Source organism: Eleutherodactylus coqui, chromosome 5 (assembly GCF_035609145.1).
Source record: "Eleutherodactylus coqui strain aEleCoq1 chromosome 5, aEleCoq1.hap1, whole genome shotgun sequence".
Taxonomy (NCBI): domain Eukaryota; kingdom Metazoa; phylum Chordata; class Amphibia; order Anura; family Eleutherodactylidae; genus Eleutherodactylus; species Eleutherodactylus coqui.
Window position 1 is genome coordinate 95,560,092 of NC_089841.1, and position 63,821 is coordinate 95,623,912.

At 43.9% G+C, this 63,821-nt stretch overlaps 2 protein-coding genes across 4 annotated transcripts; one reads left to right on the top strand and one right to left on the bottom strand.

Moving 5' to 3' along the window:
- Positions 1-2,824: 2,824 nt before the first annotated feature.
- UTP15 (UTP15 small subunit processome component) lies at positions 2,825-21,603 on the bottom strand. The gene is made up of 13 exons (XM_066602909.1): positions 21,536-21,603; positions 19,357-19,495; positions 17,141-17,233; positions 16,178-16,362; positions 15,425-15,603; positions 12,623-12,748; positions 9,871-10,006; positions 7,472-7,556; positions 6,622-6,771; positions 6,411-6,512; positions 6,178-6,311; positions 5,271-5,329; positions 2,825-4,418 (listed from the first exon to the last, which is right to left on the bottom strand). The coding sequence occupies exons 2-13, from the start codon at positions 19,444-19,446 to the stop codon at positions 4,237-4,239; spliced, it is 1,521 nt and encodes a 506-aa protein (XP_066459006.1). The 5' UTR covers positions 19,447-19,495; positions 21,536-21,603; the 3' UTR covers positions 2,825-4,236.
- Positions 21,604-21,823: 220 nt separating this feature from the next.
- On the top strand, positions 21,824-44,107 carry ANKRA2 (ankyrin repeat family A member 2). Of its 3 annotated transcripts, none has more exons than XM_066602913.1 (9): positions 21,824-21,903; positions 27,132-27,485; positions 34,164-34,322; positions 35,116-35,181; positions 35,443-35,540; positions 35,639-35,764; positions 35,868-35,934; positions 38,803-38,883; positions 41,700-44,107. In XM_066602913.1, exons 2-9 carry the CDS (start codon positions 27,200-27,202, stop codon positions 41,753-41,755), a joined length of 939 nt encoding a protein of 312 aa, XP_066459010.1. In that variant the 5' UTR covers positions 21,824-21,903; positions 27,132-27,199; the 3' UTR covers positions 41,756-44,107. The 3 variants fall into 3 exon arrangements, with proteins under 3 accessions (XP_066459010.1, XP_066459008.1, XP_066459009.1); XM_066602911.1 differs by having other exon boundaries at positions 41,705-44,107; XM_066602912.1 differs by lacking the exon at positions 21,824-21,903 and adding an exon at positions 24,220-24,326 and having other exon boundaries at positions 41,705-44,107.
- Positions 44,108-63,821: the final 19,714 nt, after the last annotated feature.

A 63,821-nucleotide genomic window follows, 5' to 3' on the forward strand; every position in this document is an offset into this window, starting at 1 on the left:
GTAGACTGACGAGAGAGATCGTTATTTTTCTAATTTTATAGCTGTCAGCCCTGATGGTGGACTGACAGAGTGAGTGTAGTATCTAGTTATTCCAAATGTCCATCTAAATAGTTAAACTGAACTTCAGTACCTTTTTTTGCCAACCTACGCCACCGCTGCTTTTCAGCCAGCTTCAGATTTCCATGTTATTTAAAATGGCCACAGGGGAGTGCAAAAACTACATCTCCCACAATGCCCCACTGTCAGTTACTGACGAATACACATTCACAACTGTACATTTACATGTTATCGCAGTACGTAACATAACTTTTACTTCGAATCACCGGAATAGCCCTTTAAGGCTTGTGTTTCAGACACTAATCTGATGTTTATGGGAGTAAAATGGGCCAAGTTTATTAAAATGCTGACATCTCCGTGAGCTGTTGAGGAAAAGCAGTGAATATTCACAGTGGAGCCTATTCATTACAAACAATGTTTGAAATTCAGGACTCAATCTGCGATGAGTTAATCTGTAGATTTCGGAAAAATTTCTTAATCTATTTACTCACCTGAAATATACCATTCGCTTGCAGCACCATCAAGGGGAAAATTGCGCATTACACAGTTCCAATTGACACATTGTTGTTCGTGTACTGCGTGGCTGAACCAAGTCCTGTAGAGGGAGTTGCTCTTTGTAGCCACACTCGGCTGCAGCCAACATTATGGCCTCATTCAGATGAATGTAATTTTCGTGCAGCTAGCAGCTGCGCTTCTATAAGGAACCAATAGGTTCCTATAGAAGCGTTCACATGAAAGGATGTTAGGTGTGTGCAATTTCGCGTGCCTAACAAAGATAGAACATGCAAGTGCAAACTCGCATGTCGGCTCCAATGTGCGCAAAAGATAGAACATGTCCTATGTTTGGTACGAGCTGCGCAGGAGTTTCCATTGACTCCTGTGGGAGCCTAAAAGCACACACCTCCGATCCTGTGAACAAGCTACTTCAGTAGTTTGAAACAGCCCCTTCAGGCGATTTTTCTATACATGAGACAAACTTTTTGCGCAGCTATTGGTGCGTGAAAATTAGGTTCATCTAAATGAGGCCTATAGTTGGGAGACTTGAACACAGGCCACTATTTAAAGGAGTTGTCCAGGGAAATAAGTAATCAATAACCAGCTGGAGTTAGCGGTTACTCAGAATCCTTAGTCAATCAGCTGATTGAGAGCCTGCTGTCAGCAGTGCTACGCACTGATACGGAGCAGATGCTGCTGCTCCAACTCCTGTTTAGTGGCCAGTGCTTGTAACTGCAGCTGCCGCTGATTCTGCTGTGCCTGCAGTGACAAGCATCTCCCACTACACAGGGTCAGAGCAGCAGCTTCCACTCGTACCAGTGTGTAGCAGTGCTGACAGCAGACACCCAAGCAACAGGACCCTAGCTGCTCAACTATTGAAGACCTATCCTGACACTAGGTCATCAATAGTATTTAGTATGCCTCTAATAAAGATTTCACTAATAAGTCAGACACCTCCATTAAAGGGGCTGTGCCGAGATGGCATCTCCCGTTCAGATGCCTTATTAAGTAATATCATCGTCATATAGAGCAGCTTCCACTAACACACCTGTTCTCCGAGTTGGGAATACCAAAAGTGGGATCAGCTGATCATAATGAGCGCTGCATTCTCAAAGCGATTGTACATCCTGGCAGACCCCTTTAAAATTGGTGGCATGGGGAAATTCAATGCCAAATTCAGATGTTTTCAGCAAACTTCATTTCATTGATAAGTAGGGCTAATCTAACAATTGTTGCTAGATTCAAGGGTCCCAGGAGACCATTAGCCTTTCAACCGTCTGCTTGTACCAAAACCACAACCCTCCCAAGGGAAGAAAACACAAAGCTCCGTAACTCATCAACAGCGTAGAAAGGCATGACATCCGTATATTACTTCTGTTGGGCTGTGTATATATTGTTTCCTCAGATATACCGTATATACTCAAGTATTAGCCGACCCGAGTATAAGCCGAGACAATAAGTTTCACCACAAAAAAAATTGAAAAACTTATTGACTCGAGTATAAGCCGAGCTATACTCGAGTATATACTGGGTAAAAAAACCTCCATACTCGCCTCCCAGCCGGCGTCTGTGTGTGTGTGCGACGAGCTGCTTGAATTCTCCCCGCTGTCATCCCCCGCTGTTCTCTCTGCTCGGGTCTGTCAGTGCTGTGATTGGATTGAGCGCCAGCCAATCACAGCCGGCACTCAATCCAATCCCAGCGCTTACTCTTACACAGTGCTGACGGCAGGGGATTTGAAAGCCGAACAGGGAGATGACAGCAGGGAGAATTCTAAAGCAGCTTGATTGGCTGTGAATGATCGAGCACTGGCTGTGATTGGCTGGCGCTCGCTCCAATCACAGCTCTTACTTACACAGCGCTGACGGTGGGGGATGACAGAGCCGAACAGAGAGGACGGCGGGGGATGACAGCAGAGAGAATTCAAGCAGCCTGCCGCACCACCGCCGAAGACAGACACCGGCTGGGAGGAGAGTATGGAGGTTTTTTGTTTTTTTTAAAGCCTTCCCTGACTCGAGTATAAGCCAAGGGGGGCTTTTTCAGCACAAAAAAAATGTGCTGAAAAACTAGGCTTATACTTGAGTATATACAGTAATTTGACTACAGTCTGATAATGAGGCCTAAAAGCCTCAAAAGTTTGCATACATAATTTTTCTGGTTAGCCCATCAAGGTATCACCTCAATCATACTTTTGCATTTGTATATAAAAGTATTCAACAGCCCAAAGTAATGAAAAGTTGATGTGAGATGCAGATTTTAACATCTTGCAAAACATTCCTTTTCAGCAGTTACACTTTAATAACTTTTAATTACCGTCTTGTCAGTCTGAATGGACGTTTGCTGCTGGAATTTTCCAAAATTCCTTAAATTATTGATTTGTGAACATTTACACTTCATTGTGAACATTATCTTGCAACACCTCAATATTTATGTGAAAAAGATCTCCTAACAAAAACTTCAAAAAAAAAGAAAAGAAAGGGAGTTCAGTGCCAAATCATCTCCTGTTGTGCTCGTGACCATCCAATAGAGAGCTTCACCAAAAAAGATCACATCATCACCGGGACTCAAAATATATTATAATTTATTGAGAAACCCCATCATAAAGTAGGATTTAGCAGCACAGAACGCCTTGCTCTGCTGAAATAGGTCAGTAGTTGATCACTTGTGATCAGCTGATCCTCTGGCCCAGTCAGTGCAGACGTTGTCATTGAGGTCAGAGGTAAAAGCGACGTAGAGGACTTCACTCCTATTGAAATCAATAGAGAAGTGTAATAAGGAGGCAGCATCTCCCATTGATTTCAATAGGAGTGAAGCCCTCTATGACGCTTCTGCCTCCGATCCCACTACACTGACACCAGACCGGGTGATCAGCTGATCACCGGGGCGCCAGAGCAGCAGATCCCCAAGGTTCATACTATTTTGATGACTGGTCTTGAGGATAGGTTAAACGTGAATATATATCACTGGTCCCAGTAATGATGTGATCTTCTTTTATAGAATCTCGTACAATATGAAGTGACTGATAGCTCTTATATGAAGCATTATATAGAATTGGCTATTGTGCGAATCTGTAACTTGGAAACAATCGATAAATGTAGGATTTGGCATTTCTTCTCCATGTTCATAGGACCAAATGCTGTGCATCCAAGACGACTTCGAGCTTGGGTGTATTCTCTACCCACAATGAGTAGGAACATATTCACTAATATCACCTCTACCTCCATAAGGGCGGCCATTATATCCCACCATGCTACACTGCGAACTTGGTCCAAACAAGGGAAAGCAACTCATTCATGTGGCAGTGCCAGGCCACCCCCTAATATATAGATCAGGTGACAGGTTACCTGCCAAAAGTTGCAAGAACAAATCAGAGAAGGCAGCAGAGTACCACCTCAAACAAAAAAAAAGACTGGGAACTGTACAGAAGTAGGGAGGGACCTCTACTAGTCAGCCATCCAACAAAGTTCATGTAAAAATTAAGTCGCCTCAAATACCTTCTTTAAAACTCTGACTGTGCAACCCCAAAATGATGAAACCGGCAATATGGGATTTAAAACAACGCCAAAATTCAATTTTGGAGGAGTCCATTCCATATAAAATGTATTAAAAAAATATATGTCCACTTTTAATAGCTGATCACAATGAGGATTGTGCAGCCATCGCACGCCTGTCCTCTGGAACACTTGTCAGGTTGGTCTCTCTGGACATACAGATTTCTGGCTGGGCATAGAGGCAAAGAGGGTGCCTACCATCCCTAAAACTTCTAGCAGTTCTTCCTGGTAATTGATTTCGCTCTCCACGGTTGATTGAAGCCTCAGAAATAATTTATCCACTACAGGTGACTGGGTGACGATAGGAGAATAGATGTCTATAAAGAAGAGAAAGAGAATAAACACTTAATGTACATCCAACAAAAACTGCAGTGTGACTCAAGATTCATTATTTCTTTCTAGAAAACAATGCAAAAATAGGAAAAAAGTCTAAAAAAAACAAAAACTCTTACTTAGTTTTGATACTTCTTGTCACAATAGCCTATTCAGAGACCTTATATGGTGCAAGAAATGTGCACATAGAAAATTAGAAACCCTCCACAATTCTAAGGAAGAGGACGGGGGTAGGGGGGCTTGGCTCTGCCTAACCCCATGACATTTTCTAGCTCTTCCAACGAGCTGGAGTTTCTCCATAATTTAACCTGTTAAGGACGACACCCCTACCTCCTATCGAAAAAAATCACAACTCTTATTTATCCATCGACGTAGCTGTATGTGGGCTTGTTTTTTGCAGGACAAGTTGTATTTTTCAATGGTTCTATTTAACATACTATATAAATCAATTGAAGGGATGAAGTCCGCTGCGGATCAGGGTCACAATTCACACCAAATGCTGCAGTAAGTCGGTCATGTGTGAATGCACCCTTAAATACCCTCTTCTCCTTTGATCTTAGTTGGTCTTGTGTTGCAATTAAAATTGAGAAATATTTTAAGAATACTCTGTGTATCCAAGGAGATCATCTGTTTCCCTCCTCACAATCCATAAGACATATTGTTCCAGAAGGTCTAAACCGCTGTTGTGTGTACAAAATTAGGCTAGCTTTGCCAAGCCCCAACCGCTGTCCCAGCAACTAGATATTCAGAGGTTGGAGAAGACTAATTACAGAATATACAGTTTTGGGAAATAGAAGAAGTTGTAAGAGGGATTTTGTCATATATTCCACACTCACCAATTACTTTTTCAGCCACATTTATCAATATTTGGGTAAATCGAGGATCTATCACATGCCTGTTATGAGAAAAAAGAAGGGGTCAGATAGACATGTAATAAGGCACTTTACTACACAGAAAATAGTACTTAAAGGGGTTGTCCCGCGCCGAAACGTTTTTTTTTTTTCTTTCAACAGCCCCCCGGTCGGCGCGAGACAACCCCGATGCAGGGGTTAAACAAGAACACCGCACAGCGCTTACCTGAATCCCCGCGCTCCGGTGACTTCTTACTTACCTGCTGAAGATGGCCGCCGGAATCTTTTCCCTCGGTGGACCGCAGGGCTTCTGTGCGGTCCATTGCCGATTCCAGCCTCCTGATTGGCTGGAATTGGCACGTGACGGGGCGGAGCTACACAAAGCCCCATTGAGAAAAGAAGAAGACCCGGACTGCGCAAGCGCGTCTAATTTGGCGATTAGACGCTGAAAATTAGACGGCCTCCATGGAAACGAGGACGCTAGCAACGGAACAGGTAAGTGAAAAATTTCTGATAACTTCTGTATGGCTCATAATTAATGCACAATGTACATTACAAAGTGCATTAATATGGCCATACAGAAGTGTATAACCCCACTTGCTTTCGCGGGACAACCCCTTTAATGGTCTATTACACTAGAGGCATTAATGCCTGCTGCTGGTAGATTATATTTAAAGGTCATATGTATAGACAGTCTCTACTGGGTGTACAATACACAAAGACAGTGCTCACCATTAGTATAGGCCAAAACGAGCAAGCACATAAGTACAATACATTTGTAGAAGCCAATAGTATTTTGGCAACAGACTAGACTTTTTGTACTGCCCTTTTTGAAATCGCCCTGTCCATGCGAGCCACACAAGCAGCGAATAAAGCGACGTTGACGACTTACTTTATGATGAAGGTAAGTAGCGTGCTGAGCTGAGCCTCAGTCCTTCCTGCTAGGGCATTATCAAGAGTCCCTCTTCGATCAATTTCATTTATGACCGCCACGGTCACTTCTGGGGTGGTAACTCTAACGTTACTCTAAGACGAAGACAAGATTGATTACACGATAAATTAGAGACACTCTGGGGACAGGAAGGGATTCTGCAAAAAGTGAACAGTATAGCAGATGCATCTTACCGATAGCGCAGCATCGAGAGCCGCAGACACCTGGAAACCTCGGAGCAGAGCGTCGTATCTCTTTAATTTCTGCTTTACTGGTTGACTAACAATAAAGTCATCCTGTAGAGAACAAGAGAAACACATAAAGCATTTAAGCAGCAGTGATCTACTAGCCGAACACAGCCAGGCACCACCAGCTTCCTCAGCGGAGGATCTTCAGCCACATTACCTGCTTAGGGGTGTAGGCCTGCCTTTTCACAAACATTCGGTATCTTGGATGTTTCTTTGCTGCAGCGTCATTTGATTTGTCTTCAGATTTCCGATGTTTCACATTCAAGATGCTGTTGGTCATTCCCACTACAATCATCTGATCCATGGGCTGAAAAAAATCCCACAAAAACCAACTCATTCACCATGTTCACAGTTCTGCACCTCTGTATAATCGTATGTAAGAGTCACATAATGCTTCACTGCAGAGTATTGTGCATATATAGGCTTTAAAGATTAACTGCACTATTAAAAAAAACTTGTGACATGTTAGAGGGACAAGTTATAGGTTTTGATCGGTGGGGGTCTGAGTGCCGAGACCCATGATGATCACTGAAATGAAGGGGTGCAGCGCCCACCAGAGCGCTGTGCCCCTATATTTGCCACATTTGCTTGTCAGCTGCTGAAGAAGAATGACTAGATTGTCTACAGAAGCGTATGTGTCTTCAGATGCCGAGAGGAGTAAACAGGCAACGATGAGGAATGAAGGGCAGCAGAGCTCATGAAAGTGCTACAACCTCAATTTCAGTGAGCAGCATGGGTCTCAGCACTCCAGCCACTCACCAAATACTTGGACATCAAAAGTTGTTTTTTTAAGTGCAGTTACCATTTAACTTGAATGCCTGCAAGTCATCATTAAAAATGTGTATTTGATGGTAAAAGGAATCCATACTTGTGCCTGGTCTCAAACAGAACCCTACTATAAGTCCAGGCGCTGCTGCATGTATGGACGAGCAGATTCCACTGTCTAGTGATGCTGGTAGTAAACACAAGACCCCTTGACATAGGGGAAACTAATGTTATATACTCACAGCAAGTGCAAGGCTTAAGATAGAGTCTGCATAGTCAAAACTATGTACAACTTTGTAGCTCTCTGTGCTGTAGACCTTCACGTGCCTGTAAAGGAGAAATAAGGGAAATCAGATAACTATGTAGTAAATGGCTAAACAGGCTTTCACCTATGAGAAATTAAAGGGAACCCATCAAATCGCCGCCCTAGGTTATACAGGGTGGTAATCGTTTTCTAAAGATGTGACTATCTGAAAGCAAACATTGATAAAACTAGTGCAGTCTAGCGGTGAAGAGTCATGGGGCGGTCCTGGTTTTTTTCTCACATTACAAGGCAGGTCCAGCGGCACCTAGTGCATGCCCAGATGAGGCAGAGGCCAGTACCCCTCGCTTCACTGCATGTGTGCCACATGTCACTGGAGCTTCTTGGTTCTAGGTCTATTGTAGGAGAGAAGACAGCTGCAAGTGACATCAGGAAGAAAGATCAAGGCCCGATGCAGTCATCTGCCCCCCTGTGACTCCAGGGGTATTACATGAGAACTTTTTTCCATATTAGTACCCCACCTCCCTGCAGATCATTTGGAAAGGATATATATTCTCTAATTGTCACATTTAATTGGTCATTCTTTTTCCTACTAAAGACTGAGAAGATGAGCTGTTATACATCTAACCATCCCAAGACTGAATCAGGACAGTCGATCTTGTGGCTCATATGTTTATTGGTATCAGGAGTGCAGAGATTTTGGGCTTCTTTAGTAATGAGGATACTTGGAAGATATGCGAATGTAGACAACGACATTACTATCCTCTGCACATCTTGGACTGTTCTTTTAAGGAGAGGTTTTCCATCCAAGACTTTAAAGGGGTTGTCCCGCGCCGAAACGGGTTTTTTTTTAACCCCCCCCCCCCCCCCCCGTTCGGCGCGAGACAACCCCGATGCAGGGGTTAAAAAAAACAAACAGCACAGCGCTTACCTGAATCCCGGCGGTCCGGCGTCTTCATACTCACCTGCTGAAGATGGCCGCCGGGGTCTGCTCCCTCCGTGGACCGCAGCTCTTCTGTGCGGTCCATTGCCGATTCCAGCCTCCTGATTGGCTGGAATCGGCACGTGACGGGGCGGAGCTACACGGAGCCGGCATCCTGCACGAGTGATCCCATTCATAAAAGAAGAAGACCCAGACTGCGCAAGCACGGCTAATTTGGCCATCGGAGGCCGAAAATTAGTCGGCACCATGGAGACGAGGACGCCAGCAACGGAGCAGGTAAGTATAAAACTTCTTATAACTTCTGTATGGCTCATAATTAATGCACAATGTACATTACAAAGTGCATTAATATGGCCATACAGAAGTGTATAGACCCACTTGCTGCCGCGGGACAACCCCTTTAAGCCAAAAACATGAATTTTATTTTTGCACATTTTCTTTGCAAAATGTTAAAAACTCTGATGCAAAACTGCATGCAGACATCTGTGCCGAGTGGCATTTTCACAGTTTGCCACGTGTGTATATTCAGACAACAGATGGATAATGGAGGTATAATATGTGATTTTTTTTTCTTTTAAATTACAATTCATCTATGTGAAAACTAAGAAAAATATCCTGAAACCCTCGGCAAAGAGTGGGTTACACAGATTTTTTGGCATTTTCAACTCATCAACTCTAAGGACCTCATCAATTAAAGTTTAGTGTGAACTTTTGACTGCAGTGCCAGGCACAGCTACACACATATAGGGGTTGCTGTATCGGGATAACTTTGACTGATTGTGGGGGTCACAGACATGGGACCCTCACCTACCATATAATAATTGATGGGCTTATACTACAGAGAGACATTCAATCTACAGGCCCAGAAAACCCCTGTAAAGCTTCAAGTAATACGATATTTCCTGGAAATAAGTAGACTTTTTTTAACAAAAAAATTTACTTAAAAGGGATTTATTAGAGATAAAACGATCCCTATGCTCCAAAATAATAATAATTTTTAAAAAATTTAAAAAACTCTCCCAGGTCCCAACATCTCCTGCACCAGCAGCTCCGATCTTACCTCTGATGTCATGCTTACAGGCTGATGTCCTGTACAAACAGAATGAGCATGGAGGACGGAACTGTGTTGTGGGAGAAGCGGGAATTTGGGAAAGAGGAGTAGAAGCTTATTATTTTATGGAATTGAGAACACATTTGAAAAAAAAAAAAAAAAACATTTATGGTCGGACGACCCCTTTAAGACTACTGTGGTGCATCCAGTGCTCATGTATCAAACTGGAAAACAAACAAACAAAAAAAACACTCTAAAAATGTACGAGCCAAGCAATCCTTTTGGGGTATCTACCACTTGGCGCCCCGCACATGCATAGAATTTCTACAGTAGTCACTTTTGGAGAGAACTTTGTTTCAAGCAAACTGTTCACTTTGAAACCCACCTGTCTAGCGATGCCGACAGCAGCCTCTTGCGGGAGCTACTGAGGCACAGACTCGTGACTGTTTTATGATGATTTTTTAATGACACCATTAAGCGTCCACCGCTTAGCATGTTCCACACTTTCACATATCTGCCACCTAAGGATAAAGGAAATGTAAAGAATTAAGTACGATATGTGGAGCTCATTAACTAATATAAACCGGCCTGCCGCCACAATATTTAGAGAGTTTGACCTGCAATATCTTCTTGTAAAAGCCAGAAACAAACTCTGGCCAAACCCAGGGAATGCGTTTTCATGTCCACCTTCTCTTTTCACCCACACACTCTGATTGACAGCCTTCTCCCTATTACTTTGCACATTCCAACAATTAAACTGTGAGGGCAGTATAAAGGATATTTCCATGTTATAAAATGATGGCATATCACTAAGATGTGCCATAACTTTGTGATTTGTGAGTTCCAGTTCTCAGAGTTCCCCATTCACCCAGAGAATGAAGGCAACATAGTACTGGTATTACCATGTTACTGTAGCATGGCTCTATTCAAGTGAATGGACAAGCTTCAGATAACTGCAAAACTGGGTGGCTGGGATGAAATGCTAAACTCATAGCATTACCCTTTATTCACAGGATCAGTCGGGGTCCCAGAGATCGGACGCTAACCGATCATGCAATCACTAGGAGTTTGGAAATCCCCTTTCATAACACAGTTTTTATATTGGCCAGTACTAGAGACCGGGAACAACATTTTTGGAGAGGTTAACAGACTTTGAAAAAAGTTTTTTTTTTAAATCTATATTTATTACACATACATAGCCAGCCATTTTTTTTTTTTTTAACATAAGGAACCCCTTCCTGCAAAACTATTCTCGCCTCTCATGTTCCCTGACGATTGAGCACTCCCTTTCCCACCAGTCCCCTAGTATTTACTTACAAACATACACAGCATACCCGTTGCAGTAAGGCCGGCCCGGCCTCACACGACCGGGTTTGAATTGTGGAATCCACGACAGTCGCCCACACGGACGGTTGGCGGTATTCCGCATCCATTAAAACAGTAGAACATTCACATGTCTGCTCACATGAGCAGACAGCAATTGCAATTCCTGTTCGTGGAAATAAAATCACAGCATGTTCTATTCTAGTGCAGATTCTGCACGGACAGTTTCCATTGAAGTCGGTGGACGCTGTCCAACCTGTGGTCCATCTGCAATTGATATTGCGGATAGGTCACAGGTATCCGTGTCATCACCTAGCAACAGCGCGGAAAAAAGTGTTTTGTTTATTTTTTTACATCTGTACTTCACATGTCTGTTGGCGTCTCGCCATGGCCAACCACCATACAAAAGCTACAAGTTATGCGCAGTCGCCGGCCGGGGACAGGGTCGGATTCCACATGACACCGACCTAAATCAATGGCTGCAGCAGTCTAGGGGTGTGAGCCATGATGCCAGGAGTACACCGACTGGCTGCAGCCATCATCAGCTGTATGCATGTCACTGCTGCCCACATGTGAACTGAGACTGGTGGGGCCTGCCAGAGCTGCAGTGCTGAGTTGTTGGGGGAAAATAGAGGAGAACGAGAAAAGAGTACGGTTTTGTTTTTTGGTACTTTTTTTGGAAAGTCAGATAACCGCCTTAAGCTCACGGAAGCTACAGCTCTCTTCACATCACTTTGGAAGAGATTATACTGCAAATAAATGGATGCCTAGACAGTTCCAATGCGTGCCATTAGTTTTTTTTTGTACAAAATTTCGGCCTAAATGTTCAGTTTGTAGATGATGTAGAGGTCTAATCTGTATTCATATCTAAAGCTTTTGGCATATGTCTGCACAATAGAAGTCTATGGGTAAGTTCCAGAATACATCGGACGAAGCGATACAACATGATGGCTTCCAGAAAATACTGCGCTCATGTACTGCAATGGATCGGATGCAGAAAAAAAAAAAAATGATGGCATTCACATTCTGTAAGATTCACATTCTTTCCTCCTCCCAGGTTCTTTATTTTTCACTGTAAGCTCTAAGGAGTTGAGCAGTGTAACGAGTACTACGGTAAAATACCTGTCGGCAGTTGGTCACCAATGCCTTGTATTATGCCAACATGGGTAATTTACTTGTTACAAAACACCAACAGTTCACGGTTAAAGGGGTTGTCCCGCGGCAGCAAGTGGGGTTATACACTTCTGTATGGCCATATTAATGCACTTTGTAATGTACATCGTGCATTACATATTGGCCATACAGAAGTTATACACTTACCCCCTCTGGTGCTGGCGTCCCCGTCTCCATGGCGCCGACTAACGCTGCCTTCTCCTTCCATTAGACGCGCTTGCACTGTGCGGTCTTCTGTTTTGTTGAATGGGGCCGCTACGGCGTGCTCGCGCCGCTGAGGTCTTCTGCGCATGCGCAGACAAGCTCTCTGGCGCGAGCACGCAGGAGCAGCCACATTCAAGAGAACAGAAGACCAGACAGCGCAAGCTTGTCTAATCGAGGGAGAAGGCAGCTTTAGTCGGCGCCATGGAGACGGGGACGCCAGCACCGGAGGAGGTAAGTGTATAACTTCTGTATGGCCCATATTTAATGCACGATGTATATTACAAAGTGCATTAATATGGCCATACAGAAGTGCTTAAGCCCACTTGCTGCCGCGGGACAACCCCTTTAAGTAACTAAGTTACAAGTAAAGTAAAATCTGGAAGCTGACTTATTATAGAGCAGTCTGACTGTAAACCACATGGGAGGGACCTCCATACTTGCAGTGAAGAGAAGCCCTCCTGTAGGGAAGAGCAGGACGCTCTCCACTGGATTTTCATGTTGTATGGTCATCACGCTGTTTCGTGTTCGCGCATCAAACACCTTCACGGTATGATCGTAGGAGCCTGGAATTAAAGAAAGCCAACAGCAGCAGTTAGGAGAGTCCTCACATTCACATCTAGGTCTATATAGTCAGATATACTATACAGCAAAAATAACCACTATAGAAAACAAAGTCGGAGGAGGGGAGCAAGTCACAGATAGACCTCTGCCAGCAGCTTACCAACCGGCGGTATGCAGCATACCCAATTCTTAGATCCTCGATGAGATGCAGGTTGCCCATATACCACATTAGAACACTGAACAGTTTTGCCACAATCCGTTGGTTCTGTCTATATTTATCTAGTGTACATGGCAGCTGTAATCAGGGTTTGTATTACATTGAGGAAGCTCGAGAGATCAGATAGGAGGTCTTCCTCACATTTTCTCCTCTCTTACCTGGTTAGCTCACTATTGAAAAAGGAGATCCTACACATAATAGAGAATGGGACAATTCACTGACATATTAAAGGGGTTGTGCCAAGACATAGCTAACCCCTATCAACAGGAGGGCTGGGGATTACTGTATGTTCGGTGGGGGTCCGACTGTTGGGATCCACACTGATCCCGAATGTCCCCACATACACTACCGTTCAAAAGTTTGGGGTCACATTGAAATGTCCTTATTTTTGAAGGAAAAGCACTGTACTTTTCAATGAAGATAACTTTAAACTAGTCCTAACTTTAAACAAATGCACTCTATACATTGCTAATGTGGTAAATGACTATTCTAGCTGCAAATGTCTGTTTTTTTGTGCAATATCTACAAAGGTGAATAGAGGCCCATTTCCAGCAACTATCACTCCAGTGTTCTAATGGTACAATGTGTTTGCTCATTGGCTCAGAAGGCTAATTGAGGATTAGAAAACCCTTGTGCAATCATGTTCACACATCTGAAAACAGTCTAGCTCGTTACAGAAGCTACAAAACTGACCTTCCTGTGAGCAGATTGAGTTTCCGGAGCATCACATTTGTGGGGTCAATTAAACGCTCAAAATGGCCAGAAAAAGAGAACTTTCATCTGAAACTCGACAGTCTATTCTTGTTCTTAGAAATGAAGGCTATTCCATGCGAGAAATTGCTAAGAAATTGAAGATTTCCTACAACGGTGTGTACTACTCCCTTCAGAGGACAGCACAAACAGGCTCTAACCAGAGTAGAAAAAGAAGTGGGAGGCCGCGTTGCACAACTAAGCAAGAAGATAAGCACATTAGAGTCTCTAGTTTGAGAAACAGACGCCTCACAGGTACCCAACTGGCATCGTCATTAAATAGTACCCGCAAAACACTAGTGTCAACATCTACAGTGAAGAGGCGGCTGCGGGACTTTGGGCTTCAGGGCAGAGTGGCAAAGAAAAAGCCATATCTGAGACTGGCCAATAAAAGGAAAAGATTAAGATGGGCAAAAGAACACAGACATTGGACAGAGGAAGACTGGAAAAAAGTGTTGTGGACGGATGAATCCAAGTTTGAGGTGTTTGGATCACAAAGAAGAACGTTTGTGAGACGCAGAACAAATGAAAAGATGCTGGAAGAATGCATAACGCCATCTGTTAAGCATGGTGGAGGTAATGTGATGGTCTGGGGTTGCTTCGGTGCTGTTAAGGTGGGAGATTTGTACAGGGTAAAAGGGATTCTGAATAAGGAAGGCTATCACTCCATTTTGCAACGCCATGCCATACCCAGTGGACAGCGCTTGATTGGAACCAATTTCATCCTACAACAGGACAATGACCCTAAACACACCTCCAAATTGTGCAAGAACTATTTACAGCAGAAGCAGGCAGCTGGTATTCTATCGGTAATGGAGCGGCCAGCGCAGTCACCAGATCTGAACCCCATTGAGCTGTTGTGGGAGCAGCTTGACCGTATGGTACGCCAGAAGTGCCCATCCAACCAATCCAACTTGTGGGAGATGCTTCTAGAAGCGTGGGGTGCAATTTCACAAGCTTACCTCAACAAATTAACAGCTAGAATGTCAAAGGTGTGCAATGCTGTAATTGCTGCAAAAGGAGGATTCTTTGACGAAAGCAAAGTTTGATGTAAAAACAATGTTATTTCAAATACAAATCATTATTTCTAACCTTGTCAATGTCTTGACTCTATTTTCTATTCATTTCACAACGCATGGTGGTGAATAAGTGTGACTTTTCATGGAAAACACAAAATTGTTTGGGTGACCCCAAACTTTTGAACGGTAGTGTAGGTCATCATGTGCATCATCGCTATAGTGATTTCAATGGGAGCACCAGGAATTGCTGGGTTCAAGCGCTTGGCAATCTCCAACACTCACACTGAAGAGAATGGAGTGCCATCATGCATGACATCCACTACACTCCTGAGGGGACCTTCAGGACCCCCTTATCAGGATTAGTAGGGGTCTCAATGGTCTAAGCCCCAAGAAATCACAAAGTTATCCCCTATCCTAAACATAGGGGATAACCTTTTATCTTCAAAAGAAGAAAAGTACACAAGAATTGGTGGCAAGAATAAGGTCACTAGGAAAGTGTCAAATAGAAGCTTATTACAGCAATCGGGGCAACTCAGAGTCGTAATGAGTCCTTCCTAAGGAAGGCTAGTGCAATCGTACAAAAACACATGAAGTCAAAGGGATGTTTTTCAACAAGTGATCTAAAACAATAACCTGCCACACACAGGAGAGCAAAAGCTAACACAAGTAGGCGCTACAATAGTGCAGCCTACCTGTAACAAACAGGTCTTCATTCAGCTTGCTTGTACAGCCGCAGCGCACGTAGTCCGTATGCTCTTTGAAGGAAGAGATTTGTACGCCATTTGGAACGTCCCAGATCTTGCATGTATAGTCATCTGAGCCCGACACCATGCGAAACTTATCTGCAGTGAAATCCACAAAATGCACCGCTCTAGGAGAAAGCAAAGACAATGTTGTATTGGAGACTCAGTAGCACTAAAGTACCAAGTAGGAAGCCCTCTTCTCCATCTCTGCATCTGCCCTATCAGAGAAGGGGGCTGGCTTAGTTAAATCTTGTTATTTAAACAGCACCAACTTAATCCACAGCGCTTTCAGGTAATTTATTACCTGCCTACAAGCTGGGTACTCATTTTACCGACCTCGGAAGGATAGAAGGTTGAGTCAACCTTGAGCCGGCTACCTGAACCATGGATTGAACTCACAACCTTCAGGTCATGAGCGAGAGCCTCAGACTGCATTTTTGCTGCCTTGGCACTCTGCACCACACGAGGCTCTTATTAGTTTATTAAGAGGAGCAGCCAACCCCCCTGTGAGGAGTCAATGGGCACAGAGTGGGACTAGACCTCATGAGCCAGCATCGGACTACAGTGCAAAGTTTTAATAGAATGACATCCTTGTGCCCAATGGTTCGTACAGCTGTCAAAAGGAGGAGGCTTGAGGGGCACAGAGGGTTCCCGGTCACTGGCTGAGGAACGCAGCTGTAACCTCCTAAAAGGGATACTTACTTGCTATGTCCGGTGAATTGTCTCAAAGCCGCTTTGCCGCTGATATCAAACAGTTGCACCACACTGTCTTCACAGCCAGCAGCAATCAACCTCCCGTCGCCTCTAAACGTCCCACAATAGGCTGTATCTTTAAAGCGGGAGAAGGTTTTTATAGGCTCCTGAGAATATTTGCCATAGATGTGAATCTGAAGGGGAAAAGACAAGTCAGAACAGAACCGATGAGGCTGAAGGCTCAACACCACACTAGACTTCTGCAAGTAGTTGCAGACCCATAAAACACATGACCGCTGCAGTCAAGCACTTTGCTCGGTGATTCACCGCTGAGGCCAATGACCGGCTGTAGTGGGCATGTGTTGTTGACATTATGCCACCACTGCGGATCGGAGGGGAGAACTGCGACATTGTGTCCAACAGTAAGTTTTGCTTGTTTTTTGCAATTGACCACCACTGACTGGTTCAAAACCAGACAACCAATTTAAAGGGGCATATGAGGATTCAATGGGCTGATTAAGTGAGAACCACAGAAAGTGTCTGGACGGAGATTTCCCCGTTGCAGGGGACAATAGCATTACATGGCGACTGTTAAAATTAATTGCCATATCCATTGATTCTATCTGTGGGATTCCCTGCACTTTGCTCTTTCAGTATCGTCCCTACAGTATAATGCAGAGCTCCATGCTCAGGCTCGTATTCTCCTCTTAGCAGCTGCTGGTGGCTCTGTTATACTGCTTGGTGAACCCCTAAATGCAAGTGGCCTCTTACATATGTCCTAAACGTATGGTCTAAAATACCCCATACATATTGGATATTTAATGATCAACACAGTAACTTGAACCTCCAAAGAAAGGTACGTTCAGAGTTGCAAGTATGTTAAGATCACAAAGTGGTGTCAGGATGGAGAGTCCAACATACAGTATAAAGACTTAAAAATTGTCATGCACTCCTTTACTGGTCACTACTTACCCTGGTAGATGCTGTGACCGCATAACTACACGGCTCTACAGGGGAAAAGTCGATTTTTGTTACAGCCCCAAATTCCTTAATCTGAACAGGAGTCTAAAAAAAAAAAAAAAAGACAGAAATGTCAAATTTAATAATATAAACAACATTGCAGCAAAAGGCTTATTATAGAAGACAACTACACCGAAATGTAAGAGGTTTCAGTTACCAGCCAGTAATGGAGTCCATTCTGCCTACAAAAGTTTGTGAGAACTGAGCTGAACTGTCAGACTCCTGAGGGCCCCTAACATGGTTGTTAGGCCATATATGATATGGGGGCATGGAGGCTCTAGTACCTTGTTGGCCCGCAAGATGTGCTACGGACGCACATGGAGGCTCTAGTACCTTGTTAGGCCACCTCTAGCGTGAATACAAGATGGGGGGGAGGGGGAATTGAGACTCTAGTACCCTATTGGGATGTCTCCAGCTTGGATGCATAATGTGATACGAGTGGGCATAGAGACTCTAGTACCCTGTTGGGCTGCCTCCAGCTTGGATGCAAGATGTGATATGGGGGGCATGGAGGCTCTAGTACCATTGGCTTGCCTCCAGCTCGGATGCAGAATGTGATACAGGTGGGCATGGAGGCATACAGGTTCTGTATGGTATTCTGCGGCATATTGCTCCACATTTGCTGTTACTGAGCATCCAGATTTTGCAACTCGTAGGCTGTCGAAGTTGGTGTCCCAGATGGTCCCATACATGGTCTATTGGTGATAAATCTGGGGTCCTGCTGGAAAATGCCTCTTGGACGCCCTGCGATGAGGCACAATACATGTGGCTGCAGGATGTCCTTGACATATCGCTGAGCTGTCATTGTCCCTTGTACCACTACTAGGGGTGACTGACTGTCGTATGTGAAGATGCCCCAGACCATCACACCAGGCAGGCCCCAGAAGTGTGGAAATGTTGTGGGGACATTCCTGTGAACCCTTTGTGTGTGCAGCCAAGCATTATCCTACTGGAAGATGCTTCTTGCAAGCTGCTATGAGAGGAACACATGTGTCTGCAGGATGTCCTGAACATATCACTGAACTGTCATTGTCCCTCATACCACTACTAGGCATGACCGACTGTCATATGTGATGGTCTACAGACCGTCACACCAGCAGTGGGCAGTGTGCCACTCCACAGCAAAGACATAATTGAGGAACTCACCCCTAGATCTCCAGACACGGACATCGCCATTGTCAGTGCCCAAACTAAACCTGGAATCATCACTAAAAACGACCCGGTTCCGCTACGTAGCGGCCCAGTTTTGTCGTTCACGGCACCACTGTAAATGAAGGAGACCGTTGGTGGAGGTCAAAGGCAGTACACATAATCGGCACAATGAGACCAATATCCTTTAGCCAGACACCTGCTAATGGTTCCAACAGACACAGGGGTGTAATGATGGTGAACAATGAAACAGTTGGCGCGGTTCATGCTTGTTGGATTATTAGACAATCCTCTCTACTGGTGGACCTGAGCCCAGTCACCTTGTGTACCCTCATGCATCCACTGGAGCCAACACCTCATAACAGTCTGGACATCACGGCCGGTGAGGAACAATCCTTTAATACAACCATCCGGCTTCTCACATTCCAATCAAGCACCCCCACCCCCCCTCTTAACTGGGTGAAATCACTTTGATTGTGTTGTAGAGACGTCTAGTGGTCAACAAGCTCTACACAAGTGGAAGAAGAGGCCACTACACACAAGGAGCCTCAGAGAGCCTTTTTATAGGCCAAGGAACCACTATTAGGGCCTCAGGTGACAAGACCGTTCATTTAATCACCACAACTCTAATCATTTGTCTAACTGCCTGAGATGTAACTGCATGCCGAGTTTTGCAGCAAAATAACAACTTAATCTGGGAAAGAGATTGAAAAAAAGAGAAAAACAACAGCGTGTGCATACAATCACACTACAAAACTGGCATCACTGCACCAATGAATATACCCATATATGCTCTAGAAGTTAGAATAATTTGTATAAAGAAATCTTTTTGCCACTTGGCACCATATAATAGATAAAATTGAGTGAGAACTCATTCACTATTCCCTTCATTTTCCATGAGCTGAAATGGAGAAACTAGCGAGCAATTTCTCACTCAGCACCCCAAAGGATGAATATCACCGATTAGTGGGATATTCCAGCCGATCGTTGCCCCATATAAAGCCTCCCCCTAAGATTACCTTGTAACGCTTCCAGTACAGCGTATCCTGTGTGATCTTCTCCCCAAGCTTGGGGTAGGAGGGGACAGCCAGAGGCTTGTATGAACTCATCTTCCTTCTCGGGTATTAGAACAATTCTGCTCTTATTTCCCACAATCACCTGGAACATTTAGGGAGTCACAAAGAGTAGCGATAAGTATGTGCACGAAAGAATAACACTGAATCACATGCATATAAGAGTGCGGGTGCAGGTGGTCATTTAAAAGTCATGGTTGAGATTCTTGTGTGCAACTGGCAGTCTGATGCGACATACGCTAGTCTGCGCCAAAAATTGGACAAGAAGACGACATGCTGCAATGTTTTTCTTTTTACTTGGACCATCAGTCAGAGTAAAAAAAAAAAAGCCTATGTGCTTATACCATTCAATTAGTCTGAGAATGAGACGGAAACAAAGCCTGTGTGCATGTGCCCTAAAGCAGAAAGTTCACACTCTACGTCTTATAAACGGTATATACAATCTGACCGGTTCTTGTAAATGTCGGCTGACCATATATAAAGAGCAGCCAAGGACGAATGTTACATTAAAAGGATGAATCCCCAAAAGACAGATGGGGAGATGAATACAAGTGGATACTTTGAACACAGGACTGAATCTTTCTGAAGGACTTCTGACAGGTTAGAATATCTGAGAGATTCTGCTCCCAGCGCTGTAATGGGTCAATGGGTGAAGTCCGTGAGCTGCGAGGACCACCCACTTGACAGTCACATTGCGGGGACCCAAATCTAAGAAGAGCCTCATGGGGTACCAAGGGTGATTATAGACCAAGGACAGTCATTGCTGGACTCAGCAGGACTGCGGCTGTAAAGCTATGGAGCTGATGTAGTGGACATGACAGGTCCTTTAAGTGTTTGCCCAGATTATTTGTGGAAGGACCTGCTGTTAGGGATCTCTTAAAGCGGCCCTGTCAGCTGCTGTCACTAGCCCATTTTAGTATGTATTTGCTCTCCCAGCTATGTGTAGTGCCACTCCGGCTATTCCTCCTGGATATTTTGACATTAGCAGGCCACACACATTGCCCAATCAGTGCTGGCCGCATCAGATTGCATAGGGACACATGCCTTTACCATTTGTCAATTTATTCATAGTTTCCAGTAGGAGTAACAGAGGAACAGCACAACTCAAGAGTCATAGAAAAGATGGTCCAGAATTGTTATTACATGATATATACAAAATCTGCCAGCCCTGGAGCTGTGATGGGACCACTTCTATGACTGTAGAGTCCAGTAGATAACCCATGACTCCTGCCCTAGCACGTTCCGACAGTCAGTGGTCTGTACACACAGAATTCCAGGATTGCCTGCCATAACGGTCACATCCCTCATCAGTGGGCTAAGTATTTACTCCTCTACTCATCCTAGTCTGGTATTGTTTTATGTGCCAATTAATCACACCATGTCTGTGCCTTTTCACATTGCATCTTTGGTGTGGATTTTGCCACGGCCCCACAGAAGACTTCACCCCTTCCAACAAGAGTGAAATCTGCTGCGGCCCCGAGGCAAAGACCACTTCACAGATTGACACATTCTGCTGCAGAAAATCAGCACCGCTTCTGCTCCATGTGACCGGACCCCGACGGTACATCCACAGGGGTGATTCTTCCGTGTGATCTTCCAACCATGGTAAAATAAAATAGCATGTCCTATTTTGGTGCGATTTTCCTAAGAGAATCACTTATTCAAGTCTATGGATGAGTTTTAAAAGACGGACTGCACCCACATGATGCAAGTGTGATCCGTTATTAACACACGTAACCATGGGAACCAGAAAGTTAAGAACAATTGTGAGATGGTTTTGCTTTTTGAATAAACAAACATGCAAAACTAATGAAAATTGCATGTGAAAAAAAAACTAAAAGACAAATTCACATAAAACACACAAAAAATATAAAAATTTGCACCAATACTAACTGATCGGATTCTCTATTGTCTGTATGAATCTATGGCGGCCCTATACACTGTAGCGACAGCAGCCGTTTCACTACCCGGTATGACAGCCCGGCGTGGAGGAGATCCTGCAGCAGCAGCTCCAGGCACCGCGATCCGGGATACAGAGCCGCCGCGGGGAGAAGATGGATATACGGTAACGGTACTAACAGCACCCTGGCCGCTCACATAAACCCTAGAAGCTCCGGCCACTCACCAACTGGCAGGCACGTTGCCGGAATCACCCGTGCGAGCGACCATCTTGCCTCATGACGTACTTCCGGGAAGGTCGCGCAGATAAGACGTTCGCCGTAAGGCGGGCTAGCATATTAACATCTTCTTCCCCACTTCTGCAACAATTAACAATTCCAGCAACCTGATTGGTTATTTGTGTTGGCTTCCAGCAACGTGATTGGTTGTTTTCACAATTCCAGCAACTTGATTGGTTGTTTGGGTTGGCTGATTCACAATTCCAGCAACCTGATTGGTGATTGCTGTTGGGAGACTTCAGGTCGGCTGTCTCTTCTTGATGACGTATACCGGAAGTGACGTAGGACAATAATATAACAATAGCAGACAGCCAAGGTAAGTGAGGGGACTGTGAGAAGGGAGAGTCGCGGCCGTGTGTCTGCGCCCTCCTCATGTTACACCCCCTGCTGACAAGCTGCCCCCCCCCCCTCCCGGCAGTATCAGTGCCCCTGCATACATGAATGACAGCAGTGCTGCAGCCTCTTCTCTTAAAGCTCCTGTTGTGCCTCTTCGAAATGTATGACTGCATTGACAAAAAAAGTAGCCTCACCAGATGGGGGCGCCTTTCAATGCGAAGCCTTGCATCACGCGATGCGTGATGTGTTTTACGGTCCCATTGAAAACTATAGGTGATGCGTTTTAAGGGAGGCGGAAAGTTAGAACGTGCCGCTAAAGAGTGGGGCTCATATATTGTGAGATTTGTGCGTCTCGCAGGATTTTCTCGGCTGTGTGAAGGCGTCCGGATGCCTCATGTCCATGGCACACAGGGATTTCACATGGGGAACCCTGCACGGCATTCCCCCTGGGCAGGCGATCTTGCGTACCTGTCCATAAGCCGGCGCAGTACTGATTTTTGTTTTTTATCAGCTATCCCCATGGAATCCACGCCCCATCTGCAGTATCCATTGTGGACAGGCTGGGGATTGGACAGCATCCATTGAGCCACTATCTGCAGTAAAATGAAGCAGGCTGCAGTTTTTCATCCGCAAGTGGAAACCGCAATTGGCTTCATTTCTCCATAGCATCCTATGGAGGGTTATTGCTGCAAAATCCAGAGCGGACGCCTGTGGGCATGAGGCCTCACTGGGAGGTACACAGGAGCTGAGATAAGGGGATCGCTACTGATATAAGTAAGGCTAGTGGGCTCACTGGTGGGCCAATCAGGGCAACCATACTTCACAGAGCAGAGTGACAGATGGGCAGGGGATGGAAATAGACAAGCATCAGCAGGATCCGCATGCCCATAGCATAGAGGATGAACTGTCAGGTTTCTGCATGCATTTATGATGCCCTCTCCACTGCTCGTACCAACGTGCTGCTGGGAAATGTAGTTTCCGAGCATTCCCATTATGCAAAATGAAGGTCTGCACGCTCTGCTCCTGGAGGGCGATGACATGAACAGAAGGATAGGGTGCCACAAAATGGGAAGAAGGGAGATAGGCCGAATGCTCAGAGGCGTATTTGCGTTGGAATCCGGTGCTGGCGTCCGCCTCCTGATTTAGCAGCGAATTTTGCCAATAAACAAGCTATGGAGAATCACTTTTCCATGTCCACGAGCGGAAACCAATTGCGATTTTTCTGCTTGCAGAGTGAAAATCACAGTATGGTCTATTCCAGCACAGACAGCTTTCATTGAAGTCAATGGAAGCCGTCCAATCCGCCAGTGGCCCTTCCACAATCATCATTGCAGAAAAGTCGCAGAATCCACGTCATCACCTAGCAACGATGCAGCATAATCTGTACTGCGCATGTGCAGCGGCCGCACATCCACAATACAGATCCAAGTACGCAGGGGTCACCGGAATGTGGAATCCGATTCGGCCTTAGGGAGCGTGTTCAGTGCTGGAAGGGTTGCTTGTACTAACTATTACCTTATAGCAAGTTTTGAAAATATAAGGCCTCATGTCCACGGGGAAAATCAGGCCCGCCGCGGATTCTTCATGGAGAATCCCGCAGCGGGTCTCTCCTTTCCCACGGACATGAGGCCTGAAAATAAGAATAAACCCACCTGTCCTTGACGCTGCGTGTCTCCCCTCCGTCGCGGCCGGATCTTCTTTCTTCGGCCTGGCTGATGTGCTCAGCACGCCGGCAGCGTGCCGCGCGCATCCGCCGGGCCAAAGAAAGGAGATCCGGCCGCGACGGAAGGAAGACCTGCAGCGTCCAGGGCGGGTGAGTTTAATTCTGGTACGGGTGTTCCGCGGATCCGGATGGCTTCCATAGGCTTCAATAGAAGCCTGTGGGAGCCGTCCCCGCGGGAGACCCGCACTAAAATGGAGCATGTCCGGATTTTTTCCTGCACGTGGATCCGCGCCTGAAGGGAAAAATGACATCCGCAGATATTTAACTACCTGCGGGTGTCCAATGCATCCCTATGGGCGTGCGGGAAAAACGCTGTGGATTTTAACCCTGTGGACATGAGGCCTAAGTGATTGTAGGATAACCCCTTTAACCCTTTGGTGCCGGCCTATGTTATGCCCTAATGACCAAGCAGTTGTTCAGGTTTTGTTCATTGTTGCCTTGCAAGAGCCATGACATTTTACTTTTTCTGCCCACCTAGCCATAAAATGGCTTGCTTTTTTTGCAGGACAAGTTGTATTTTTTTTAATGGCATCATTTAAGGGTTCATATATAACCTTTTATACATTTTTTTAGGAGGATTTGGGGAGATAAAAGCAAATTCCTTGGATTTCATTTTCACGGCATCCAGCATGCAGACTAAATAATGTGACCACATTATTCTCAAGGACAGCACAATTCTGGTGATACTAAGTTTTTATAGTTTGGGTTTTTTTTGTTCTATTGTTGTACACTAAAAACCTATTTATCTATTTTTTTTTAAAGATTTGCTTTTCTGTCACCGCATTCCAGGAGGCTTAAAATGTTTATTTTTCCATTGACAGCTCCAACGACTTGTTTTTTTATGGGATAAACTGTAGTCTTCATCTTATCCCATTTTGAGGAACATATAAAATATTCCATTTTTTTTTTTAGAAGGAAGATAAAATCTTCAATTCGGCCATGTTTTTTTTGTTTACTGCGTACACCGTGCGGTGGAATTAACTGTACAAATTATTATATAATAGTACCATTATGTCTATACCAAATTTCTATAGCTGTTTTTTTTTTGCAACTTTTTCATTCTTCCTTATTAAATGCATTTTTTTCTATCGCTGCATTCATAAACCCTTTGCATTTTTAACTTTTTCGTCAATGGTGCTGTGAGAGGGTGTTTTTTTGCGAGGATGAGTTGTACTTTTTAATGGTACCATTTTTTGATCCATAAGACTTTTTGATCACGTTGTATTCTGTTTTTTTGTAAGCCAAATGGGAAAAATAAGATATACCCTTCATGTTTTTGTATGTGCAGGTTAAACAATGTACTAACATTTTTACTTGGGTCATTACAAAAGTGGCGATTTTTTTTTTTTTTTTTTTTTCTTCTGCGTTTTCCCTCTTGAATTTGTGTTTCTTTCTTAGTATTCCCCCCACACACACACACTTTTTTTTTTCTAAACTTTGTCCCAGTAGTGGACTTGAATTTCACCGCTTTTCATTATTCTTATAATACACTACTATACTTCAGTATTGTGGTGTATTATAAGTCTTAGAAGGCTAAACATCATAGGCCTCCATATCTGGCAGTACCATGCATAGCAACCCATCTGGACCCCGCAGTCACATTGCGGAGATCCGATGGGTGACAGAGTCCCTCTGTCAGCCACTTAAATGCCACAGTTGCATTGACTTTGGCATGTAAAGGGTTAAACGGAGGGGATTGGTGGTTTCTTCCGTCCCCACTTTTAGAGCAAATGCTGGGCTGTCATCTGACAGCCGAGCACCCGCATCCCCTGGCACGGGAGACCCATGCCAGTCTTCTGATCCAGTGCTGTAAAAAGCATATGCAGCAGAATAAAGCCCCTAAAACGACCATCATCAGAAGGCGGTCGTTAAGGGGTTAATTACTTTTACGTAGTTTTTTATCATCTGCAAATATTGATATGTCACTCTACAATCCCTTGACAACTTCGTAAATAAATATTTAAATCTCCTGTCCAATAATACAGTCCAGTCCTGAAACCAGAGGGTTGCTATAAAAATAATGTGACCGGTTTTGCGTCTCTTCATAGCAGCTTGCAGAGATTGGTAATAGTAACGGCTGGGAATGAGTTAATCCTCGGCAGGTTGTTCATCCTAAAGCAACTGTCCAATTCCGGCTCGATCAGAGTACCACCCAGTACTTGCCCTGTGTCTCTTCAGACCCTACGTCCGAATTGAATCAGAGACACTATCTTTTCTCCTTACGGAGAGCACATAGACGGTGAGTGAGGAGACTCAAAAGGCCATTTATGCTCCTCTGGGTAATATGCAAATACGGGAGATGGAATAATACCTCTGCAGTGCCACCTATTGGCCACTCGACACCATCTATTGGGGAGAGTCATCTGTACTCATCAAAATGACCGTTTCCTAATATGTATGGGGGCATTAAAGGGAAATCTAATGAAAATGATCTGCAGTAATATGAGATAATCACACTGGTGATCTGGCTCCAGCACAATTAAAGGCCTCTATAGTTATAGTATAGCATCTGTATCCATTGACTATAATGAGTTTCGTCAGTTTTCACCATTTTACCCGAGGGGGAAAAAAGTAGCGCAGCATGCTGTGCAGTTCTTTTTCTTGTATTTATGACGGAAATGTGCACAGAGCTTTAGCCTCCTTTCTACAAGTCGTTATGATCGTGTTGGAACAGAGTTTTTTACCATGTTTAAAGTATAACTACTTTTTGAAAACTTTTGACATGTCATAGGGACATGGCAAAAGCTGTGATCGATGAAGGGGGAGTCTGTATTCTGAGACATGCACAATCGCTCAAAGAAGCCACCTAAAGTGCCTGTCCAAGCGCTGTCACTGCTCGCTAGCTGAAGACGGACCCATAGACTTTCTATTGAGCCCATCTTCAGCTAGCAAACAGTGACGGCACTCAATGACCCCTTCAGCCGCTTCATCCTAGTGATTGGTGGGAGTCTCAGCACCTGGACCTCCAGCCATCAAAACTTTTGACACGACCCACTGACATGTGAAAAGTTTTTAGAAACTGCAGTTACACTCTAAATATTACAGTAAATTTAAATACAAAAAAGTTGTTTTAGTTTTTTTTGGGTGGGGAGGGGTTAGATTTTTTTTTTCTTTTTAGGCTAAACTTTAGAATCTGCTCATGTAAATCATTGAGGGGTTTCCAATTGGTGAACCGAGGGAGCCCTTTCCATTCTTCTGCGTCAGTCTTGTGGATACATTAGGCAAAACTCGTGAGATCCCAGTGATGGATAAATCTGTTGCTGTGTGGGATTCTGCATCCACCAGTCATTGTTATATCTATTCCTGGTTGTTAAGGGGTTAAGAAAATGGCTGCATATAGAGGTCACATCCATGTAAAATATGAAGTAGATGGCCTTTATTGTCACTTGTTGGTGACATCGCTGAGCTGTGTGACCTTGAGCAGAATGTCTGTCTGAGTCGTTTCCATTTCATCAGCTTTTCTCTTCTGTTCTCACTGATTACAGATCCCCGGCTGTCCAGTCCCAGAATGCAGAATTAACAATCGGGCCTGTAAAGGCGTCACTGATTCACTATGTCCTCCTTGAACAATCTGGAGGGCTCAGCTGAGCTCTCGAGTGAAGATTGTGTCAGCTTCTGTCTGTCCAGCATGCCTGACATCAAAGTGGAGCATGTGATGGAGTCCAACCCAGAAGAAGGAACGGCTCAGAACGTAGCCATGGGAATGAAATTCATTTTACCAAATAGATTTGACATGAATGTCTGTTCTCGCTTTGTCAAGTCGTTGAATGAAGAAGAAAGTAAAAATATCCAGGATCAAGTAAACTCTGACCTGGAAGTCGCCTCCGTCCTATTTAAAGGTGAGTGATTGTGGCTCTCGTGATTATTTGAGGACTACATGTATGTGCATGTCTGCGACTGTATCCCCGCTCCAATGCATGGGGAATAAAACATGAAGTACAGTAAGGCCGGGCTCATACGAACGGGTTGGATTCCACATGCGGATTTTCACAGCAAAAGACCTGCGATAACTTGTGGAAAGTAATTCCGAAAGATCGCAGATGTGAGCGGTTTTCTGCGTGAATGTATGCTATGCACAGTGTATCGTCCCCGCAGAAGAAAGCTCACTCTCCCTTTCCCTCCAGCTGACATTCCGGTTTTGCTTTTTTCCTCTGATGTTGGGAGCATTTCTGCCGCTTATATGCAATGTTAATTATGTACGGGCGTCGGAACACTCACATCCATTGACTTTAATGGAGGCCATCCGCGTGGAATCTGCACTAAAATAGAGCACACTCGCAGAATACGCAAAAATTGAAAATACGTGCCTTTCATTTACCATGGATTCTCCGCGAAAATGGCGATCGCAAATTCTAATTAAAATCCATTTGTGAGATTCTCCCTAAGGGCCTATTTTGACGACCGTATATCAGCTCGGTTTTCACGCCGAGCCGATATACGGTGTCCTTGTCTGCAGGCGGGGGGGGGGGGGGGAGGATGGAAGAGCCAGGAGCAGGAACTGAGCTCCCGCCCCTTGCCACTATTTGCAATAGGAGGGGCGGGGTGGGCGCGGAGCTAAGCGCCGGGACTTAGCTCCGCCCCCATCTCGCCCCCTCCTATTGCAAATAGTGGCAAGGGGCAGAGAGGGGGCGGTAGCTCAGTTCCTGCTCCTGGCTCTTCCATCCTCCCCACCCCCTCCCCCTGCAGACAAGGACACCGTAGATCGGTTTGGCATGAAAACCGAGCCGATATACGGTTGCCTAAATAAGCCCTAAGGGTGACTACCCACTACAGTTTTTTTTTTTCACTGCGAAATTCGCAGCCTTTTTTTTTCTGCAGGGGTCTATGGGACTTGTAATGTTAAAACATATCCCAAAGAGTCTCTCACGCGCCGCGAGGATAAGTCCGCTGTTCTCTTGATCCACTCTTCTTGTTTGTGAGGATTTTCCATGTGTTGATCCGTGGCCTGTTCAATAATTAATTCCGTGACCATGGTGACGCTATTCTTTCTCCCCAAACAACAATTGTTTTAGTACATTTACTATCTTAGTTTCTGAGTATGTCCGAGCCAATAAGACCAAAGGTATGTCGCCATTTAAGCCATATATCGTAACATTTTTGTGGTGTTTTTCTCTTGTAATAAACGCTTTTCTCCCACATTAAAATTTGTGTGACCTTGTTTTTGAGTTCATTCCAATTGGGGGGAGTTTCGTCCAGCCAGTGTTGCGCTATTAGTTTTCTGGCCAAATATACAATTCTGGCTATTGCTAGTTTTTCGTTTTCATCTAAAGGTACGTCGTCTACATAGCCTAGGATACATACCAGTGGAGTCCGCTCTAGAGTTACCCCATACACATCATGGATTAGTTCACACACTTCTATCCAATACCTCTTTAGTTTTGGACATCTCCACATTAGGTGTATTACATCTGCTGTTTGGGTTTTACATTTATTACATAAGGGAGACTCTCTCAGGCCTATATTATATAAGAACAATGGCGTTCGGTATACCCTGTGTAGTAGGTACAATTGTGAGAGTCTGGGATTCACTTAGGGGGAGTCTAGGTGTCGCCTGTAGAATCTCCTCCCATAATGATTCCTCTATTGGTCCAATGTCTCCTTCCCATTTGCTCTTTGTTGCCAGGGGATACCGTTCACCTATTCTCTGTATGCACGTGTATAGCTGTGATATTTTCCCCCTTGTGTTGGTGGCCGAGCCCATGATATCTGCTGGTATGAATTTCTTTAGCTCAGTATCTTTAAGCCCCACTTCTGCCTGATAGGCATGCCTGAGTTGGAGAAATTTGAAGAACTGTGTGTATGGTAGGTCAAACTCTGCACGCAGTTGCTCAAACGACTTCATAGCTGTTGTTGTCACTATCTGTGTTACTCGTCTGACCCCCTTATCCTTCCATATCTGGAAGTCTTTTTTAATTTGTTTAGTTCTTGTAATTTTGGATTATCCCAAAGTGGCGTATATATCGTGTGGACATTGGTCTCTGTGATCTCTTTTACTCTCCACCACACCCTATGTATCAGGGCCAAAGTCGTTAGGTTCTGGTCGTTGGTTTTAAATGTAGCGCTCTCCAGAGCTTCGAATAAGTGTGCATTTTTAAAGTATATCTTTAGGAGTCGAAAGCCCCCGTCTTGTGTATCTTCTGATTCCCACCCTCTAAGATGTTGCAACTGCAATGCTAAGAAAAAGGACATGGGGTTGGGTAGTGCCAGTCCGCCCTCTTCTTTCGGGTTATGTAGCACCTCTAGCTTGATTCTGGGTCCTTTCCCTCTCCAGATTAGATCCCTAAATATTCTATTTATTTTATAGAAGTATTTTTGTGTGATCCAATCTGGTGAGTTGTGGAGAATATATAATAATTGTGGCATCCAGATCATTTTGATCAGGTTTACCCTTCCTATTATTGATTGTGGTAGTTTACGCCAGACCTCCTGTTTTTCCCTGAATTTAATTATTATTGGGTCTAGATTTAGTGTCCCGTATTCGTGTTCTCTTCTCGTGACCCTAACTCCTAGATATGTGATGCCTGGCTCGCACTTCATAGGGGTTCTATTTCCTTCCATTACCATGTTAGGCTCATCTATAGGTAGTATTACCGATTTGTTCCAGTTAATAGTGAGTCCTGAGAATTCTCCGTACTGCCCAATCGAGGACATCACAGTGTCTAAGGACTCTTCTGGGTCTCCTAAAAACAGAAGCAAATCGTCTGCTACTTTTTCTTCTACTTGATCACGTTTAAATCCAGCTATTGTCGGGTGGGTTCTCAGTATGCTGGCTAGAGGCTCTATTACCAGTGCAAACAGAATCGGGGAGAGCGGACAGCCCTGCCTTGTTCCCCTGTTCAATGGGAAGGGCTCTGAACAACTACCATTTACCGTTACGCAGGCCTGCACTTTGGTATATAGTAGTTTTACCAAGTCAATGAAGGCCTGACCGAATCCCATTTTGTACAGCACTTCCCACATGAATGACCATTCTACGCTATCAAAAGCCTTAGCAGCGTCCAGTGAGCATATCACCCTTCATCCCTCGTTATCTGTCGGCAATTGAAGATTGAGGTATAGTCTTCTTATACTAGTTGCTGTTGATTGTGTAGGGATAAATCCATTTTGGTCCGGGTGTATCAGGGATTCAATCACCCTAGTGAGTCTATTGGCTAAGACCTTTGCTAGAATTTTCATGTTTGTGTTTAGTAGTGAAATGGGTCTGTATGAATCTGGTGATAGGGGGTCTTTCCCTGGTTTCAGGATTATTGTGATTACCGCATTCTGCATAGACGGTGGTAGTTCTGTCCGTTGTAACGCCTCTGAATGTACCTCAAGCAGTCTTGGTAGTAGTAGGTCTGCATATTGTTTGTATATCTCCACTGGGAGTCCATCATCTCCTGGCGCTTTATTGTTATTTAGTGATTCTAGAGCTTTTACCATTTCTTCTACATCTATCGGGGCATCTAGGTATTCCTTTTGTTCATTTGTTAATGTTGGTAGCTTAATATTTGCCAGATATTGGTTGATTTGTTCTTTTGTTTTGCGGAGGTTAGAGGAGTATAGGGATTTGTAATAATGCTTTATTATTTCCCTAATTGCATCTGGGTTTGTCTCTATTATGTCCTGATTGTTTTTGATATTATGGCTAGCATGTGTCCTACCCTTTCACCTTCCTCGAAGAAGGATTGTTTTCTAAATCTGTTTTTGTGCGCTGCGGTTTCTAAAGTATACAGGTTTAGGGCCTCCTGGTCTCCCCACCACTGCCTAAGTGTTTCCACTGTGCCTGCTTCCACATGTCTATTTTCACTAGCCATTAATTTTCCTTTTAGTTTTTGACCCTTTTCTCTATGCATTCTGCGCTGTATTAGAATGCCTCTGAGATAGGCTTTCATAGCCTCCCACTGCATACCCTTGGTTGTGGATCCCGCATTCAGTTCGAAGTATTCTTTTAGGGTTTCCCCCACACCTTGATTCTCTATGAGGCTAAGCCAGTATGCATTGAATTTCCATAGTGGGTGTCTGGGTGTTCCTATTTCTGAGTGTTTTATGACTAGTTGTATAGGAGAGTGGTCTGACAAAATTCTGGGTAGATATTTGATCAGTACTATCTTGCTATATCCGATCGCGATTTTAACATTACAAGTCCCATAGACCCCTGCAGAAAAAGAAAACGCTGCAAATTTCACAGTGACAAAAAACTGTAGTGGGTAGTCACCCTTACTTTGTAAACAGCCTTCACTATAAGTCCCCTTACCTGTTGTGTGTATACAGCCACGCAGACCTATGTGTCTGACTCTGCAGGCATTGGGTACTCCTTTCCATCTGCTCCCTGAGTTACCTAACATGCTACTCCGCTCTGACTGCCAAAAGGCAAAGGAAAACTCATGAACAAGATTGATGAATTCCAGTGATCCATTATAGTGGATCCCCGAACGTCACTAATACTTATTGTTCTTACCGTACCGAGTGTCTTGCAATCGCCTGAGCATCTTTTTCTCACCTTTGCAAGTTGCTTATAGATTGTAATTATTCTCTTCTTGCTGTAAGAGAAAAAAATCCCACCATGCCCTGGCTGAGAACTGCGTGGGCTGCAGAATCCAAAAAGGCAAAGCTGCAGTGTAAAGCATTTGAGAAGGGAGAGGCAGCCTAAACCTTTGACATGACAATAAGTAGAGTTCGGGCTCCCTGTAGGCAATGAACTGACCCTCAGTGTAGCAAAACTTAAGTCCTCTTTCACACGGGCTACAATATCATCGCTACAAAACTCATGTATGTGAAGCCAATGGGTTCTTTCACATGAGATGTTTTGTAGCCTGAAAGAACCCATCGGGAGCCATGGGCTTCACATGCATGGGAATGGTAACAGTAGATGACCAGGGATGCAGTGATTGGCCTCGGCTGCTGAAGCCTTCCATCAAACTATTTTCTTTGATAATGGTGGAAATTGTTTTTACAGAGTACACACTGTGGCAGAAATTACATACCAACTTTTTTCTGTGGGTCAGTGTGATTATGACAATACCACATGTATATTGTTCTTCTTTTTGCTGTACTTATTTTAAGAAATGAAATTTCTGCCGCCATATTTGGACTGCTAGAACTCTATTCTTCCATCAGTACAGCTGCCTCAGGGCTCGTTTTTGTTGGACATCCTGTAGTTTCTGTTCGTACCATTTTTAGTGCATATATGACTTTTTGATCACTTTCATGCTAAATTTTCTTTACGACAGAATGATCAAAAAGCACAATTCTGGAAATGTTTGTTTATTTTTTTAAGACGTTCACCGTGTGCCTTTTGGTTTTTTTTGTTTTTGATTTTTCTATAATCAAAATGAGAAAACATTAATTTTAAATATTACTTATCTAACATTACTGGTAAAATAGTAATATATATTTTTTTTTTACTTAAGATTTCCTAGGAGACTTGAACTTTTAATTGTTTGATTGCTTATACCCTGTTTCCCCGAAAATAGACTGGGTCTTATATTAATTTTTCTCTAAAAGATTTACCTTTTTCCCATGTATTGCTGTCTGGACACTATTTAAATGGACGTTTTATTACCTGTAACTAAGGTTTATTTTTGGAGTAGGGCTTATAGTTCAAGCATCCTGAAAAATCATGCTATGGCTTATTTTGGTGGGGTACTATACTCTAGTATTGCAATTTGTTATTTCTTCTGGCATTGTATTAAGACAAGCCACAGGCCTGTTGACAGAAATGCATGGCAGACCTGATGGCCACCAAAAGGCTCTCCCGCCTGCCGTAACAACTAAACAACACCTTGCCATCTCATCTTGGGCTGGGCTGTTCTTGACACCCTGAAATGTCGGTTGGGGCATTTAGAGGGTTAACAGGGCTGCTGCAGGCGGGTGCGAGTTGTCAAGGAGCCAATACCGCTCCATACAAACCTTGTGCACCCAGGATGTACATATATGTCCTGAGGCATGAAGGGGTTGAAAAGCTGTTTTCATCAGGAGACTGCTTCTTTAGAGGGGTATTCCAACTAAAGATTTTTATAGTATATCCTGAAGATAAGTTGTCATGCATAGAATGGGGATCTTGTGACCGCTGTGTAGCAACACAAGGTGCCAAAGAAAACCCGAAAAATGAGAAGATGCTACATCCACTCCTAGGAGTGAGGAGTTGTCCGCCATGATACTTGCCTGGAGGATGTCTATGCCTAGAAGAGCTCGATGGAGCAGTGTCTGCAACCAACAGTGATCCATGATGGCCGGTCCCCATAGGTTTACATTGATGTTTAACCAATGTTGTCAAATGTATTCCACCTTGTATGGTTTCCTATTTGCAGGTATTCTGTGCGGTCAGATTGAAAACCTGAGCTGTACAGTTATCAATATTGTGCTGGCTTATTGGCAGTAGGGTGAAGTGATAAGATAAGTCTAGTATCGTAGTCTGATGTTGTGAGCTGAGCACACATTCAGGTGTAGGAATAGCACGGCGCTAACTTCTCTTAGACATTTCTTCTTGTCGTCTGCTCAGCTTATAATTTCTTCTTAATGATTCTTCTTTCTAGCCGAATGCAACATCCACACCTCACCGTCCCCCGGCATACAAGTCAGACATGTGTACACCCCGTCAACCACCAAACATTTTTCTCCAATCAAGCAGTCCACCACACTGACAAACAAACACAGAGGCAACGAGGTGTCAACTACACCCCTGCTGGTCAATTGTAAGTACCCTCTTCTCCATCTCTTCATATCATGCTATCTGTTCTATCATCACTTGGAAAAGAGACCTTTTAATTTAGGACATAAATTATTGCTAATGAGACCCCAGGGATGTCTCTGTCCATTTAAAAGTCTTCCACTGTCAAGCGCTTAAGGAGTAATAAGTGTTCAGTGAATGGAGGCGAAACGCACTGGGGTCTCTTCTGGCCGCCCTCCTGCATTTAGAGTAAGCAGGCTGTCGTTCATAGATGAATGTCTTTCTGTTTTCACAGGCCAACAGTCACTTGGATTTTAGGCGACCTAAAAAATAAGCGACTTTGACAAGTTGGGCGATACTCGCTCACTTGCCTTGTTGGGTCCCATGTTTACATCGGACGGGAGTTGCCCATAATCACTCTATTAAGCTATCACTTGGGCAACTATTGGCCGTGTAAAAGTACCCTTTCTCTATCTCTCCTGTCTTTAAGTAAACTGATATGATTTATTTTGAAGAAGGAAGTGATTAGCAAAAACATAATGGTCACAAAGGAAAGGTATGTTCAACGCAGATCCGTGTTAAGTAGTGACTGTCACTTACATTTTTCTCTTCTGCAACGTGGATTACTAATCCGCACTGGAACAATCCAGATTATGACCACAACAAAGTGGATTCCCATTTAAATGAATGGGATGTTCATTTTGCACAGATTTTGGTACAGCTTCCATGCCAAAATCCACCTTATAAACATACCTTTAATGTTTCTGCTACTTCATATTTTACTTGTAATTGGAACTTGGTGTTTGTCCCTTCCACAGCCCTGTCAGTCCACCAACTGGCGGCTCAAGGGGAGATGGTGTATCTGGCAAGTCGTCTTGAACAAGGTAATAAATGATCCTCGTTCCCGACCAGTAATGTAGACAGCCCTATAGTAAGACCTGAGAGCCCACCAATGGAAATGCTCCTATTGTTATTAACTATATATTCTGTGAGTGATGTTTGTTAGGATCATTACCATATTACATAGAGGAGATTGTCCTATCAGATGAACTGGATGGAATTATATTCCGGATCCTACAGAATAACGTGCTTTTTGATGGTTTTGAAAAACGTGTTGCTAAAAGGTTTCTTTACCCTCTTGTCAGAAAACGTGATTAACCTCACAGATGAAGAAGGGTTCACACCACTCATGTGGGCCGCAGCTCACGGGCAGATCGCCGTGGTGGAATTTCTACTTCAGAATGTAAGAAATGGAAAGCGCTTCACAATAATTTGCATATGTAGGCAGAAATGAGGCTGTAAAAACACCTTCATTGTCATGAAATGTGTCTTTTTATTTAGGGTGCAGATCCTCAAGTCCTCGGGAAAGGTCGCGAAAGTGCTCTGTCATTGGCTTGTAGTAAAGGATACACGGATATCGTGAAAATGCTGGTGGAGTGTGGGGTGGATGTCAATGAGTATGACTGGGTAAGATCACGACATGAAAATGGTGCGAAAGTAAAAAAAAGATGAACACAAAGATTTTCCACTGTCTTGGTGAACATCTAACATTATCCATTCTTATTCCCAGAACGGTGGGACGCCCTTGTTATATGCTGTCCATGGTAATCACGTGAAATGTGTGAAAATTCTTTTAGGTGAGTGTGCACCGTGCATAGATGTAATGTTACCTTACCAACATGTTTTATAGAGTAGGTTCACCCTGACCCTCGATTAGAGGAGCTATGTTCGTTCTAAAGGAAAAAGACATTACCGTTCGGGATGAACAAAGCTCATTCAACTTCAAATGGCTGTCGCTCCAGTTCTATCTGCACTACTGACATGCTTTGGTGTCATTTTAACCCTTTGCAATCCAATTTTGAATTCAGGGTTTCCTAGGGGGCTTTCTCTTTCTGCCATTATACAATGGTGCCATCTGCTGGCTAGAGCCAGTACTGCAGTATGGGACATGCTGGAGAGGCTCCGACAACAGAGCGGCTAGTAATCTACAGTAAGAATACCCTTCCGGACGTCTTCCGACATCGGAGCTGTACAGCCTTTAATCAGAATGTCTTCAGACGTTAGACAGTGGATTAGAAAGGGTTAAAGCCACGATTTTTGTCTGTACAGCCTTTTGCAGTGGGGTCTGCAGTACTGAATTTACAGAGGGGAGGGGGCAGTGGACAGGCAGGCAGCAGAGAAGATCTGTGAATCCCCTGCCTGTCCCATTGGAGGGTAACAAGGAGCTTTTGTTCATGGAAGCGCCCCCTTGATCAATCGGAGAACGTTTGCTGAGGGGGTCTTTTTTTACCCTAGAAAAGAAGTGAGACGATGAGCACTTACTCATCTATTAACTTCTTGATGCGGTTTAACCCCATAAATACTGCAGTCATTGCTGACTTTTGGCATATTAAGATTTTTACAGTAAAATAATAAAGATTATTCCCCTTTTATGCAAGACTTTAAATATTGAAAAAAAATAAATAAAAAACAACAAAAATGTACACAAAATTGGTATCGCCGCATCCGTATCATTCTGTACTATAAAATATTACATTATTTATCTATCACTGTAAATTCCATAATATAGAAAATGCCAAAACAGCTGTTTTCTGGTCATCTCACTTCGCCTAAAAAGTAATAAAAACTAATCAACAAATCATATAAACCTTAAAATAGTACCAATAAAAACTACAAGTCACCCTGATAAAACACGCTTTTTAAACGGACAAATAAAAATGCTTTAGTCTTGGGATATGGTGACACGCAAAAAGTCTTTTTGGGAAAAAAAGTGGTTGTATTGTGCAAACATAGTAAAACATTTAAAAACCTATATACATGTGGCATTGTCAACATCCTAAGGATGTGTGGAATAAAGTTCATATAATACTTATACCATGTGGTGAATGCCTTAAAGGGCGTCTCCGGGCACAGGATGGAAATTCTGAATATGCTGAAACATAGGCGGTACAGCTGTGATGTGGCAACCTGTACATTTTATCTCCCGCTCAGGACCCTCTTCATTCCATGCAGTCACTGATCTGTCACTGCGTTTACTTGAATCACTTCCGCAGTAAAGCCAGCAGCAGATTGTTACCAACAAGTCCCAGCATGCACAGATCTTGTCTCCCAACCAGCACTGTAGCTCCGCCCACAGCTTACAGGTCCTACAACTTACCAGCACCAACCTCTCTCCCACTCAGTGCCAGAAGCAGACAAACAGCACCTCCCAGCAGTTTGAACTGCACATCCGCCGTACAGCGCAGCGCTTCCACTTCTGTCCTCCCATCATGCACTGCTCACAGGATGTTGGAGGCTATGGACAGGGGAGGAAGTAACAAATGCGGAGAAGATGTCAGAGGAAGTGGAGATATTTTTCAGATGGAGGGTCACGTGACATAGAAAGTGAAGAAAGTAGCCAGACCAGATACAGTGAGCTTGTTACAAAATGCCTTATTCTGATAATATCATTATTAGATTTTAAAATGTTAGTCTGTGCCCGGAATACCCCTTTAAAAATAATTCCCAAAAAATAATGCTGAAATTTTTTTTCCATTTGTCCTTTTAGCAAAACGTTAATAAAAGTTATTCTATACATTAAATGTACCAGAAATTGGTTCCTATAAGGGTAGAGGGACTTGTTATTTGTATAGCACCAACCTATTCCACAGCGCTTTCAGGTAATGTGTCTATTATCAATGCAGTGAAATTTAAAGGGCTTATCGAGGGACTGCCCAAAATACTGTAGAAGCATAAGAAAAGCTATACTCCCTTCCGCCACACCGTCTGGTCCGCCGTTTAGTGTGTGAGTCGAACGTATATTTAATCCAGAAACCATTTTGCTAAAGTTTCATATACAGTGGTGCCTTGGGTTAAGAGCGTAATTCGTTTTGTGACGGAGCTCTTAACCCAAAATACTCGTAAGTCAAATCAATTTTCCCCATTGAAATGTATTGAAAAGCCATTAATCTGTTCCGGATCGTGAAGCTCTCCCACTGATTTCAATGGGGATGGCATTGCCCCATTGAAAGAAATAGGACACCGGCACCCCCACAGTAATTTTCGGGGAAGGGCTTTAAATATAAACCCTTCCCTGAAAATCATCCCTATATATACTCACCTGTCTGCCCGGGGCTCAGGCGTGTCTAGCCGCTGCTTGTTCTCCCTGCATTGCTCTGAAGCTTTTCAGCAGGCGGGGATTAAAATGCAGGGAGAACAAGTGACACGCCTGAGCCCTGGCAGCGGCGGACAGGTGAGTATATATTTTTTACTACAGCTAGGCAAGATTTTCAGGGAAGGGCTTATATTCAAAGCCCTTCCCCGAAAATCACTGCAGGGGTGCCGGCAGCAGCGGTGGCCCCATTGAGAGCAAGGCTCTTAACCCAAGTTTTTGCTCTTAAATCAGAGCAAAAATTCAGGAGCGAGCCTGCTCTCAAGTCAAAAAGCTTGTAAGCTGAGGCGCTCTTAACCCAAGGTATCACTGTACTTTTGAGATGTTGCTAATCAATCTTTGTTATGACTGACAGAAAACGGTGCAGATCCGACCATTGAAACAGACTCTGGATATAACTCCATGGACTTGTCTGTAGCTCTGGGCCACAGGAGCGGTAAGTTATATGTTTACAGCCATCCACCCTCTGGGTCTGGGTCCAAGTCTATTCATCTTCTGTACAAAGAAATCATTGTATTCCTTACTAAATAAAGAGCAGGCATGGCATCATGCTACCTATTGTCAATAACTGGTCAACAAGTCAATATTGCGAAAATGCTATAGCGCCACACACTAAGTCAGCAAAGAGCGTGCGTCACATATCATTGGAGGATGTGCCGTTACTGTATAATAGAGGATTTATGCTTCACTTCCCATAGATAGACTGCTAAGAAGTGTTTACAGACATTCTGATATGTGCAGTTGCTTATATTGCCCAATACCAGTAGCCACTTTCATACAGTAATCAAAGAACCCTGAGGAGCGTAGAAAAAAACTCTGCAGTTCTGGCATTTTTTTTTCTCCAGCAACGTTCACTGTGCGGCATAAGACTAGCTGCACACTTGTATGAAAAAAATAATGCCTGCAAAGACCAGACCTTTTTCTACCTGTGTGGCCTTGTATGCGGTCTATTTGTCCAATTTTAAAATTCGGAATATCATCTGTTTTCACATCTACAAAAAAAAGGGGGGGGGGGAACCCTGAAACGTCCGCAGTTTTTCTTTTTTTTCTTGCTGCAAAAATGAACAGCACATAAATGGCATCTGACTTTTTGGGGTTTTTTTCTGGTCTCATTGACTTCAATGAGCGAGTCTCCTCTCTAAATCAAATTCGAATAGTCCATATGTGTGAAAAAACTCTGTGTGTTGCCACATTGAATAATATATTATGCTGCCCATGTAGTTGTTTTTTTTTGTTTTTTTTTGCTTTTTACTCTGCTCTGATTGGTTAATGCAGTGCCGGCTTTCATTGGCTGACGCGGCTCTGGATTAACCAATCACAGCCATTTAATGATGTCAGGGAAATACTGACTATTACTGTCCTGTTCTTCATGGGAAATTATGAATGGTTCCTGATGAATTGCATAATTGGCAAGGAAACGCGTCGAAGCAGAACTAAGTGAACCAAGTTAGAAATTGAAGTCCCAAAATAAACCATCTTTCCACCAGCAATTTTCACATGTATCGGTGCCATGAATTCAGTTATTCTGGGTACTGACATCAGATGCACAAAACAAGGGTAGTTCTACTTGTTTTCCTAGATATCGTACCAGAATCGAAGAAGGTTTCGTACACTAATGAACTAAATCCAACAAGTTCAAGATGGCCTATCTAAGAGAAACTAATTAGACTTTTTCTGCATGTAACATTCTTTTAGACAGAAAAAAACTTCTTGGGTCACCTACCCTCTGGGTGATCCAAACGTTACTCACGGGTACTCCAGTAGGTTATCTAGTGACTTACCTGCTTACACCTCTGAGTAATAGTACGTGTCTTCTTCATGTGTGTGGGTCTTGTACCTGCTATTTTTAATTGAATTTGATAAAGATTATATTTTAGATGCCTATACTATGAAGGGCTCCCAAATTGAACTATAGACTGTTCTGCCTCTGTGACTAGCAGAGATACTAGTTGTGCTGTTTGTTTTGTTTCCATTTTTGTATGGGAAAAGTTTTTTTTCTTTTTATTTTTTGAACTGCTCAAAAAAGTTTGTAAAACATATATTTTAAAAAAAATTGTGAAAGTACCCTAGTTGGACTTGAACAAGCGATCTCTTGATTGCTTTTAGAATACACTGCAATAGTTCTATAATGCAGTATATTGTGCCACAGCTGTCCTTCTATTATACCCGGCAACAGGGTGTAATTGTAGCACTAGAATGGCAGGCCTGGAGGCCTTCACTAGGCCTCCAGCTGCCGTGACAACCATTTAGTACCCCGTGTGGGGGAAGGAGTGTCAAGCGACAGAGGGAGAACTGTCTAACCACTAATGGCCCTTTTACTCGGGACAAGTACCGTTCAGAATTCCCCAGACACCTGCGTTTCCGCTCCCTTGTAAACGCATGCAGCGACTGTATGACGTGTCGTTCAATGTAAACAGCAGTCTTCACTTTTGAACGACGGTCTGAATGGATGTAGGGGGGCAGCGAGAACACTCCCCGGCTGCTCCCCCTCCATGCTGGCAGTGCTGTGAGCAATGCCAGCATTACCCGCTCCTGTGTAACAGCACTGAAGCTGCATCGTTTGCTTGACAGCTCGTCCCGTGTAAAAGGACCATTAGATACTGCGGTCAACTTTCACCGTGGCATCTATGGGATTAAATGTTTTGGATTGGAGTAATTCCTGATCTTGGCTGTGTCAACTGTGAGGCTGCTGCCATATTTGGAGTGAGTTCTCTGCAGAAAGCAAGGGACATACCCCTTTGACAGTGGAAATAACACCCAGTTGCCGATTTATTCATACATTTCCAGGAGTAATGACAGAGGAACAGTAGGACATGGAGTTCTAAGAAGAGATGCTCCAGAATAGCTATTTTATGTCAAGTATTTACTAAAGCAGACATGTCAAGAACGCTGCCAGGTCTACTAATGGATCCTCTAGACTTATGAAGTCCTGGCATAACACTAGGATATTCTATCACTTGCTGAGTATGGGTGTCTGAGGGCAGGCACCCCAATCTGTCACAAAAACGAAGAAGCACCTGAACGGGAATACTGAAGTATCACTATTCTAGTCAGACCCCAACCGATCAGCATGTGACCCGTATCCTAGCCGTGTCATCACTAGGTCTATAGAAATAACACAAGACATTTCTCACATTTTTATTGGTATTCTGGTTCTTTGAAGATATATTACATATCTGTCCAATACACTTATCTTACCCCATTTTACGTCAGTGAATGGGGACACTAACCAGCTTCTCCTTACTGTTTCAGTTCAGCAAGTCATCGAGAATCATCTTTTGCAGCTTCTTCAAAGTATCAAAGAATAATGGACACTTTTTATAAACAAATAGAAGATGTGGATAGTTTGTATCCTGCAGCCAAGTTGTCATTATTCCTTTTACACCATTGGATATATAATGTTTTAACACTATTTTTATCATGTTTTTCCCACTGATGTTAGCCTGCTGTACCACACAGACTTCTAGAAGAATTTCATTATGAACAGCATGGGGAAAAAACTCACTTGGTCCACCTAGTTTAAAGGGGTTTTCTTGAATTAGAGTATATTGATGATCCTTAGGATAAGCAATCCATATCAGATCGGTGGGGGTCTGACTCCTGGCACCGCTACTGATCAGCTTGCTTCAAGGGACAGTAGCACTTTTTCATTGTTCTGTGATGTCACATGTCCCAAGTGCAGCTCAGTCCTATGAATGGGATTGAGCTGCAATACCAGGAACTGCTACTACAAAATGTGCTTGGTATACAGTAAAGAGTCCGTAGCACTTAAATGAACACATGAACTCTTTAAACAGCTGAAGATTGGGAGTGCCAGGACTCGGACCTCCACCGATGCAACATTGATGACCTATCCCAAGGATAGGTCATTGCTTTTAGTCCCAAAAAGCCCCTGAATTGGGAATCGCCTTTGGTCATTCTATTCAATATATCCTTTTCTAGCATTTTTCCTCTTGTAAAAAATCCAACTAAAGCTGGTCAGGGATAGTAGATTTCAGAGCGTTCTGCCAACAACTATAGTGGATGCCAGTGATAAGTCTACTGTTGGCGTCTACTGTTGAGGGAGACAAACAGCCGCCATTCTAATTCTTTCCTTCTGGAAGATGAAGATTACTAGCGTTGTCTGAAAGCCATTTAACCCCTCTATTCACTAATGCCATACATTGAAGGTTGACTGTGGTCATTGTACTGGATACTTTGCCCACTGAATGATGATTTGAGCGACAGCTGTCTAATATCTATGCCCAGTTCATAGCTAGATACTTGAAAGCCAAGCAAGATGAGCAGCACTGAGAAGATCAGTGACACATCATGTACAATAGAATAGTCTAAAGTTGACACTAGAGTAGACCCTGATTTGGTAATTTGGAAAACCATACTAAATGATAAAGATCGTAAGTTATATGTATCTAACTCATTGAACAAATGTGAACATGTTGAAGAATTTACTGTGAGCTGTTGATTATGATCATAATTGCCTGCTCATGTACTACTAAATTGTCCCTTTTTTTCAGGGATATTAGAGAAAGTTTTACAATATATTACCTGCCGTTGTTCTTCGCTGTTGTCCATACAATCCACCGTTTTCAGCTTTCCTAGATGGCCAACACTATCTTCAGACTACCTAATCCCCATAGAGCATTGGTGGCGTCAGACTACTAATGCACTACCTGCTCTCCCCTCCAGTCCCAGAACAGCGTCTTGTCCCTAGACTGTTGGGTCACTTTAAATACTGACAAAGTGTTATAAATAGAGATGATTAACAGGCGTATGAATATCACAGAGGGGCCGCTCAGGACACCCTTTTTTTTTAAAGCTTTGGAAGACCTGGCCATGTATTAGACTTACGGACATTAATTGCTACAAATTAGCTTCTGACAACAAATCAGCTGCAATGGGAGAACCTCTTTAATTCCTGCATTTATCCAGACAATATGTTAGAGAGGTTTCCCCATCTTGGCATTTCATAGATACACCTGACTGCTCTGTTCTGACCACCTATGGGAAAGAGCCAAGCACTTAGCGCAGCGCTGTTTCTATCGCTCCCATTCACTTCAATGAGATCTACAGTGACCGCTCTGCGCTAAGCGTTTCGCTCGCTAGCCATGACAGTGGTTTCCCATCTTGGCTACGACAAACCAAGCTGGCAGTACTCCTTTAAGTATGGTATACGTTACACCTTTTAGATCCTGTTACAAGTGATGTGAGTCGCCACCCTGTCCTGCACTTGACACGTAAATTACACATTTTGTAGCTTACTGTATAAAAAAGAAATGATGCATTATTTATTTTAATTTTGCACAATGTTAAATTATATATTTATGTATTTTAGAGAAAATGCACTTTTTAATAGTCTTCATCATTGGTATGTAGTAAGTAGACGAGCATTCATTACCCGATACAGGACAAATGGATACAGTGTTGCTGAACTTTGACTGAAGTGTTTAGTAAGATAGTTTATATGTCGTAAAGTACTTGGTGCAGTGTAATATGGAAATGTCTTATGTTCTCTCCAGCCGTGTTTTTCTGTCGCTCAGTGTATGTCCGGCTTCAGATGTATGTATGACTGCTTTACAATGCTGTATATAGTGTGTATGACCTATAACGCCAATGTGTATCTTTACAGCTAGATATGCAAATATAAAGACCTTTTTCTTGAATGTGTTTCTGTAACACTTATTTGTAGTTATAGGTTTCAGAGAAAAATCTTTGGCGTTGATCTCTGAGCGCTGAACTATTTGATTTGACAAGTACAATAGCTTGAGGCCTTGTTCACACGAGCGTTTTTTTTGCACGCGGGTATGTGCGCAAAAAAACAGCACTGCATGGATGTGCAAAAAAAACGCGTGAACGAAGCTCCGTGCTCATTGCTTTCAGTGGGGCCGACGCTGCTGCCGGCGGCCCCATTGAAAGTAATGGGATGATAGCAACCCCCGCAGTGATTTACGGGGGAAAAATCTCTAGCTTGTGTAAAAGAGAAAAAAAAAAGCTTCAGTACAGTCGGGGCTCGGCACGTCTTGCAGCTTCAGTACAATGCCGGGAGCTGAGCAACAAGACGCGCCGACCCCCGACAGCACCGGAGAGGTGAGTATATATTTTTTTATTTTTTACAGCAGCTAGGGATGATTTTCAGGGAAGGGCTTATATTTAAAGTCCTTCCCCGAAAATAACTGCAGGGGTGCTGACATCCTAGTGCTTTCAATAGGGCCGGCAGCAGCGGCATCCCCATTGAAAGCAATTTTGAGAACATCGCGATCCTCTGTGACAGCTGTGGTAGGGGATTCTTTACTCCCCACAGGGAGTCCCCTTGTCACTGAAACAGTGCTGTCACAGTGTTCCGTGATGAGGGGACTCCCCGTGGGGAATATTTACGTGCAGCACAGACCTTCTTGGCGCGTGGATGTCCTATCTTGTGCAGGTGCGTGAATTTGCACGCCTGCAAAAGACGAACACGTGAACACACCATTGGGAACCAATGGTTCTAATACACGCGCTGTTTTGTGCGCACATAGGTGTATGCAAAACAACGCTCATGTGAACGTGGCCTTATAGAAGAATTCTACAAGGTTTTTCTTTCTAAATACTTATGAACATGTAAAAACTCTGTGTTTTCGCAACCAGCTTGCATTTTCGATTAAATAAAAATATATATAATAAAACCCATTCAAGACTGTTTTTAACATACAGAAAGCGTAAAGTTAGTGAGGCACTCCAAGGATGCACTAAATCTATCCCAGCGTTATATGCTGTTTGATAGATTTGGCGTATGCTTGACTCAGTTTCCTATTTTATGTTTCAAAACTATTTATTGCAAGTAATTTTAAACTTTGGCCACATTCCTACCGCATAGACACCGCGCAGGGGGGGAACGATTTGGTAAAAAAAATGGAATTCTTGGCATCGATAAGATCAGTTAGCTCATGTACAAATATTAAACCAATATTGTACAGGGTTCAACAGTACAATACAATACAAGCACTTTGTTGGTGTTACATATCTTTTTGGGTTTGTTGCAGTATATACGGATCTAATCCAAGGAAAGTTCCTGTGACCAAGGAAATAAGGTGGGTTACCTTTTTCCAGAAGACCTTCACTATGGGGAAGGACCATCAGATGTGTAAAGGTTGGAGGTCTCTGGATGGATGGCATGTGTGTGGGATGGCCCTATATAAGCACTTTTAATGATGACTCCATAAGACCAACTATTTTTGCTTAGGCTTTCACTGTAGTGGCTCCATCTTTCTATAGTTAAGGAGGCATTTAACTCTGATTCCCATAGGGCAGTGTTTCCCAGCTCCGGTCCTCAAGGCACCCCAACAGGTCATGTTTTCAGGATTTCCTCAGTATTGCACAGGTGATATAATTATTGTGAATGGCTTGTACATTGCCACAGGGGTTCTTACTATAGGATATCCCGAAAACATAACCTGTTGGGGTGCCTTGAGGACCGGAGTTGGGACACACTGCCATAGGGTCATATAAGGTAATTTATCTTGCTGCATTATATTTAGTGCATTATAGAGATGCAACAACGTGCCTGGGTAAATTGTACAGTATTTGCATAGTGCTTCCAGTGGGTTAATTTCCAATTTAGACTTTAGGTGAACCAAGGAGGACCAGAAGTGAAATACCTGAATTATTCTCCACCACTCTGTTAGGGGAGGTTGGAAATGGTTTTTGAAAGAGGATAGTGAGGTAAGCCTGTCATGAAGTAGGAGGTCATGTAGGTTATTTTATTAATCTGCCACCAGGTAAAGCTTGGGACGTCTAATCCTGGGGGAATGCTGGGTTTGACAGGAGTGGGGTCAGAGGAGATGGGCCAGAATGAGGAGTTATCTTGAATCCGGCCTGATGCCATAGCAAAATGGTAAAAAATGAGTGGTGATGAATTTCGGAGACTAGCTGGAAGGGTGGACCTGGACCAGAACAGGGGCGGCCAATTTTGGAGACGTAATTGCGTGTTTTCTATGGAAACCCATCAGTTTCCTATTTTATACCGCGTCCCATATAGTATAGTTTAGACCACTTTTTTGCACCTAAAAACTGGTGCACACCAGAACTAAATCTGGTGCATTATACAACACGAAAAGTTCCTGCTTCATTTCCAAACAGAGGAGGCACAGAAGTATTACAGGTGAGTGCTATATAAAGCAAACATAAGTGAGCGTGCGATTTGTATTCCAAGTGTGTTGTTTTTTTTAGGTTTGGGACTTGTAATTAGAAGGATAGTACAAACCAACGTCCTCCCCATATGCATGTATGGATGTGAAAGCTGGACTGTGAAAAAAGCTGATAGGAGGAGGATTGAAGCATTTGAGCAGTGGTGCTGGTGAAAGCTGCTGTGTATACCCTGGACAGCGAGAGTAACAAACAGAGAAGTCCTGAATTATATAAGACCCGATATATCACTGGAGGGGAAGATGACTTAATTCAGACTCACAGAATATGGCCATATAATGTGAGCAGAGTCACTAGAAAAATCTATAATGCTTGGACAGATGAATGGCAAAAGAAGACCCGGCGGCCAAAGAACATGATGGCGGACACTGTCAAACCTGTGGATCTCATAAGTGTAACAAGTTTATGTCAATAACTAAAGATAATTACCTTACCCAACTTGTACAGCACCCGACCAGAGAGACGGACATTTTGGACTTAATATTAACCAACAGATCTGATGGAATAACGGGTCCAGATCGGGGGGCACCTGGGAAATAGTGACCATAATATAGTAAATTTCTACTTGTCTTTCAAAAGAGAGTTTTATAGGGGAGCTACGAAAATACTAAACTTTAGGAAGGTCAAGTTCGACCAGCTCAGAGATGCCTTTGACATTTTTGAGGACATTGTCCCAATCAATAAGAACAGTACAGACAATAAATGGGAAATGTTTAAAAACATCTTAAATACTTGCTGTGAGAGGTTCATAGCTTACAGGAATAAAAGATATGGGAATAAAGAGAAAACCAACATGGCTCAATAAAGATGTAAAGGGGGCAATGAACAACTAAAATAAAAGTTTAAACTACTAAAACAAGAAGGCAGCAAAGAAGCACTAAAAGCCTAAAAGGAAAAAAAATTAATTATGTAAAATGCAGATAAAAGCAGCAAAGTTGGAGACAGAGAGCCTTATTGCCAAAGAGAGTAACATAGTAACATAGTTCGTAAGGCCGACTGAAGACAATGTCCATGTAGTTCAGCCTGTTTATCCTCCTGTGTTGTTAATCCAGAGGAAGGCAAAAAACCCAAGAGGCAGGAGCCAATTAGCCCTTTTGGGAAAAAAAATCCTTCCCGACTCCCTGATGGCAATCAGACTGTTCCCTGGATCAATCTCTAATAGTTCCTACTTGCCTGTATACCCGGATTAACAATTAACCTAAGATTTATAACCTATAATATCCTTCCTCTCCAGAAAGACATCAAGTCCCCTTTTAAACTCCTCTATGGATTTTGCCATAACCACATCCTCAGGCAGAGAGTTCCAGATTCTCACTGCTCTTACAGTAAAGAACCCCTTTCTATGTTGGTGATGAAACCTGCTTTCTTCTAGACGTAGCAGATGCCCTATTGTTACCGTCATAGTCCTGGGTGTAAACAGATTATGGGAGAGATCCTTGTATTGTCCCCTCATGTATTATACATAGTTATTTGATCACCCCTTAGCTGTCTTTTTTCCAGGGTAAATAATCCCAATTTGAATAGCCTCTCTGGGTATTCCAGTCCCGTCATTCCATGTATTAGTTTAGTTGCCCTTCTTTGAACCCCCTCCAGCACTGTAACATCTTTCCTGAGCACTGGTGACCAGAACTGTATGCAGTATTCCATGTGAGGCCTGACAGGTGCCTTATATATTGGGAGGATAATGTTCTCGTCCCTCGCCCCTATACCTCTTTTAATGCACCCCAAGACTTTATTTGTTTTTGCTGCAGCTGACTGGCATTGGTTACTCCAGTTTAGTCTATTATCCACTAGTACCCCCAGGTCTTTTTCCATATCCCATTTCCCTAGCAGTGCCCCATTTAGTGTATATTGGTGACATCCGTTTCTCCTGCCCATGTGCATAACCTTACATTTTTCAACATTGAACTTTATTTGCCATTTTTCTGCCCAAGCCCCTAGCTTATCTAGGTCTGTTTGTAGCCGTACCTTGTCCTCCGTTGCATTAATTATATTGTATAATTTTGTGTCATCTGCAAATATTGATATTTTGCTGTGCAGCCCCTCTATCAGATCGTTGATAAATATGTTAAACAGAATGGGGCCCAATAATGAACCGTGTGGCACCCCACTAGCAACGGTGGCCCAATCACAGAATGAACCATTTATTACCCCCCTCTGATTTCTATCTCCAAGCCAGTTCTTTACCCAGATACACACATTTTCACCCAATCCGAGCTGTCTCATTTTATATATCAGCCTATTATGCGGCAGGGTGTCAAATGCTTTAGAGAAGTCCAGATATATGAGATCAATAGACTCTCCCAGGTCCAGCCTAGAACTTACTTCATCGTAGAAACTGATCAGATTTGTCTGACATGAGCTACCCTTCACGAATCCATGCTGGTGAGGAGTTATTCCGTTGTTCTTCTTGAGGTACTCGTCGATGGCGTCTCTCAGAAACCCCTCGAAAATATTTCCCGTTACTGAAGTGAGACTTACCCTAAACTGTTCTTCAATTATATAAATAGTAAAAAGATTAATACTGAAAGTGTTGGGCTTTAATAAATACTGTAGAAAAAATTGTAGAGGCTGATGAGAAAACAAATCTATTAAATAGTGTTTTGTTTTCAAGTATATTCACAGAGGAAAATGAAATGTCAGATGAGATGCAGAGTGATAAAGTAAACTCTCCACTAAATGTCACCAGTCTAACCCAGGAAGAAGTGCAGAGCACACTTAAAAAGATTAAAATAGACAAAATGCTGCGTCCCGATTGCCTACACCCCCAGGCTCTAAGGTAATTAAGTAATGTATTAGATAAACTGCTGTTTCTTAGATTTAAGGACTCTATAGTGACGGGGTCTGTTCCACAGGATTAGCGTGTAGCCAATATGGTGTCAGTATTCAAAAAGGAGTCAAAAAGTGAATCTGGAAACTAAAGCAAGTCTTACTTCGATTGTGGGTAAAATGTTTGAAGGGTTTCTAAGAGATGCTATCCTGGAATACCTCAAGGAAAATAGCTGTATAACGCCATACCAGCATGGGTTTATGAGAGATCGTGTCTGTCAAACCAACCTGATCAGCTTCTACGAGGAGGTAAGTTCTATACTGGACCAGGAAGAATCATTGGGTCTTGTAAATCTGGACATTTTCAAAGCGTTTGATACTGTGCCGCATAAATGTTTGGTATATTAAATGAGAATGCTTGGTCTGGGTGAGAATGTGTGTAAGTGGGTAACTGGCTCCAAGACAGAAAACAGAGGGTGGTTTTTAATGGTACATAGTCTGATTGGGTCACCGTTACTAGTGGGGTACCACAAGGGTCAGTATTGTGCCCTATTCTTTTTAATATATTTATTAATGACCTTATAGAAGGATTGCACAGTAAAATATCAGTATTTGTAGATGATACAAAACTATGTAAAGTAACACAAGAGAGTGCAGAAAGCAGTTGCACATGGATCTGGATAAATTGGGGGCAGAAAAGTGGCAAATGAGGTTTAACATTGATAAATGCAAGTGTATGCACATGAGCAGAGGAAATACATGTCACCATTACACACTAAATGGGAAACAACTAAAAATCCCAAAGTCCTTTTCCATACCCCTTTTGCTCAGTAAACTGTAAGCTTAACCCCTTGAGTGGCACGCCCGCAAAATTTCCGGGGACGAGCTCCACTGCTCATAGCAACATAGCCCGGAAGATTTCCGGGCTATGTATCACTATGGGAGCTGCAGAGCACAATGCCACAAGCTGTGACAGTGTGCTCTGCCTGCACAGACCCACACAGAGCAGTCCAGTGCAAGGGCTTTGAAAAACCAGCAGAAGATATTGCCGACATGTCGGCAATGTCCTGCTTTGTTTACAAGTTGCCATAGAGACCATCGGCTTGTCAGAAGCAAGCCGATGGTCTCTGTGGCAGGGAGAGCTGGTTGTTAGCTGTCAGAGGACAGCTGGGTACTAGCTCTTACAGCAGAGATCAGAGAAAACCTCCGATCTCTGCTGTGTTAACCCTTTACATGCTGCAGTCTATGTGACTGCAGCATGTAAAGGGTTGTCACTGCAGCATGTAAAGGGCTGTCACCATCGGACCCCCGGAATGTGATCAGGGGTCCTGATGGGTCCCTGTGGAAGTCCCCTAAAGAGACAAAAAAAAGTAAAAAAATTAAAAAACACTTGTCTCCCTTTACTTTGTAAAAAATCAAAAATACAATCACACATGTGCTATCCGTGCGTCGTAATGACCCAGAGAAGGAAGTTAATACATTATTTAACCCCTTAATGACATGGCCCCTTTTTTCTTTTTTCCCCATTTCTTTTTTTCCTCCCCCCTGTTTAAAAAATCACAACTTGTCCCGCAAAAAACAAGCCCTCATATGGCCATGTCAATGGAAAAATGAAAAAGTTATGGCTCTTGAGACGCAACTGCAAAACTAGTTGAAATTCAATGATTAGACCATTTTTAAAAACGTGCCCTGGTGGGCACGACAGGGTGGTAGGAAACCTGCCACTCAAGGGGTTAATTGCAGCAACCAATGTCAGGCAGTTGCTGCCAAGGCAAATAGAATCATGGGATGCATCAAAAGAAGTACAAGGCACATGACAAGAATATTGTTCTTCCTCTTTACAAGTCACTGGTCAGACCACACATGGGATATTGTGTACAGTTTAGGGCCCGGTACTCAAGAAGGACATATCAGAGCTTAAAGGGGTTGTCTCGAGGAAGCAGTGAATTATTTTTTTTGCCCAGTCCCCCTAATTAAGCATACATTACTAAGCCCCCCTGTAAATGACTTTTCTAGCTGGTTTGTACTTACAGTTCCAGCGTTTCAGCAACTTATAAAAACTTTCCCAAGATGGCCGCCGTCTTTTTTTCCGTCGCTTGCTGTAGCCCGACGTGTGCGCTCCCGAGACGCTACCAGCTGTGTCTCCCTGACAACCAGACGCCCCGCAGCCGGCGACCGGACCCACCGCAGCCACCGACCACGGCACACAGTCACCCACTGCCAGGCAGCAGGTAACCGGCGCTAGACCCCTGACAACAGACGAAGGCACCCCCGGCCCAGCGGCAGCCCCCCCGGAACAGCGGCAGCCCCCCCGGCCCAGCGGCAGACCCCCCGGCAGAGCGGCAGACCCCCCCCCGGCCCAGCGGCAGACCCCCCCTGGCAGAGCGGCAGACCCCCCGGCAGAGCGGCAGCCCCCCCCGGCAGAGCGGCAGAACCCCCGACAGAGCGGCAGCCCCCCCCCCGGCCCATCACTTACCTGGGCGGCAGGACGGCGGGACAGCTGGGCGGCTTCTCGGGACAGCTGGGCGGCTCAAGTTTCTGCACCTTCTTCTAAGAGAGGATGGTACAGAATGGCCGCTCCAGCGCGCTCCTGAGAAGTGACAGCTCGTCTGCGCATGCGCAGAAGAGCTGTAGCGGCTAGCAGGCTGAAGCGGCTCGTGCTGAGAGCAGAAGACCGGACTGCCCAAGCGCGTCTAAAAAAGCAAGCTGCCAGCGAATTTAGACGGAACCATGGAGACGAGGACGCTAGCAACGGAGCAGGTAAGTGAATAACTTCTGTATGGCTCATATTTAATGCACGATGTATATTACAAAGTGCATTAATATGGCCATACAGAAGTGTATAACCCCACTTGGTTTCGCGAGACAACCCCTTTAAGTGATTTCAATGGCGGGCAACCTCGTTTCTGTAATTCCCATAATAATGAGTGGGCGTTGGAGAAACAGTATAGCACAGCACTGGTTTCACAGATCTTGAATTATGAAAATACCCTAACCGTTCACTTCTCCCATTCACTTCTGTGGGACTTATGGAAACTGTGTAAGACAGCCTGCTCAGCTGTTTCCGTAGTACCAGCTCCCCTTGGGCAGAGAAGTATTCCCATTGTGGTCATGATTGGCCAAGATGGGAAATAGCCTTTTCAGATCTTTTAGCAAGTTCCTTTAGCCAGTTGTAATAATGCAGTTAGAGCAATAGAGAAAGTGATTGTTCTTCATTATGCTTTTTGGACTCCTGGATAGATTGTGAAGAAATCAAATTGAAGCTGTTTACATAATAGATTTCCCTTTACTAGAGAAGAGGATGCTTTAGACACTCGCACCCCTGTTCTGTATGTATCACTCCTCGTCATTCTTCAGGTCTGTAGTTAGTCACTGAAGCATTGATAAGTAGTTGCAACAACAGTGTCCCAACACACAGAACAAAGCCCAATAAAGTAGCAGTGATAGAGGGTTTGTACAGGTGTGCTGCTCTTATTGGGGACGTGCAATAAGCCTTAACCGAAATCCCATTCACACGTTGGTGAAGCATTATTCTCTGCAGGTGGATGATATTGTTTGTTCCGATCACCAATTATAGTCTCTTAGTGATGCTGTTGCTAACAGACGTCAATATAATAAGTACCTGCTGGTTGTTCGTATTATTACATTGTCAGGTGCAATCACAAAAGATCCGATTCTTAGTGTCATTACAGAACAGATTATTTAATAGGTCATTACATCAATCTACTTTTTCATATCTATCTTTTTAGTTATATAACAATTTAAGTAGGCAGTTATGACCTGGCGAACATACACTGAGGAGGAAATATCCATAGTAAGACAGGAAATGTAAATTTTAAAGGCAATAGATCCCAATATTCTATAGTTCCGCTCCTGGCACTAAGTATGTATATAGAAATTCACAGAAGCAGGAGAATCAACTGAATAACTACAAAAAGGGGGGGTTTCACTGTCAGGATTCTTATTCGACTCTAAAACATAACCTTTAATAGATGTAAAAATAAAAGAGAAAGGCTTAAAGGGGTTGTCCCGCGAAAACAAGTGGGGGTATACACTTCTGTATGGCCATATTAATGCACTTTGTAATGTACATCGTGCATTAAATATGAGCCAAACAGAAGTTATTCACTTACCTGCTCCGTTGCTAGCGTCCTCGTTTCCAAGGTGCCGTCTAATTTCAGCGTCTAATCGCCCGATTAGACGCGCTTGCGCAGTCCGGTCTTCTCCCTTCTGAATGGGGCCGCTCGTGCCGGAGAGCTGCTCCTCGTAGCTCCGCCCCGTCACGTGTGCCGATTCCAGCCAATCAGGAGGCTGGAATCGGCAATGGAGCGCACAGAGCCCACGGTGCACCATGGGAGAAGACCTGCATCCACCGTGGGTGAAGATCCCGGCGGCCATCTTCGCAAGGTAAGTAAGAAGTCACCGGAGCGCAGGGATTTGGGTAAGTACTATCTGTTTTTTTTTTTAAACCCCTGCATCGGGTTTGTCTCGCGCCGAACGGGGGGGCTATTGAAAAAAAAAAAAAACGTTTCGGCGCGGGACAACCCCTGGGCCAATCTTCAAAGGGACACACAAAAATAAAAATAAAAATTCCCTTTCCAGAATCCCAAATAGATGTGTGGGCAAAAAATGAAAGGGAATAAGAAACCAATAGAAAAACCTAGGGTTTCTAGAGAGACCGAATCCAAGGATGAATAAAGTGCTGGTCATCCGGATAATGAAACGGTCTCTAATAACCGTGTTCCTGTAACCACAATGCGAACAGAGGTTCGGTTAGACTAAAGTGTTCCATTGAGGGGTAAACCGAAAATCCGTGTCCGTTTTTCGTATAAAGCTCAAAAAAAGATTCGGCACGGGACAACAAGAAGGATTCGAGACTGAAAACCGTCTGCAGCGTAATTCGCTATGGCAGGGTTTCAAAGTTAGAACAGCTAACGAATCGAAACAAAAGGTATAGCTACAACAATAATGGAAACTCAGGGAGGTTCGACGCGTTTCCGCTAACGTTCATTTAGCTTCGTCAGGAACCAAAGAGAGGTGTAAAATAAACCTCAGAGCTATTCCTAGAGAGGATCTAGTAAAATAAACACCGATCCCTAAGTTAGAAAAGGTGGACTAGTCAATAGGTAAATAAGTGGGTGATAGACAATGCTATCTCCTAAAAGCCTCTTAGTAATGTTAGCTTCTAGAGCAATCCCCCACCCGAATCCCACCAGCAGGAACAGAAAACAAAAAATAGCAGCACCAGCCCTTTAGCCGCCAGCCTACCTTAAGGGCTGGTGCTGCTATTTTTTGTTTGTACATGAGTATCAGGGAAACCAAGGAAAGACAGGCCCAATAGAAAGGCAATGCTTTAACCTTTTCCAATCCACTGTCTGACGTCTTCCTACATTCTCATTGAAGTCTGTGCAGCTCTGATGTCGGAAGATGTCCAGCAGGCTATTCTTACTATATATTACGGGCCGCTTTGTTGTCAGGGTCTCTCTGCCATGTCACATACCGCAGTATTGGCTCTAGCCAACAGATGGCGCCATTGTCTAATGGCAGAAAGAGAAAGCCCCCTAGGAAACCTTGAATCCAAAATTGGATTGTAAAGAGTTAATATGTAAAATATCTTAAGAATAATGACAATAATGACAATATCTTAAGAGCATGACAATACATTTACTCTCCCTGGCAACAAGTGTCGCTTGGCACCTCACTGGTCCTTCATCAAGGCTCGAGGTGAAGCATCACTAACTACCTTCAGTTGCATTGCAAATGTTCTTCTTTTATGCATCTGAGGCTTCTTTCACACGAGCGCATATCGGCCGGCAGTTTTCACGGGCGGCCGATATGCGCTGTGATCTGATGCATTGGATTCCAATGCACCAGATCACATGGGCGTATTTCTGAGATATAAAAATGCCTGCCAAGCCAATATAGCGCCGGGCGTTTTTACATCGGGCCCAAAAGATAGTCCTGGAACTATCTTTTGGGCCGGAATACGTCAGCCGCTGCAGGGGCTCCTATGGGAGCCCATGGCAGTGACCGTAGGTGGGAGGGAGTTTAGCAGCGTGGCTGCTAAACTCCCTCCCTCTGTTCTCCCCCCCCCCCTTGTTCACAGCCATCAATAGGAGGAGGTGGGGCGGACCGGCACTTAGCTCTGCCCCCTCCCATTGCACAGAACAAGCGGGGGGAGTGAGAGGTGAGCCTGCTATGGGGAGGGAGCGGAAATGGACAATGGCCTCGTGAGCTAAGGTGCATTTGCGACGGGCGCACAAATCAAGCGTTTGATTTGTGCGCCCGTTCACCAGATTTTTCACTCCCAACGTAGCGTATATCGTCCGGCAGTGAAAACGGTCGGCTGATATGCGATCGTGTGAAAGAAGCCTTAAAGGGGTTGTCCCGCAAAAGCAATTGAAGTTAAACACTTCTGTATGGCCATATAAATGCACTTTGTAATATACATCGTGCATTAAATATTGGCCATACAGAAGTTATATACTTACCCCCCCGGTGTTGGCGTCCCCGTCTCCATGGCGCCGACCGAAGCCTTGTGCCTCGATTAGACGCGCTTGCGCAGTCTGCCTCTTCTGTCCCGTTGAATGGGGCCGCTCCAGCATGCTCGCGCCGCACAGCTGGTCTGCGCATGCAGCTCCGAGTTGGAGTAGGTACACCAAAATTGCAATTTTTGTACACCAAAACATTGACCTCCAAAGCATCCCAGACCAATAGTTTGAATCAAGGAATGCCATTCGAATGGTTTACAGCATGACGATGGCACGGTCGGACAGTGCTCTCTAGAAGGGACGCATGGTTGCTGGAACTGCCACTAAACCTAATACTGAATGTGTTCACTTTCTCCATAAGAGAAGCAGGGAAGCAGAGTCTCCGGGAGGAGCTCAGCAGCATTGCGCAAGGGGCTCTTCATAAAAGCCAGCATTCAGGCTCAGCTAGCTCTACTATCACCGTGACATGCCGGCTCTCCACATACGCTGCATATAATAGAGGCACAGAGGCTTGGTCTGTAAGTACAATAAATATTACCATGTACTGGTCAGAATGGACTGAGGCGCTTGTGTAACATAATAACCAATAGTAATCTGGTTTTAATAGAATCATAGAAGATTAATTAATAGTAGAAAAAGCTGACCTGGTCTGTCTCATCTGTCTATGTATTATTTCTCTTAGGATAGATCGATGCTTATCCCAGGCAGGTTCATTTATTTATAATTGACTCTCAAACCATGTTTGCTCCAAGCATCTACTACTCTTTCAGTAAGACAATATTTCTGACATTACTTCCGATTTCCCTATTACGGTTACTATCTGTTCTTTTAATACTAATTACAGTTCTTATTTAGCTGTTCACATTTGTGTCCTTTTTCTGTTGCTTCTTTTAACAGTCATAATAGTGTAGCGTGCGGTGCAATAATATTCATTATATCCTGACGGACTCATTCATTTTTTAAAATCAGAACATTTTTATTTAAAACCTAAGGCTTCCTCACCTTCTCACTTCTTTTCCTCACCCCCTCCAAATCCCACCAGCTTTTCTACAATAACCTGCACTCAATGTGAACTATCCATTATATACTCATCATTTAAAAAAAAATCCATCACCAAGAAGGAAAAGTAATGTTCATATATTTGATGACAATATCAGAGCAAAAGGATAATTTATTGTGTAAGCCTCTAGCTTGGATACAAGATGTGATACAGGTGGGCATGGAGGCTCTAGTACCCTGTTGTACCGCCTCTAGCTTGGATACAAGATGTGATACGGGCAGGCATGGAGGCTCTAGTACCCTGTTGTACCACCTCTAGCTGGGATAAAAGATGTGATACGGGGAGCATGGAGGTTTTAGTACCCTGTTGTACCACCTCTAGCTTGGATACAAGATATGATATGGGTGGGCATGGAGGCTCTAGTACCCCATTGTACCGCTTCTGGCTTTGATACAGGATGTGATATGGGTGGGCATGGAGGCTCTTGTACCTTGTTGTACCACCTCTAGCTTGGATACAAGATATGATATGGGTGGGCATGGAGGCTCTAGTACCCCATTGTACCGCTTCTGGCTTTGATACAGGATATGATATGGGTGGGCATGAAGGCTCTAGTACCCTGTTGTACCACTTCTAGCTTGGATACAAGTTGTAATACAGGAGGGCATGGAGGCTCTAGTATCCTGTTGTTCCACCTCTAGCTTGGATAGAAGATATGATACGGGGAGCATGGAGGTTCTAATACCCTGTTGTACCGCTTCTAGCTTGGATACAAGATGTGATACGGGCGAGCATGGAGGCTCTAGTACCCTGTTGTACTGCCTGTAGCTTGGATACAAGATGTGATATGAGCGGACATGGAGGGTCTAGTACCCTGTTGTACCACCTCTAGCTTGGATACAAGATGTGATACGGGCAGGCATGGAGGCTCTAGTAACCTGTTGTACTGCCTGTAGCTTGTATACAAGATGTGATACGGGGGCATGGAGGCTCTAGTACCCTGTTGGGCCACCTCTAGGTTTGATATAAGATTTGATACAGGCAGTCATGGAGGCATACAGGTTCTGTATGGTATCCTGCAGCATATCACTCCACACTTGTTGTAACTAAGCCTCTAGATTATGCAACCTTGTAGGTTGTCAAAGTTGCGTCCCAGACGGTTCTATGTATGTTCTATTGGTGATAAATGTGCAACCAGGTGGCCACTGAAGTGTGACAATATTGTGGGGACATTCCTGTGACTCCTTGTGTGTGCGGCCGAGCATTATCCTGCTGGGAAATGCCTCTTGGAAGCCATGAGAGGCACACATGTGGCTGCAGGATGTCCTGAATGTATCACTGAGCCATCTCCAGACACAAACACGGCTGCCGTCAGAACCCAAACTAAACCTGGATTCGTCACTGAAGACAACCCGGTTCCACTCTGTAGCATCCAGTTTCATTGTTCATGACACCACTGCAAAAAGAGGGGACAGTGGGTAGGTGTTAAAGGCAGTACATGTAATGGGCGCCCTTATGACCAAATATCCTTCAGCCAAGCACCTGGAAATGGTTCTGGCAGACACGGGGGCCTGTGACGATGGCGCCACCTGTCTCTGGATGGTGGACAATGAAATAGTTGGAGCTGCTCGTGCTTGTCAGATGATGCCTTTCTGCTGGTGGTCTGTTGGGGACGTCCTGATCCCAGGTGCCCTGTGTGCCCTCACGTATTCATTGGTCCCAAAACCTAACAGTCTGGTCAGAATGTCCAAGATGGCGGCAATTCATCGTTACGACCATCCAGCTTCTCACATTCCCATAATGCGCAGCAAAACAATGAACCCTTCAGTGTATTGCTTTTCATGCACAAATACACAGCGTATTTACGTGCACAAAAACCCACAGGAACGTCCAACATACCGGCCTCACGTCCACGGCACGCGCAGATTTTTCATGCGGATTTCCACAGCAGATGCACTGCGAGTCATCGTAAATTGATTTTTTTATTGCTTTCGGGAGATCGCGGATTGTGGTTTTCCCAGGGTGGATGTACGCCGATGCACAGCGGATCATCCGCATGTAAAAAAATCCGCAACCTCACCTCCCAGCCTTTTCCCCACCTTCCATAGAGATGAATGGAGCCCATCCGAATTAAAATAGAGCATGCTGCGATTTATTATCTGTGCGTGGCATCCGCGAACCAAATCTGCAGGTATTTATTGTGTTGCAGATGCCCCATGCTTGCCTATGGGTGGCTTGTTTTGCGGATTTCATGCGCTGATTACAGAAATAAAATCCGCCCGTGGACATTGGGCCAGATCAGTATGAAGGACAAAGTCATATGTTCACTAATAACCTTTTAAACCACTGCTCATTCATGGCAGGGCTTGTAGTTTCTTACCTATATTAGTGGCTGAACAGTGGCATCATTGCCTTGTGGTACATTCATCCTGGTTTTTAGACTTGCTGATAATGACATGATGTTGTTGCTTACTGATTTCCTGTGCATCCACCGGGTTATTCCCAAACTGACTCTTCTATCTAGGACATACCATGTGTCCAAAATCAGCTGTTTAAGTGATGTTTATTCCCGTTTTCAGTAGATGCAGTTCTAGGAAGACTTCCCAGCCTGGTAAATGTGAGCTTTCCCTGGCATTTCGATCCATCAACAATCTAACCCTAAACTCAGATCTTTAATGTTACATTTATGCTTCTGGAAATATCAGAAACAGTTAGAAGCCTCCATATTGTTCATGGACTTTCAAAAAGTTTTCTATGATCTGTTTCCGTGGAGGTTGACATTACGATATGACTGCAGCATGGGTCAGCATGCAGTTGGGTCAAAAATCAAGGTATAAAAAACTACTTGCATATTTACAAGTAATCATATTGTTACGTTTCACAATTGGTTATTGTTACACAAGCTGAGCATTTTCTGATTATGCAGCATTTCAAATCAATATGGTTACATGTATGGCAGGCTTTACCTCCTGGGGATATATTCACACGCAGCAGATGTGTTGCAGTAATTCTTGTAGCGTTCATATAAATAGGGATTGTAGAAAGCATACCCACGCTGCAGAAGAAACCGCTCTAGGTAACATATTTTTAGTTGCAGAAATCTTTACAACACATCTGCTCCTTGGAAATCCACACTACAAGGCAAAGGGGCATATTTATTACTGGTGTTACATCAGAATTCTGGTGTAAGTTGCACCTTTTTTCTGCACAAATCAATTTAGGCCCCTTGTCCACGGACATGATTTAGCCGGTGGTAAATCGCCGGCGAATCACGTTGTGTGAGGCTTTCCATAGCGTAGTGTCCACGAGCAGAGAATCATTGCGATTCTCTGCTCGCGGCCGGCAATTCGCAGCATGCTGCGAATTGCCGCGATTCTCCGCGGTCACCCTATCTGTCAGATAGGCTGACCGGCGGAGATTCGTCTTGCGGCTCCTGCTCCCAGGCAGCGGGATACCGCAACACCCGTGGCCAGGGGGCCTAGACTAATTCAAAAATGTTATTTGCAACATTAATTGTTTAACAAACCTGGTTAAGGATTTTGGACAGCACTTTTAAAGGGGTTTTCTTCTCTTTTTTCAACTAATGACCTATCCTCTAGTTGATGGAGGGGGATCTGCCACTCGGAATCCCTGTCCATCAGTTGATCGTCAGGCCCGCTGTCAGTGTAGCAGGCCGGGTGATATCATCAGCAGTCAGCACAGAAATCAATGTGAGTGCCGCGCTGCTATTCCACTTCTTGCTTCTCTCCAGTCACATCCAGTCCTGACCATGAAAGAAGCAGGATGTGGAATTGCAGCACAGAGCTTACATTGATTTCAATGTGATGGAGGCTGGCACTCATGCTTCCCCTTTGTCCACTGATGATAACTTTCAGCCCGTTGCACTGGACAGCGACCAAAAAGATCAGCTGATTGACTGGGATCCCAGTCCATCAACTATTGTTGATCTATCCAGAGGATAGGTCATCAGTTGAAATAAAGGGAAGAAAACCACGTTAATTGGTTTCTGCTCTCTAGTCTTACCGTGGCAGAGAGGGCTGCCACATCCCTTGGAGCTTCTGTAAAAATCCACTTTTCTCATTCTGAATTTTATTCCTTGTACTTATCACTTAGTTTGTATGTTTTAACCAGCCGAACTGATGAAGTTGTGTGAGCCAGAAATGTGTTTTCATATGCTGGCTTTGCACGTTACTCTATAAAACAGAAGTTCTTACTACACTATCTATGATCTCCAATTTCCACCAAATGTAGAGTGTTGCACCTATTCACCAGTTCATTTAGTCTTCTCTCCCTGCACATTTCCATCCATCTAGGTGGAGCATTATCTGGCAGCACCTCTACCATTTCAAACACTTATCGAACTTCTACAATCCCAGATTCTTTTTGTTATATCCCCATCAATCGGGTTTTGCTCCACCCTTACTTTTGTCTTCCATCCTTGCCCTTCTCTCCAGGAGCTTGGTATCGCAGGCACAGCTCCCATTGAATTCCGTGTACAGAGCTGTCTACTTCCAACTCTGTACATACTTACAGCAGCCAAGCAAACAGTTGATCGGTGGGGGTCCTGAGTGTTGATCCCCCGCCAATGAAATATTGATGACCTATTAACCTATTAATTCAGATGTGAACAATCCCTTTAAATGAACAGGAAAGGTAATACACTTTAGCAATCTGATACACCCAACACAATTGGTAAATAATTATGATGATCTTTGTTTCCTTTTTATAATCCCATCCATCATCCTAATCTTCTATAGTCATCAAAAACATTTAAGGACTTCACTTGTGCTGCACTTAAAATAGTAATGAAACCCCAAGCACATTGTTACCTTGGACTGTATTGAAGCATTAGAGAAATATTATGCGGTAATCTAGAGATTAGAATCTTGCCAGACAGGTTGTCCTATTGATATATCTCTTACATTGGTCACTGAGCGATCACAATACATAGGCTTGTTTACAGTATTAGTATTTTTGCATTTGATCAGTCCTCTTTTCTTTGAACCACATCCTGGTGCTGGTGCTGTCTGGGTATGAAGCTCAGAAATCCTGACTTTTTCCCATCCATTTGGTTAAATGTATCCCATATTTGTTTTTGACTTGTGTTAGGTAAAAATACCCTTTGGCACCAAAATAAGGAATGGAGCTTTAGTACCTCATTAATATAGAAGGCAGGTACCCACTGGGTATGTGGCAGTAGTTGATGCCACATATAATCCAAAGAAGCCAAAGCATAGCCTCCAGGGCAATTTAGCAGACCATCATCACCTTCCGTATAGGGCAAGTGAGAATCCTAGAATGGTAGAGTTGAAAGGGACCTCCAGGGTCATCGGGTCCAACCCCCTGCTCAGTGCAGGATCACTAAATCATCCCAGACAGATATTTTTCCAGCCTTTGTTTGAACACTTCCATTAAAGGAGAACTCACCACCTCCCGTGGTAACCTGTTCCACTCATTGATCACCCTCATGGTCAGAAAGCTTTTATTCTAATATCTAATTTGTGTCTCCTCCCTTTCAGTTTCATCCCATTGCTTCTAGTCCTTCCTTGTGCGAATGAGAATAGGGATGACCCCTCTGCACTGTGACAGCCCTTCAGATATTTGTAGACCGCTATTAAGTCTTCTCTAAGCCTTTTTCTTTGCAAGCTAAACATTCCAACATCCTTTAACCGTTCCTCATAGGACATGATTTGCAGATCGCTCACCATCTTGGTAACTCTTCTCTGAACTTGCTCCAGTTTGTCGATGTCTTTTTTAAAGTGGGGTGCCCAGAACTGGACACAGTATTCCAGATGAGGTCTGACTAAGGAAGAGTAGAGGGGGATAATGACCTCACGTGATCTAGACTCTATGCTTCTCTTAATACATTCCAGAATTGTGTTTGCCTTTTTGGCTTCTGCATCACATTGTAGACTCATGTTCAGTCTATGATCTATTAGTATACCCAAGTCTTTTTCACATGTGCTGCTGCTTATCCCAGTTCCTCCATTTCTGTATGTGCTTTTATCATTTTTCTTCCCCAGATGTAGGACTTTGCATTTCTCCTTGTTAAATACCATTCTACATGTTGCCGCCCACTGTTCAAGCTTTTCTAGATCGCCTTCTGCATTCCAATAGTTAACCTGTGTAAACCTAAACTACACAGTCTTAAAATGTGCCAGTTTATCACAGTGACTAAATGATAGACTGTCTAGTTTAACTTTATACCACCTATCAAATAGCTTAGCTTCTAACAAATTTTGCACCAAAATGTTGGCGCATTTTAGTGGAAAAAGATACATTTGGTCCATGCCCCCTTTCCCATGAAGCCATGTCTTTTCCTGCAAAGCCAGACTCCATTTTTGGATTTGGCAAAAAAAACTGTCTAAGGTCACCTGCACACGAGCAGAAATTCCGCGGCGAGATTTCCCACGGAATTTCCGCGGCTGGAAGCCTGCATAGGATTGCGTTAACAAACACAATCCTATGCAGACGGCCGCGATTTGGCCGCGCGAAATATCTCGCGGCAAACAAATCGCGGCGTGCTCTATTTCTGTGCGGGTCTCGCAGATCCCCGCACAGAAATGTCACTTACCCGCCGCCGGCTCTGGTCTGCGCATGCGCCGGCTGCCCGGCAAGCCGGCACATCAAACAGCCAGAGCCGCGGGCGCGGGTGAGTATGCGCTGGTCCCTGCAGGCTCTCGGGTCGGGTTCCGCGGCGAGAATCTTCGCCACCGGATCCGACCCGCCTGTCTGCAGGCGGCCTAAGAGTGTCTAAAACACATCATGAATGTGCTGCAAAGCATGTAAGACAGTTTTCTGGAGCCATTTGCATCAGGAAATTGGTGCACTTTCAGTAGTAATTTTGCCCGATATGTTTCAAGGTTCTACAGTTTCAAGAAATATGAAATTAAAGGGGATCTAGCACCTTTCTTGACAGGTCTGTTTTAGTAAATC

Excerpts from the sequence above, each read along its gene's own strand:
- ANKRA2 (XM_066602911.1), top strand. The coding sequence starts at position 27,200 with ATGTCCTCCTTGAACAATCTGGAGGGCTCAGCTGAGCTCTCGAGTGAA. Across the intron at positions 27,486-34,163 it reads CGCCTCCGTCCTATTTAAAG|CCGAATGCAACATCCACACC; the intron begins GTGAGTGATTGT and ends TCTTCTTTCTAG. Across the intron at positions 35,765-35,867 it reads ATGTCAATGAGTATGACTGG|AACGGTGGGACGCCCTTGTT; the intron begins GTAAGATCACGA and ends TCTTATTCCCAG.
- UTP15 (XM_066602909.1), bottom strand. The coding sequence starts at position 19,446 with ATGAGTTCATACAAGCCTCTGGCTGTCCCCTCCTACCCCAAGCTTGGG. Across the intron at positions 6,772-7,471 it reads TCTTAAGCCTTGCACTTGCT|CCCATGGATCAGATGATTGT; the intron begins GTGAGTATATAA and ends GATTTTTTTCAG. Across the intron at positions 5,330-6,177 it reads CTACTTACCTTCATCATAAA|GCATGTGATAGATCCTCGAT; the intron begins GTAAGTCGTCAA and ends TTCTCATAACAG.